Here is a 70750-nt window from a genome sequence, read left to right as displayed (position 1 = left end):
AAGAAAGAAAAGCTCAGCCTATTGCTATAAGTTATGACAGTATACACTATATATGCCGTAGGGATTTCATTCTTATCCATACATTGCCCCTTGAGCAATCAAAGGAGTACAACAGATTACCAAGTTTCTGTTGGATTTGTGTCATCTTGTCCCAAGGGCTTAATAGGATACTAATACTAACAAGGTGTACATTTTTTTCTGGAAGCTCATCTCCAAAGAAACTAACAAAGTGCACGAAAGACTAGTGTTGGTCAATGGGGCCAGTCTAGAGATCCTAGAGAGCAGCCAGGGTAACGACCGCCAGCCAAGTGGCTGGGGTGTTATAATTTACAGCAATTTGATGGCTACTCTAGCAATAAACAGTTATGTGCGTGTTGTGGTAGTTTTTTGTTTTCACGGATACGGACAAACTTTCGGAGTACATATCATTGCTGTAAATTCACCATTAACTTGGTAAGCTGTTTATTCGCAAAAAAAGAACTTGGTAAGCTGTTGTATATCTTCCTCAGGCTTTTGAAGAGTTAAAGATAATACAAAATAGAACAAAGTTTCGAACAGTTACCTGTCTAATGAAATGCCATGACTAGGAACTATCAACTACAATATGTTCTTAAAAACACTTGTATAAAGTTTATTCCAGCAAATAAGAGTGTAAAAATTGTAAAGGGCACAGACCAAGTCGCTCACCAATGAAGTTCAGGATTGTGTCAGTTGTATTTACCGCAGAGCTTCGCACATCATCGAATATAGTAAATAACTCATCAATCGATTCATCAGATGGTGAATCTTTCGAGGTAACTCCATCGCTAGCCATATAAGACAAATAGTCTAGCAATCCCACAGCTGTAACAAAAGAAGTATAGGAACAAAGACTAGTCATGTGTAATTAATCATAGATAAACTGCAACTCATCAGTCGGTTTATCACATAATGACATTTTTTCGATAAAACTCCTTCACTAGCCATACAAGACAAGTGGTTTACCAACTCCACAGCTGTAATAAAAGTAGTTCAGGAACAAAGACTAGTTATGCATAAGTTATCATCCATAAAACTAAGCTTGGCAAACTCCACATATAAACAACAATTCTTAACCCTTGCCTAAGGTATTCAACTGTCTAAGAAGTACATTGCACAAACGGGCTCAAATTTCTCACGACCTGCGTATGAAATTCCTCCAGAGCAGCTGTTTAGACCATCTCTAGCAGATACCGCATACCACACCGCATCCTGCTTTTTACAGGTTTGACCAAAAAAAACTACCTCGAATAGATACCGCATACCACCCCGCATCCTAATTTAGTTTGCAGCACTACCCCAAAATATCCTCTCGTACTCTATACATGGGGATTTTGGCCCAAATGTAGAGTAAACGGCAAAGATTTGGGGTACGGAAAACGTTGGTCAACGCTAGCCGGAGCGGTACTACTGATAGGAACTAGGATCCTACCAGGTCTAGGCCTTAGGTTATAGGGGTGGAAGGGAGGAGGGCGAGGAGCTTGGCACGGACAACGGCGGGATGCCGCCGTGGCCGCGCGGTTGAGGAGGCGGTGATGGCGCAGGGGAGGCGGCTAGGGTTTAGGACTCCGACTCCTGAGGGAGTCAGCAACAAATATGTTTTATTGCGTAAATCCAAACGTGTGATTACAGATGTTTATATAAGCTAAGGAAATAAAGATAACTTGGGCTAAGCCCCTAATTAGGCCCACTATTGGGCTTCCTCCGGTTGTACGTAAGGCCGGTCATAACAACTACTCTGGCGAAATTGCACCGCGCCGCCCGCAGTCCAGCCAAATCAAGGCTGTATTCCACCTTGCTGCCTCTATTACAATCTGTTTTCAACAAAGTCGGAACAAATCTATTGAGGAGATAGTCACAGCAGCTCGCCAGCGACAGCAACACGGCGGCGCATGTGTGGCTGGCATAGCGTGCGTAGCTGGCTAGCGCACTGCTAGCTTGACTAGCGTTCTGCGGCGAGCGTGCGGACGGAGCGGTGACCATGCGGGCGAAGCGGCAGCGGCTAAGGAAGGGGCGGGGAGCCAGGTCATGGACGGGAAGCGGCGATGTCTGAGATTGTGCCTGTGAGGAAGACGATGGAATATTCCATGAATATTCTTTTTAACAGTTCGAGAATAGGGTATATGTTCGGTCGCTCCTGTTTTTCGCATGAATTTAGCTGATGCAGTTAACCCCATCCACCTGATGCGGTACACCCGGATGGGGTATCTGCTAGAGATGCTCTTAACACAACAAATTTTGTTTCTGGGCTAGGTTTTATTGTTTTTTGCTGGAAAAAAGAACAGCCAAGTACCAGTCAGTCTCATTTGAGAGTTATATGAGAAATGGCGTGGACCACCATAAGCAGGCTGTTTCCATCTTCTGGAGCCATGCATTGAATAACAACCGTGTGATATGAAATATACAGAGCCACAAACTTGTTGATATCGCTGTGAATTATGACACACTTAATTCTTTTCTAGTTTTAAACATAGTGGTTAGTTGAAAGCATCTTTTGTAGCTATAACAACAGTTTTACTAAAGCTAATAAATACTAGCTAGTCGGAAGCATCTTTTTTGGATCTATAAAAAAATCTTACCACTAGATTTTCCAGAGCAGCTTGCAAAAAAAAAAAAAATCGACCTTAGAGGGTGGATTACCTGACTGGACATCGACCCAGGATTGTTTGATCCCCTCTTCTATGGTATCAAGTTGATCCCTAATATACTGCAGCATTCAGGAGACAAATGGATCATAAGAAAAATAAACGCTAAAAACAACTCATGTTGTGACAAGAATAATGGAAAGCAATTCTATTTATCTAGACTATAAAGAAAATTAACAATGCTGACAAAAGATAGAACTTTTGCGGTAACAAAATTAGGCATGTCAACAGGGAGGGGTCGAGTGGCTAAAGCTATCCCAAACCCGCAAACACCAGTGGGGGTACTCAACTGGCCCTCCTGTCATAGACAGACGGCATGGTACTAAACTGGGGGTGCAACATGCTGTAACGTTATAGCTGCACGTTCATGGGGACTGGGCTGCTACTTGCAAGTGCTAAGCTCATACGAAGAAAGTGGCTCATTGTGATTTAACCTATCACAAAGCGGCCTCGCACAATTGCGTGAGATGTGTTTTTTGAAGGAACACGTGAGAGGTGTGGAGTGGCGAAGTAATTTATTATGTATTCTAATTAGAGCATCTCCACTCGCCCTCCCCAAAGGCCCCCTATAGGCTTTTGGGGGGCGCCGGCGCCAAAAATCGCACCCAGCCGCGGCCCCCAATTTGTTTTTCACGCCGGCGCAGCCCAACTTTCCATCCGGCGCCCCCAGGCCGAACCCAATAGAAAGGGAGGCTAGCGGGGGCGCGCCAGACGGCTGGAAAATCGCCACGGGCCACCCGTGGCAGCGAGATGTGCCTACATCTTCCCGCCAGTTCCGCCGATTCCCGCCTACATCTTCCCGCCCTTTCCACCGCTTCCCGCCATTGTCGCCGCTATATGTAGGCGGAAAGTGCTGGAAGGGCCACATCTCATACCCTAGTTCTACAGATTTCTTGCCCTCACCCATGGTGGAGGTGGAGGCGATGCCCGCCGGGTTCATATGCCCCCGGGCTGGCGCCTGAGCGCCGGTGGCGTAGCGGTCTCCCCTGGCCCCCAAGGTGCAGCTCGGCGTGCGGCCATCACCCACCACTACTACATCGAGCTCACCCCCGAGCAGTGCATGGATCCCCGCTGGGATCCCGACAACGCCGCCACTTCGGATGCCTTCTTCGCCAATTGCTGCGGCCATCTGTCCCCGCCGCGTGCGCCGCCACAGCCTCTGCGGATGCAACCACCACCGCCGCCTCGTAGGTTCGAGCCGCGCCCCGCGAGCGACGACGACAGCTCCTCCGACAACGACGACGAGTTCGACGACTTCGAGTACATGTACTATAGGCCTAAATATGAATATGACTAGTATTTTATTTGAAATGTACATCATTTGTATGGGGGTCACCGCATAGGGGCCAAAATCGACACGGACCCCTATGGATTGAGATGCTTTAGCGTCCAGCAGCCCCAACATTCATGGGCGCAAAAATCCTGAGATCAGCCTCGTGCCCGCAGCTCCCCATATCCGGGCCAGCCAAGAAAGCTCGACACCGATCAGGCCAAGCCGGCCCACTATACGGCCGTCGGGACTGAGACAGCCGTAGTGGAGATGGCATCTTGAGCTATCCAGATATCCATGCCCGCCCAGCAACATTCATGGGTGGTGAGAATCCATGTAAGAGATCAGCCCTCTGTGCCCTCACTCCACGTCAATGTACAATGCTCCATGGGTAAGACTGCCATTCTTTCACATGTGTTTTGGGAATTCAAACTTGCTAAAGTAAACCTTTATTTCTACTACGATGCAGCATTTATAGTTTGAATGTTTGATCATTGACCTAGAGCTGTAGTTTGTGAAATCCAGACTGATGAACAACTGCCATCTAGGATATGCAGATCAGAGACGCATTACTGAATGGGTTTAATGAAAGATCCAGTCATGCAGTTTGGGAGGGGTGTCAACCAAAATGTCTCACCTGAAGGGTGTTCAGTTTCACACATAATTTTGGAACCGTTAAATTGTTCAATTTATTGACCACCTTTTCTTCACGAACTGCGGGCTCAATAAGTTTTCTTTTCGCAAATGGATTAATTGATTCTGCATAACGTGTCAAGACTGGCGCAGTAGGAAGCAGGGTAGCTCTAGAAACTGCAATAGAGAAAGAAAAGATGAAGAAAACAGTAATTGATTAACAAGATGAACAGTAAGCAATTGATATGTTTTTAAAGAAGATATTAAAAGCTCAGATGTTATATATTTGTGATATTGTTAATGCTATTGTGCTTTAAATCATTTGCACATTAGTTAAAAAAACAAAGAATATGCTGGATAATACAGGACCACTACTTGGCACAAATTTCAGCAATACTGAATGAAAGAACTTCATGCATAAGGTATCTTTTATGCAATATGAAGTAAAACATCAATTTCCATTAACAATTTGATGAAACATAAGAAAACCAGTACTGAGATATATATCCTAATTCCCAAGTGAACATATACACCTAGAAGTAACAGAGAATGGATTTCACGATCCATGTTATGCAGGTAATTTCATTCAATTCTACACCTTCTGCTCCTAGCACCCTTCACTAACTAAGGATTTTCTGGCCTTGTATTTCCACTTGAAGTGCTGGGAGATGGCATCTAAACAGGCACCGCCGTAAAACAAGTATACCAATGCATACTGGAACGAAGTGTGGGTGATGGCATCTTAGGAACATGATTGATATGACACATGGATAGTAGGATAGATGGAGATGTTTGGAAAGTAGTGAAATCAGACTGTGGATTGGGAGGGAGAGTTATATACTACCTCCATTTAAAAGTAGGTGTCTAGAAAAAATTGAGACTCCTATTTTTAAATGGAGGGAGTAATACACATGATGCTTCACACTGATCTGTTAATTGTAAAACTAGTTGCGAGGCTGCATAAGTGACACCAGCGTCAGCGCGGTGCCTAACAGTACGATGCCGACTCAGTGTGGTCTTCCTAAAAAGATAATCTGAGGTAAAAAAAATGACTTATAAAGAGAGCACTGTAAAATTAACGCGCCTAATGTGATGAGATAAGACTAATGTAGTTATTTCCTGTCATACCTACGGCAAATGTACTGTTACAAACAATGAAACAAAACCTTCTGAGTCCAAGATAAGGCATTGACATTTATGTAAACCTAAGGAATACCTTGTTGGTTTTCCATGTGAAGCAAATAGACTTGAAGGCTGCTAGTGATTCCTATAAGTAGACTCCGCAGGTGCACAATATCCAAAGGCAGTCTCGAGTTAAAGAACTGATCAATGGTCTGCACATAAACTGATCACATAAGCCCCAAGCAAGTACAAGTGTAATTATTAGATTAATCAACTGGCTAAACAATTATGAAAAATGTGAGAACATAGTAGAACAGCAGTCAGAAAAGAAGAATTTCAATAATCAGGCAGTGAGTGGAAGATGTAGATGAAGAAGTGAGCCAAGTTCACTTGGCTAGGCCAGGTTCAAGTCCCCAAGGACGCAGGTTTGGGCTCTTATTATTAAAAAAATCACTGTAGAGGCTTCCCCTACCATATTCTTTTCAAAAAGAAGTGGAAGATGCAGATGGAAAGTTCTGCCTTTAAACTGAACTTCCTGATATTCAGATTGCATTAAGATCAAATAGCATCATCAGTAATCACCATGTTTTTTGAAAGGAAGCCACGACATCATAAATAAGAACCCAAATTTGTGTCAATGAGGACTTGAACCCAGGTAATCAACGTTTTTTTACCATGAAATCACCATGTTTACTACTGCCTCCATCCCAAAATAAATGACTTAACTTTGTCTACAGACGAATGTATCTAGATGCATTTTAGTTATAGATACATCCGTATCTATATAAAGTTGAGTCACTTATTTTGGGATGGAGAGAATAATAAAGTTTGCAATATGTAATCCAAAAGCAAGAAGTTTTTTCTTCTTTTCCTTTTCTTGAGGAACATAACATGTGGTGGCAAATGAGCTCATTAGAAGAAAAGCTTACCTCCTCCACAATCCGGAAGACTTCAACCATAGATGTTGCTAGTTTCCGGTGAGCTGATAGAGGTACCCAATCCTATGGACCAGAGATGAAACAATAGCCATCATGAACAATTTGTGTTGGACACTTAAAAGAGACAGAAATACATGTCAAATGCAAACAAAAGAAGTTGTGTGATGCATAACAGAAGTCTTGCGTAATAGTTAGTTAGTAAAAAGATATCCAACAAAGAAAAAATTGAAGTCACCACCTAAAGAATGTCATATGGGCTACAGTCACCTTGTGGATGGCAGTACTAGTTATAGAGTTGTGTCAACAACAAACATGTGCGTCTAACTATTGCATATGTAGCACCATTTCAGTTTTGCTGGAATCCTATCATGACAGCTTCAAAAAAATCAACCCAGTAAAGTTGATCAAATATCTTGGAAGTTATGGTAATCATGTTACAGAATAATGCAAGTCAGGCTTTTTTTTCTGAAAGGTTCAACCTGATGTAAGTACCAATTTAATGTCATAAAATGCATTGAGCTAGTTATCAAGTTACTGTATGAACCATGTGATAGTGTTGTACTAAAAATAAATGTGATCAAATTTGCACCAAACAATACTCGTGGGTAATCTTACAAACATGCCAGTTTATTCAAAAATCTACAGAGAAAATTTCCTATCTTCCATGTAGGCATCAATGCAAAGAAAATACAGAAGTGATGTTCAAGCATAATTAGCTATTCACGAAAAACGCTCGCAGTGAACTTTGAATAGAGTATCAAACCTCAATCTCAATGGTACGTTTTGTCCACTCCAAAACATTCTCATGTTGAGCATGCAGCCACTGAAGAATGATGGGTGAAGAAAAACGATTGATCTGTTTCAAAATTCAGAAAATGAAATTTAATTCAACTTAAATGTGTCTGTTTGAAATGCCAGATGGCACACCAGTAAAGTTTGTTAAAACAAAAAAAAAATGAGAAAGCATGATGTCCATCAAGATTTGTACTTTAATGTGCCCTATAAGTAAACAGAAACTGATGTATTTGGGAAGTTAAGTGCATTCAATGTGTCCATTTGGCCCACAGCTCAGTTGTGTTTCCCCTGGTATTGGAATAAGATCAAGTTTCAGAGTTTTGAATAAACCACTATGGAAGATAGTGCGTCAACATGATTTTGTGTCTGAAGAAACAGCAAGCCAATCTACGAAATAAGGATGACAATTTGACAGGTACAATAAAATAAGTTATAAGTTTGTAGCTCATCAAAGAACTAGATTCCACAATTCAACATTACTTTGGTACCATCAGCTAAATATACTTTGAGGAATATCAAATTAGCAGAAGAGATTATACAGGATATTCAAGTTGAAAAACCCTACAATAGGAGTGAAGGGAAAAAAATATTTTACACTCATTGTATAAGGAGCATTGTCAATTATTAGTTATCATGAGCACAAAGAACATCTTCATGCCTTACCATGTATGGTTTTAGAAAGTTGGACAATGAAGACCCAACAGCTTCCCCGCACATTGAGTAAAGCTTCTGAGCTATACAGAGCTCAAAATTGTTTGATGCTCCCAGTATCTCTTTCAGATTTTCTGAATCATCCGTCCTTTCCAAAAACAGCTCCTTGACACCAATAGTAGTAGTAAATATTGTTACAAAATGAACACAATAAAAAATTATAGAGCTGCAGAAGGGAGTTGACTAACCAGTTGTTGGCCATACAGTAGGTGAAAGACAACTAGTGCTACTTTTCCAGCTTCAGGATAATATTTCTGAAGTATTAGGCTGAATGTAGTGCATTCTTTCTCCACTAGTAGCTTTAGCTCACTTGCAAGCAATATCAATGGATGCTTAGATTCTGCTTTTGATTGTCCATGTGCTGAAATTAGGACCTAATGAAGCATAATGGAAATATGAAATATTAAAAATCACTCTATTTTTGTCAAGTGTATCCTTTTGGTAGGGGGCGTAAGATGGTTTAGCTCACATGCTTATATGCAGTTTGTATGGATCTGACAACAAGTTTATGGACCAGCGTAGATTCTGGTGTACTGCCAAGCGGGGTCTCAATAAGCTGAAATCAATGGGGAGAACAAGAGAAGGTCAACATCAAACACAAATGATAAATTACTAACGGAGCTAAAATATTCAAGTGACTTTACATGACAGAAGGATCGAACTGATCAAAAGGGAACACCCTTGTGTCTGTGTATTGACATTGCCAAAAAAAATGAGGGATTTACTATGAGAAATATCAATTCAGATCCTCTGGGCAATATGATATATAATCATACCTTACATCCTTACAACATTGATTACATTAGAAACTACAGAACAAACATTATTAATGAACGATCTTATCCAAGTGAAACGTTTTTGTTTCTTAACCTCTCAGATTCTATAGGTCCTGACTAGAGTCTAGAAGTAGACATACAAAACAAATGCGTGATCTACCGTATATACATTTTAAAGGAAAATGTCTTCTATGAGGTACAATCATGTATGGCTCGCCAGCAAATATCTCCTAGTTTGAGCTCTGGTAAACATTTCTGTTCTAAGAATTCCGCAGCTCCAGGGGCAGCATGGATCTTAAGTCCCAATTATCATGACTATATGTCGGGCCTTACAGGGTATGCGACTGATAGTTTGAGTGTTAGATATGTCACACTAATTTTCACGATCCTCTCCACTTCTGTCAAAATCATACAAGAAAGGTAGGGTGTGGCAGATATGCACTCAAAGAACTCGGTATCAATTTAATTAAGAAAATAGGCACACCAATTCGAGTTGGAGTGGACTAAAACTTGGTTGGTGGGGTTGTGCATCCACTGCCCTACCCAACTCAGTTCCTGGTTAACACCACTATTGCCTCAGGAGAGAAGGCTATATCCTTTCTGGATGAAAGGAGTTCATATCAAATACTTTTTAAATTTTTGACAAATGACACATACTCCCTCCGATCCATAATAAGTGTCGGAGTTTTAGTTCAAATTTGGAATAAATTGAACTAAAGCCCCGACACTTATTATGGATTGGAGGGAGTACTATAAAAGTACTACAGGACAAGTAAGAAATCTAACCATGGCTTCTTCATCATCATCAGTAAGTATTGCCGCAGAAAGTAATAGCAAGTTCAGCATGCTCTCAAAGATTGAATAGTTAGCCTGTAACAGAAAGGCAAGATAAAGAAGCTTTTATGCAAAAACTTTGTGGTAACACTGAACTTTTTGCGGAAAGAACAATGCAAAAAAATAATTAAATCATTGCAGAAACAAATTAATGTAGGACAACTTTATCAACTCATGAAATCGAAAACATTAAGCCCCTTCTTTTCTCAGTTTTTCCTAGATATTGTTGTTATTGTTATTATTATTATGTGGTAATCAGATTTCAGACTGTAACACTACTCATATCTATATATCACTTTCAGACTTCCTGAGACAAATAATAATGGATGGCCAACCTACACCAGCAACTGTCTTAACTCTTTAAGCGTTCTGCACTTATGTTTCTTCCGTAATAAGAAATTTGAAAGAATATGTTTACAATTCAAGGACCCATACTTGCATGTACTTCTTGCCTATGCTAAAGTTCTAACATGGACATGGATATAAGCATTTGTCAGATCACAACTTACAACACAGGACAGTCAGGTTAACACTATTCTGAACCGTAAAGTTCATCTAAGAAGACCTACGCTACAAGCATCTACCCATCATTCAAGCATTACCTAAGAATAACTGAGTGATTTAAAAAAAATCTCAAAAAAAAACTACTCCCTCCGATCCATATTAAGTGGCATTGATTTAGTACAACTTGTACTAAATCTGCGACATTTAGTCTGAACCAGAGGAAGTAACTGATTTAAATTTTGCTAATAGGCAGAATATGAAGGCACATCTAGCTATAAGTCAGCTGAAATTGTATCCAAACAAGGGAGGTAGCTAACCTGACTGAAGTATAGGTGATAACTCTCCAGTTGTCTGCGGCAACACATGTTTATTTTAAGAATGGCACTGTCCACCAAATTTAGAGCCCGATTGCTGCCACAACTTTCAACAGAACAAACAAAGCTGTTTATATACATCTCTGTTTCTCTAACATCATTATGTAACTGAAGTTTCTGTATCTGAAGGTCTGTCTGTTTTAGTAGAAGAATTTCCCCGGTTTGAGCAAACTGAATAGAAGAAAAATAACCATATGAATTAGTGTGGCCTCTTTGGCATGGTACTAGCGCTGACAAAATGCTCATGTCAAGAATGATATTTAGACAAATGAGTGAAGCTTTCCATGTAAAAAATGAACTAAGCAGAGTAAAAGTGAATTATTTTACTCATTCCGATCCATAATAAGTGTCGTGGTTTAAGTTCAAATTTGAACTAAAACCACGACACTATTATGGATCGGAAGGAGTATTACCATTCCAGACAAGTGTATGAACAACGAATTTCTCCCTTTGTTCAAAATAAAGTACAAAAATCAATCAAATAAGACTCTGAAAACATTCCCCAATTCTAAATCGTTAAGTCCTATGCTAATGGCAACAAACATTGAATGAACATCAATTCCTATGTCATCAATACAATATACAGTGTACGTGCCTCTACATAAAAGAAAATGAAGAGAGCCTGGTGCAAAACCTATGCATTCACAGATCAGTCATTTTGATAAGGGGCAGCAGATAGGATCCCAATTCGCTACTGCTACAAAGATACCAGTTGCCACCAACTTTACTCTGGCAAGTGGGATCATTGCACTAATTTACTAAATAGCCCCTGGATTGAGTTGTATTCGCTCACAGGAATACCCAATCATATGGCTTAGCCCAAGTATTCAGGTCCATTAGAACTGTTCCATAGTAATATTTGTCAAGTTTGAACCAGTATGTGTAGTCTTTCTAAATGACTATGGCAAAAGTGAGTTCACTATTTCAAATATGCCTTTCCTTTTTCTCATACTAATTTTAATACTACCTCCAGCCCAAATTAATTGACACAGTTCAGGAGTAAACTTGTACTGGGCATAGTATGTGGCTGCGCCAATTAATTTGGGCCAGAGGGAGTACAGCATTAGCATGGACAATAGTTCTATCTGTTTGTGATAACTCTATCTTCTGTAACTCCAATCGCCTTTGCCAGAGTTCAGGATTGACAGGTGGAATTCTTTCTATGAAAATAGGGGGACAAACATAGTAGTAAATAGACCTTCTGGAAAAGCACCCAAGCATACAGGACGTCATGCAACTTTTGGGTGATGCCCAATATAGGCCAGGTCAGCTTCACTGTTTCAAGTATTTCATCGGCCTCCTGGTAGCAATAAGAATAACTGTGTCAGGAACTCAAGATGCAATCTTCGACTTAATTCCACATTGTTGTTCAGGAATAACTCAACTATATATGCAATAAAAGTAGGGTACTTTTAATAAGCATGCCAACAAAGAGATATTGACAATAGAGAGAAAAAAACAAAAGGAAACCTCTACAAGTTGTCCATCTTCAAGAATATCAAACACACTGCAGAGAAGTTTCTCATATAGCCTAGAATTAAAATGGTAGCTCCGAGTCCAATGGTAGGTCTCGCCTTCAAGGCCAAACTTCTTTGGAGCTGCAGATAGCCTTGTGTTGTATCTTTCAATGATAGTCAAGACCTCAATACGCCCATCAGGAACACTCACAACCCAGTCCTGGAAAAGTTTATGGTGCAAATATAGACACAACTCAATATCAAAGATAGCCCAGTTTGACGAAAAAGATTCAGCAACTGATCTGGCTTATGAGACACCAGTAACATTAATCAACAAAAAATGATGTGAAATGTGGATAACAGGCCTTGCCTCTGTATTTTTTAACTTGGAGAGAACTATCCGCAATGTTTCACTCATACTATACTCAAGAGATGCTGAGAACAAAAGTAATTCTTCTAGAACATTTGCCTGGACAGCAGAATTGTGAGTAATAGTTAGAACAAGCACCATACTGTAGAAAGAAAAAACTAAAGATTGCTTGCCTGTCTTCTCTGCCATTGTACACGCAGTCTTTCTGTTGGGAAATCAAATTTGCCAACAGAACTTAAGAGCTGTAATGATATGGTAGGCACGTCAAGCTGCCCCTGCACCATCTTTGAACCAATATGTCTTAAAGCTCTCTTGGCCAATATATCCATAGATTCTGATATCTGAAAGAATGTGTTCTTAAAATGAGTTCTCCATCCTATTCCGTTATCACATGATCACATAAACAGAACGAGAAAAGAAGTTTCATATCCTAGATAGAACCTTCTGTCCTCAGATCACTATACAAAATTTTAGAATCCATAAAAACAAGAAGAAAATTGTATCTTAATCAGCTGCTAAAGAATAAAACAAATAGGGTCCTTCAATAGTTTGATCTTCCTCAGACCATTATGCAGAATGCACACCTCCAGCCCTCAGTAATTCTAACATATGGAATGGAAGGAGAAAACATGTGTTTGGCATCAACCAAACATAAAGAATCTTGTTATTGATGCCATGTATTTCAAACAAGCAGGTAGTTTTTTAGTTAAACTAACAAAAATACTGAATAGTACAGAAATTAGTCAAGGACCTTACTTCCATTTGTACTCGGACCAAATCAAGATGTTGGGTATAATAATTTTCCATCTGAGGTACTGCATTAGACCTCTCAGTCTTCGATCTTAAACCCTTCAAGAATTTAGGCTTCTTCTCTCTCTTCTCTTCAGAGAAGTTCATTTTTCCACTGTTGGATACACATTATTTAAGGAAGAGATCACACCAGTAAGTCAATAATGTCAATATAAATACGCACCATGCATGTATGAAAACTTCCAACATAGAGACGTTTGTATGAATCACCTGACGAATAGAGAAGCGAGAAGAACCTCATACGCTGTTTCTCTTAGATCATCATCGGACAATTCTTAAATGGCAAATAAAGAGTATATAATTAGTCAACAAAACAAACATAAACCCTACTTTTCATTCATAACTAAGAAAGCACAGCACAAATGTAGCATGGACAATTGTCTACCTGTGCTTAATCTAGGTAAACCTAGAGATAGAATATCCATTTCCTTTACTTTCTGAGGAGACATATCTGCCAAACTAACATCCTTCATACCATTGGATGCTCCCGGAAGGTCAGTTGCTACTCTAGAAGAATCGCTATTTTTTCTTGTTCTACTTGATTTCTCTTCTGAAGGTGGTACGAGTCCAATCTCTGGTGCTAATTTGTTTGGAGGGGAACCAGAGGCTTCTGGCCTTGAAAGAAGAAAATATGAGTTCCTTGATGGCGACTTTGTCTGTTGAATAGAAAAAAATCTCAACAATTACAGAAAATTTCCAAGCAGTACTCCATGGACGCAGACCAAGGTGTACTAGGTTTTTGCATATCACTTCATACAAAAAACAAAAAGGATCAATGCATTATCTTTGTATAAAGTATTGTGCAGAAGCAGCTTATAAACCTCGAAAGTCATGGACGGAAATCGGAAATTATGGGATCATAGAGATTTAAACACAGACTGAAATGATAAATTAAGAGAACGATTACCGCATTGTACTGCTTAAATCCAGTAAAACTCTACGGTCAGATCAAATATGGTCTATCAATGTCCCTATAATCATATTGTTGTGATTGCCCGCATTTTAAGTACATTATTACAATTAATTAACTAGAGGGGGAGGGGGTAAGCATTAGAATGACTTTCAGTTCCCATCCTCACACCCGGTCCTGTAAGTTTCTACTGGCAGAAGGCAGAACGCTACTCATTTCGTGAGCAGGAGCAATTATCAAATGAAACAATTGACTAAATCAAAATTTGGAGCTCAAATCAGTGGGAAATTCCGAGAGGCCAGTTCACGCGTACCATGATCGGGTACCTCCTGTCGTGGAAGTACCTCCTGGTGGCCTCCGAAGCGTCAAACTGCGCGCCTGGTTTGGTTGAAAGTTGAAACACACACGCAACCAAACCCATCAGACTAATTCAATTCATAAATAAACGGCTCCACCTCAGGCCACGCACGCGCGCACGGGTCGTGCAGCGCCCGGAGACTTGGAGAGGCGCGGGCCTTACCGGAGGCGACGCAGTCGAGGGCGTAGTCGGCGCTGACGGCGTCGAGATCGACGCGGGAGAGGTCGACGGCGCGGCCGTGGCCGCCGGCGGCGGCGGAGAGGAGGAAGCCCAGGAGGCGGCGCCGGTCGCGGCGGTACGCCTCGAGGAGCGACGCCGCCGAGTCCATGGCGTGGGCTTGGTGGCGGTCGAGGGTTTCGGGGCGGCGGAGGAGCTGGGAGTGCGGAGTGCACAGAGAAAGCAGCTGGGGGAGAGGAGAAAAAAAACGGAAGAAACGGAGAGAGGGGTTTGGCCGCACGCATGAACCGAAACCGTCAAACGGAAACGATGGCGGCCGTGGAGGGGCCCTCGGCGCAGTGAGGAGGGTGCACTGAGGACTGGTGCAAGCGACAAAGCGTACAGGGCACGGCCGCCGTTCTTATTTTGAAATGTTTTTGCGGAAACTGTTTGAATGCAGCAACCTCACGGGAAAAAGAACCGGGTAAAAATTTCAGAAACTTGCTAGGAGCAGCGAATCGATTCGGGCACTTTCCTTGAATTACTACAGAGCTAGTAAGAAGAACCTGGGTAACAAACTAACAAACGCTATGGTTGGAAAAAGCCGGTGGAGGAGTTTGTAAAACTAAACAGGAGTTTGTAAAACTAAACATAAATATTGCGTTGTCTCCATAAAACTACACGGGAGCTACGGATGTTGTCATTGGAGATGATGGAGATATGTTCGTTGCAGGGTATACCGCATGTCGCAAATGCAGCCATGGCCGAAGCCATTGCCCTTCAAGATGGTCTCCCCCTTGTGGAACAACGTGGATGCAATAGGATTGAGGTCAATAGCGACTGTTTGGAGGGAAACTCTATCAGTGTTGCAGCTGCCGTTTATGACGAATGCTCTTTTCTAGCTCGTAATTTCACTTATGTCAAATTTGATCGCCGTCCTAGAGAAAGCAACTTCGTAGCTCATACTTTGACTTGTAATGGAGGGACCTCAATCAATAGTTTGGCATGAGGATCTGCCTAATTTTCTTTCGAGCCTCTTGGTAAGCGATGTAAGCTTGTTCGGTAATTAATAAAGTTGCCGTGGTGGTTTTCTCTCATAAAAGAAGAACCGGGTAAATTTTGAGGTTTTTCAGACTGCATCCTTAGTTGCGTCCAGTGATGCAGCAGTGCCTGTCCAGTATCCACAATGCGGATGATTTGAATCATCTGGCGATCTGGGGGTCTTCATTCTTCGTACTGCCCGATCACAGACCACAGTGGTCCTCGCTCCATCAGAGATACCAGAACGCCTATGTCTCCGATCGGAAATTGGTTTTTTCCCGTAATAAATAATTAATGGTTTATAAATAGAATCCTCATTCGAAGTGGAAATGTTGCAATTCGACCCCATATGGCTCCCCCTCCCAGCTCACTAAATTGCCTCACTCAAAGAAAAAAATCAAGGATGATTTGGAAGACAGCACTGTTTTTCGGCTCGCCAGTTCAACAACCACAAATTATTGGGACCTTCAACAGCCCCAAATGACCATGAGATGCAAGTAAGGAATTCTGCAAGCACTATCTGACACAAACAGGCAGTGAAAACATGAATCACATATACAATTGTACAGCTCACTGGGCAACTAGGCATATACTCCGGACTGTAGAGATACACACAATAACTAATTTTTTGTAATATGAACATCACTGTAGTCATTTTTAAGACATTGCTATTAGCACATTTAGGATACAAAAATGTACACCACATCAGCGGAGACTCAGGTGTGAAGTCGAAAGAGATGGCAATCAAGTGGAGTACATTTACACTTCTTCACTTCCGCTGCTACTGCCGCTTTTCCGGATACTGAACTTGCACAGAGGGCATGTTGCGTTGATGTGCAGCCACTTGTCGATGCAGGTGCAGTGGAAGTGGTGGCCACAAGGCAGTTCACGCAACTCTGCACCATCATCATATGCTGAAATGCAAATACAGCACTCCTGCATTGACAAGGTGACCAATGAATGAATTCTTGGTATCACAAAGTGTCACTTGTGCAAACAATACAGAATGGTGCATGGACATAATGAGTATATAATGCATCCACCGGTTTTAGAACTGAAGTAAAGTTATGCATGGTTAATAAATTTTCCCAGACCAGTGATTTAAGTGCACCAAACCCAGGTATTTCATTAGTATCAGCTGTCTAAAAAAGCACAAAATCATGGTTTTATTCCGTCTCATGATTAAGTCATGATGAATGATGAACGAAAAATACTACTATCTGAGATGGTCCAAAGTATAATTAAAGAGGTTCAGAGCTTCTGTAGCTACTGCATTGTTAGTGCCGAAGATATGCATGACCAAAAGATGATAACATGGGAACTTACTGCATCTTCCGCTGCAAGTGCTTTCTCAATAGGTTGGTTGGTGCCACACTCTGTCATTATTCCACCAGAAGACTCGGGGGTATCAACGGAATCCTTTTCAGGTTCATCCACCCTACGGAATTTGTACTTCGGAATTTGACGAATGTCATCTTCAGATGCCCCTTCCTGATTTTAGTTAGATGGTTAGAAAGGTTATTGATTGCAAGATTGACATAATTGAGTTAATTGCATTTAAATCTGCAAGAGAATCAATGTGACACAGAACTGGATCTTGTTGTTCTAGAATGTATATGTAGTAATAAGCATACTTATATTGCCATATTTCACATACTTCAAGGCCATACCTGGTCAGAGACGGCATATAGAATCGCTATAATGCAAGGGAGGCAGCAACAAACAGCGATACCAATAATGCAAGCCAGGGCAACACAGAATACAACAAAGAACACATCAAACGCCAGAAAGACTATGCAAAGCCTGCAGAGCAAGACATACAAAAACATGTTACATACCAAACGGAAGAAATAAGGAGAGCATAAATGTTGGCTATTACTTCAAACATATATGTACCAGTAAAGTTGAGGTGCATCACGGATAACATCTTCAGCCCCAGCAGATATCCAGTAGAATCCAATTATCCACCATATGAAGGAGAACATTGTATTTGCGGACTCCAGATGCTTTGCAATACTGCCAGAGTAAACAATAGTGAAACCATAAGATACAAATGAACAATACATAATGGAAAAGGTGCATGCTGACAGATGAACACTCTTAGGTTGAACTACCACGTAATGGATAATCAACTATACACACCACCAATTCACCAACAAGGAGACATTAACAATAACTTCATGTTTGGTCAAACTAAAGAAACAGGGAGATGCATCTATAAACTAGTCATGAGCCAAAACGATAGAAACATGTTAAAGAAACTAGAAAGAAAAAACTATGCCAGTACCATCACAGAGGATAGAAAAGCACAGGGCTATTATCAAGTCCACAGCACTAGATTCCTCAAATCCCTTCTGTAGCAGTAGCAGAAGTGCACCTAAAAGAGCAGTGCAGGCCAAAATTCCAGCCATAACAGAACAAAATGAACTTCTATAACCATATTAAGTCATGACTATGCATGACGGATTAACCCCGCATTTCTTGCAACAGCCACACTTCTCTATTCACAAGAATCAGCAAACTACAACAATAAAGAGAACATAAACATACTGCTTCAGGACTGTATAACACATATTTTAGCTAGAAAACTGTAATAGACACGGGTTATGTAATAATCGTCTGTATTTCCTTGTAGAATGGCTCACGGGCGCTCTACGAATTGAACAGAGAAATCCACTACCGTGGTTAAGGAATACATAAGGAAAATTCAATAAGGAACTACACGTGTGAGTGGAGTTCAAAGAGTTTTGCTGAACTTTCTAGGTCAGCTTGAAACGAGCAGAACAGCTTAAGAAATACCGATTGCTTGCCAGATCCTTCCAATTACCTGACGTAATCGGTGCCGCGACCACGAAGGTTGTGCTCGCTGGCATCCTCGTCGCTGGACGAGGAGGAGCCGTCGCTGCCCCTCCCTTCGTCGGCGGGCACCGCGGCGGCGGCCCCGCCGCCGCGCCGGGCGTGGCGCATCCGGTACTCGACGGCGACGCAGACCATGTGGACGACGCACTGCAGGGCGTAGCCGACGACCCAGGTCCGGAGCGGCATGGGGGGGCTCTCGTCGCGGCTGAGCACGAGCACGACGGCGGCGACGGTGATGAAGGAGACGTTCCAGAGGAGATCGAGCGCGACGACGGGGCGGGAGTAGGCCCAGTCCGCCTGCCGCTCCTCGAGGTGCTCGGCCGCCGCCTCGCGCACGAGCATCGACGGCTCGCGCATCGCCCGCCGCCCGCTGCGGCGCAGCAGGCGCGCCGCGCCGCGGAGCGACGGCCGGCGGAGCGCGTTGCCCCGGCGGTGCCCCCCGCCGCCGGCGCCGAGCAGCGGCGCCGAGTCGAGGAGCGCGCCGGCGCGGTTGCTCGACATCGAGGGAGATCGAGAGAAGGAGAGGGGAAGAAGAAGTCTCTTCCGTCGGGGGAATGGAATTGGGAATGGGGCTGGAGACTGGAAGAGTCCTTTCTCGTTTTTTTCCCCTTTTCCTTCCCCGATTCTATGATGGGGCTATGCGGATTGGACCACCTGTGATCCATGATGTCACGTTGTCAGGCAGCTCCCAACTGAGGCAACTTCTCATCAACTGAATATAGCAAAATTAAATGCCAACAAAAATGGATTAACGGATTATCTTTTGCGATTAAATTATTATTATTATTGTTGCTTTATTTGTTTGGATTTTCATGTAGTCAACTATGTGACTTATTTCGTATTAAAGTGATATGTTTCTTCTGTTAATACTTCTTTTAATCCCGCTATCTTCTTCGTCAAATGATTCTAGGAAAAACTGTGTCACATCGTCTGAGAAATTATATCCCTTTGTTCCATAAATTTGACAAAGTTAAGATATGTTCAGAAGATGAAGAAAGTACAACTTCTAAAATATGCAATTACTTGGTATTTATTAGATGAAGAAGCAATGTTCACTATTGTTAATTTTTTAAGACGTGCTCCTTTAGCTATAGTGCTTTCAATTTTATTTTCATTATACCAGCTAACCAAAATTGCCCACAAACGTATGATCTTTCAAGTACTTCTATATAAAATTCTTTCATTTAGAAGTAAAATGCGTCCACAAGAAGTCAGTTAATATTTATCCATTCTCGTGAGTTAAAAATATAGCACAATCGATCGTATCAATACTTAGTGAGTTGTAACTTGATGGCATAAATGGTGGTGTGGTTTTATATGGGAGATGGAGTGTGCTTATATGATCATGTGTCCCCATTATTCACATGGTGCACATGTGGAGTTGTGACACATGCAGATTTGTCAACGATCTTATATGACCACTTGTACCCAATACTTAGGATGGTTCACATGTTTAACTGTGAAACATGCAGAATTCTGAACAATGTTAATAGAAAATAACCACAATGAGCAGGCCGAGTGTGTGGCTTTCTTTGGGTGGGAAATATGGTGTTATGTAATTCATGTAGTCTAGATGAACTAAGATGATGTTTTGTCTTGTGGTGGTTGGGCTTTGTAGAACTTGGTTTCTTTAAATGAAATCGGGATAAACCCTCTTATCTAAATACATGAAACATTATTTACTCGATACATACTATTATGAACTACTAAGAGCTACTCTAATTGGCTCATTCACATTTTCTTCTTCTTCCTATTATTATCCAACCCTCTCAGTGTGGCTCTCTTGGTGTTTGGGAAGTGAGGAAGTAGGGGTGGACTAACGAGCTGCTCGGATCGTTAGGCTCGGCTCGTTAAGCTCGTGATTGTTAAGGCTCGAATTGTTAAGCTCGTTAAGAATAACGAGCTAAAATCATTGTTCGGCTCGACTCGTTATGTTTTTGCGAGCGATCGCGAGCAGATCGTTAAGGATCGTTAAGGAGGCAATGCAAAGAAAACATGTGTGCACTGCGTGGTGAGGAAGAGCGGAAGCAAAGGTTTTTAGATCCTATTGTAGAAGTTTCAAGCATGGTTAAAGAGCACTATTTTGCTTGGCCTCTTCCTGCCAAATATTTGAGATAACTAAAGTGACCCGCTGTCAAAACTGGTGAAGCCTAGCTTGTTATCGATCTTAACGAGTAGCTCACGAACATAGTCGGCTCGATTGTTTAGCTCGTTAATCTTAACGAGCAAAAACTGTTGCTCAGCTCGGCTCGTTAACAAAATGAGCCGAGCTCAAATGAGTCGAGCAAACGAGCACTCATTTAACTCGCTGAGATTCGAAATTTTTGTCCACCCCTATGAGGAAGGGTTCTACTTGATTGCTCTACCATATGTTTACTACACCTTTGCTTCATAATGTATGTTTGAAAAGTCGACCATGTCATGTTTACTATCGATACTTATGGAATGGAGTAGAACCATGCAACGGCGGAGCTATGTTGAAGTCAGGGGGCCGTCGCCCCCCCCCCCCCCTAGCCCAAAATGACTTGTTTCGTTACCAGCTAGTATTTTGGCAGGACTGGGCAAAACGAGACCGGCCACCCCCAGACTCAAGCATATGGCCCATTTACAAAGCGTCTTCCCGTCGTATGTCTCTCTGTGCTCGCACGCCCGCACCCTCGAGCTGAACGTGTCCACTCTCCCGACGCCCACCGCCTGCCGCCCAGCCTCCCTCACGACCTGCCGTCTGGCGACCTCCGATCCAGCAACCATCAAAGCGGCGACCAAACTCGCGCCTAGCCCGTCGCCCCCGTCCCCCGACCTAGCGGCCGACGACCAGCAGCTGAGCATCAAGAAACCGACAGCTCCACGCTTCCACCGGTCGACCTCTTCAACTGGATCCCTCCTTCCGTTCTTTGATTCTTGGTAAGTGGTAATCTATTTGGGATTCTCTGCTTCCAGTACAAGCTGCGAGCACATCCTCCTCAACTCAATCCCAAATTTCTTGTTGTTTAAACTGCAGATTTACCCAAAACTTATGTAAGTGCTCCGTAGTTGATTGAATTGACAGCTAGAACTTGAGAACTGGACAGGAAACGGGTAAAAAGAACGTATTGCATCGTTCCTGAGAAGTCCAATAATAGAGTCAGTTGAGGAAGATCATCCACCACCATCAGAACAGCCTTTAGAGCATCTCTAACAAAGCATGCAAAAGTGCAAACCGAAAAAGTCGAGTTCAGTATTTCGAAAACATGTTTACGTATCGCAAAACAGCTGACGTACAACAGACCCTGTAAACTGTAACTTAAAAACGGAATACTCAAAAAATATTCATCTTCTTTAAAAAAAACTATCTGGGTCGTTGTCTAGATCTCCCGCGCGGCCGCCGCCCAAGCAGCAAAGCACCTAAGCTAAGCGGCTAGTACATGCGCCTAAGCAGTAAATCACCTAAGCTAGAACATGCGCGCACGCCCAAGCAGCAAATCACCTAAGCGGGCGTCGCAAGCAGCAAAGCACAAAATAAGCAGCTAGTACAGCCACACGCATCTGTCTCGTGTGACCTGCAAGCAACAAAGCAACTAATTGTAGTGAATCGCTCGGCAGACCTGCGCGCCGGCGGCGTTCTATCGCTCCGTCAACCTCCTCAACAAGAACACCTAGCTAGCAAGATTCGTCAGGAGTTGATATAGACATGGTTGTAATTGGAGCGGGCTGACATGATGTTTAACCGGCGATACATAATTTTAGCAAAGCAGCGAGAAATCGGTGACTGGAGGCGGCTGTACGGACGGCGGCGCTGGAGTAGTGGTGAGAAATCCGTTCAGTTTTGAACCTGTAAACCACCCTTCAGTTTGTATTAATAGGGGTCAAGTGTGTAATTTTTTGGGCCCTTAAAAAAAATTTGGGCCGACCAGCGAGTTCAGTCTCTGCTCTGCGTCACTTTCGACCCAAACCCGTAAATCGGCCGGGAAAATACGGTTCTGGCGTTATTTTTAGGCTCCGTTAGTTACCTCTGCTTATTGAACTAGAACGGCGACAAGAAGAACAAGATGAAGAGCCTCTGGCAAATGAACTATTTTGAAGTAGTCAGTACTATTTTACCGTTGTTCAAATTTTTTTGGTCTTTCGCCCCCTCCCCCCAGATTTTTTTTCAAGCTCCGCCACTGGAACCATTTCACACATGTTTCCACTCCATCACATAGCGACACATAGGTTTTGGTAATTCTAGGGTGCTTTGCGGTCACCGTGTCTACATGGATCTTTGACAAATGTTTGCTTCTCCGGAATCAAAGCTACATGTTATTGTGGTGTTGTTAGTTGTAGACAACTGATTGATGTCCACCATCACCGATATTGCCGTTCCATTAGAATGATTTTCTTTTTTATAGTTAAGGTACTCCCTTTAACGATGAACTTCATTGGCCGTCTTTCCTCGTCACTTTCATAGCAGTCATGTGTTGTTCGTTGGTGCGTAGTTTTGTTTTGTTATCTGATCATTTATATAAACTTATGTAATATGTCTTCTCTTTAGAAGCATGTTAATTTGGGGGTAGATTTTAAAGAAGACCCATATAAATTTACAAAAATAAATAACGAAAATGCCCTTAATCACTGTCGTTGATCGCAGCCGTCCACCGGCCGGTCGTCACCCAGAGCCGAAACGAAACCCTCGCACCGCTAGCCGGGCATTTTCCACTTTTCCCTCCACAACCCGCGCGGTTTTCCCTCCCTCGGCTCAGCCCAACCCAACCCAGCGCCATGGCCGCCGCCTCCTCCTCCGCCGCCGCCGCCGCCCCGGCCCCCGCCGACACGTACAACATCCCGTGGGTGGAGAAGTACCGCCCCAGCCGCGTCGCGGATGTCGTCGGCAACTCCGACGCCGTCAGCCGCCTCGAGGTCATCGCCCGCGACGGCAACATGCCCAACCTCATCCTCTCCGTAAGCGCCATTTCCTCGAACACCTTCCGCGCGCTGCGCACCCTCGGGACACAGCGGAACTAACACCTTCTCTTCTCCTTCCAGGGGCCACCGGGGACCGGGAAGACGACCAGCATCCTGGCGCTGGCCCACGAGATGCTCGGGCCCAGCTACCGCGAGGGCGTGCTCGAGCTCAACGCCTCGGACGACAGGTCGCTGCCGCCCGCCGTGTGACCTAATCTTGTACTGTCGGCTCGTGGCTGTGTGGATTGGTTGTGTGATGGACTGATGGTCGATCCGTGCGTTTGCAGGGGGCTGGATGTGGTGCGGAACAAGATCAAGATGTTCGCGCAGAAGAAGGTCACGCTGCCGCCTGGACGGCACAAGATCGTCATTCTGGACGAGGCTGACAGGTAATGCCACCCCCGGAGCCGGATTGATTTGTGGTCGGCAGTAATCTGAGAATTGAAAGTAGGATGTGTTGGTGACCTTGTTGCTAGTTCATCATCTGTTGGTTTCGAACTGGAGAAAGCTAGCACTAGAATTGGATTGTGAACTTATGACACAACTGCATTACAAACTATCTAGAGGTTCCCTGCACACAAAATAACTAGCTAGAGGTTGCCATGTAGTACAATTTCATATTATCCTAGGAAAATAGGCATGGGATATTGCACAGTCTTGTTCAAGACCCAGAATGTCAGTACACATCACCAAGAAAAATACACTTAACCTGAATATTACACCAGACTATTTATTATAATAGTGACACATAAGGTATAAAAAAGAAACCCAGTGTCAACTCTAAATCTGCAAGTGTAGTGCTGCAGTTGTTGTGAAGGCTTCAAATCATGGATCAAATTGTTGTTAGCGACATAGTAACTATTTTTTAGTTTCTGTTCGGACTAACACTTGCTATGTGCAGCATGACAACTGGGGCGCAGCAAGCACTCAGAAGAACCATGGAGATCTATTCCAACACCACAAGGTTCGCTCTTGCGTGCAATACTTCATCCAAAATCATTGAACCCATCCAAAGTCGCTGCGCTATTGTCCGGTTCTCGAGGCTTTCAGATCAGGAGATCCTTGGCCGCCTTATGGTTGTGGTGGCAGCTGAGAAGGTAATTTGTTAGCCCCTGTAATCGCAAGGATTTAGAAGTGTGTGTGCTTAAAACAGCTCCATTCATATTGCCATAATAATCCAAAACATTTACCTAATTTGGACGTCTATATTTGATATCCATTGGTATCCATCTTAACCACTTAAAACCCTTGCAGAAAGATCTCATGAGCATTCCCCATCTACCTTAATTTATGGTCCATTTTAAGGTGCTTTCCCATTAAATATTATCCATCTTAAGCCCCTTTCTGACATGTGATCCTGCATATGTAGGTCTCTATTATTTGTGTTCTTCTAATTTTGTTTATTTCAAATATCCTTGTCTATTCACTTTTGACCTTTTGCTGTGGTTGTTATCTCTGCATAATGACTGTAATGTACATGCATTAATATGATTAGAGCTTATATAAGAGCATGCACATGACTGTCCTGTTCTGTAGTTAAAGGTAAATAAAACTAGTCTTTTTCTGTACAAGAGTTACAGCGTACCTTAATAGAAAGAAGCTTAATTTGTGGTATTATAAATAAGTATTTCGTAGTTGAAGAGCCAATGCAAAGTGCTGATAGGTAGCTTGTAGTTTAGGATATGAACACCAATTACCATCAACTAAGTGATATTTGCACTTAATCCACAGTGCATCTTGCCGGTGTCCCTCCTTTTGTCATTACATAATTTTGCGGCTTCACCGCAGCTCTTAATTCTAGGCTTTGCTGCCGATATGATATTTGAGCCATCAATGCTCGTGATCCCTAATGTTAAGTAATTGGCCCAGATAAATGTTTTATGCTTACTTAAGTGTTCTTGCTCTAGAGGTTGCTATTTTCCGAATCAATTAATTACTATTGTACTGTAACTAATCCATGTAGAGTGAATGTTAGTCTGTTACTGCTAACTGATTACGATCCTGTAATCGGATGATCAGGAAATCACACACTGCGGGTGTGTTTGGTTGGGCTTTTGCGGTGGCTTTCTTTGATTATAAGCCATAAGCCCAACCAAACAGCAAACCCAGCGAACACACTTGGAAAGCCACCGGAAAACTAGCGCATGGGGGAAAGCACGCCAGGAGGTGTTTTTTGGCTTTGGCTTGGAGTCCTTTCGATTTTTCCCCTAAAGTTGTGGTAATTTACCCGCCTCCTGCCACCCAACTCACGAGGCATCTCCCTGACCAGTCCCCATGTCTCTCTCGTGATAGGGTTAGGTCCATTTCGAAAAAAAAGGTGCCGCCACCTTCTCCCTGACTGTTGGCTAGCTCCCCCCACTGATGCCAGCTGGACCCGCCTCTGTAGCACGTCCCTCCGCCTACATCCCTCGTGTTAGGCTTCTTGCTGCCACCACAACCATAAGGTCCATAAGACGCCGTCACAGTTCTTGCCGCTGCCACACGTCGCTGCAGTTTGAGCAGAGGATGCCACCTCTAGGAAAACTGGTCTGCCCCGACTGCTGCTGTCGTCGTCCTCCTCTTTGGTTTCTCCCCCAACCTTTACCTCCTCTGATTCCTCCCTGACTGTCGTCGTCCACATCAGTACCTACTGACGGCCGCTGCCCTCCTCTACATCTGCTCCTCAAGACATTTCCTGCAAATCCACCACCGGAGCTGGAGGAGGGGCATCCTGCCACTGTCCCAAACTGTTTCCAACACCAGGTTGTCCCCTTCCGTTCCTCACTGCAGATCCACCATGGGGAGAGTACGCTGTTTGGACCTGTAGAATACTAGCTGATCGTTGATTGCTTTGTCGAAGTTAAGACATCTAGTTTAATTAGGCACATATGTTTTAAGTGACCAAACTTGAGGATTCACACTCATGCTCACGGGATGCAAAGTATAGTTTTTGTTAAACATTTTGTGAATTAAGTCTGAAAAAATCAATATAATAATTAACAAGATAATATGTCAATTGATCAGGAATTCTATCAAATAATTAACTAGATAATCAATCCATTAGTTACAACAACATTATTCATGGCAAGATCAACCTCTAATGAAGTCCTTTTCATTAAACAGTTTGTAAACAATCTCTTATCTCTTCAGGGGCATCAGGGACATGTATCCTCACAACCACAATTCAGACAGCTAGTTGCCAAATGGCTTTGGGGCTTTCTCACAGCACAGAGCCCACAACTGCTTTTCCACAGCACACCGCTCACATCAGCTTTCAGATAAGCCACAGCCCAACCAAACACACCCTGAGCTTGTCCGGTCAGGATAAGTTAACTTAGCTTTAACAAGTACCTGCCTTACTGGTTTACTGAATATACTTTGATGCTCCGATTGGTTGAGTCTACAGGTGCATATCCTGTTAGTCATCCTAAAATGCTCTTCAATAGACCAAGCTGCTAGATTGAGAAACATAATATGTCTTGTAAAAAAGATGATCAGTATGGGACCTCAAGGCACCTTTTTACCTGAAAGATTGCAAGCAGGCAACACCCAGCTGCCTTATAAAATTCAATGTTTTCTTTATTTTGCAGTGTTGAAACTCATTTGATCATGCCAATACTAGGGATATTTTGCTCGTATTACCTGAATGTTGGTTAAACCTTGAAACTAGGGTCTGATCTAACAGCCCTAAAGGATATTCTGTTTGTTTGTCCTGGGTGCCAGGTCTAATGTATCTATTCTTGTTCAATGAAGGTCCCTTATGTGCCAGAAGGTCTTGAAGCCATTATTTTTACTGCTGATGGTGACATGAGACAAGCTTTGAACAATTTGCAAGCTACAGTTAGTGGGTTTTGTTTTGTTAATCAAGAAAATGTGTTCAAGGTTGGTACAATACAAGTTATATCACCACGCATCATCTAAATTCTGCATTTTTTTCTTCAGTTAACAGTAATAATGAATTTGTTCAGGTATGCGACCAACCACATCCCTTACATGTCAAGAATATAGTGAAAAATGTACTTGATGGAAAGTTTGATGAGGCCTGCTCTGGCCTAAAGCAACTCTATGATCTGGGCTACTCTCCTACTGACATAATCACTACCCTTTTCCGTGTTGTCAAGAACTATGACATGGCTGAATATCTGAAGCTTGAATTCCTGAAGGTAAACACAGTCCTGTTACTTATGTGGTTGGCTGTTCTCAGTTTATCTTGTGTGGACTAAAATTTCATGTTTATTTGCACAGGAAACTGGATTTGCCCACATGAGAATCTGTGATGGTGTTGGGTCGTTCCTTCAGCTTTCTGGCCTTCTGGCTAAGTATGCCCTGGCGAGAGAAACAGCAAAAGCGTAACATTGTGCAGCAGCTCTGATATCAGTTCACAGTGCTGCACGGATTTCTTATTACAACCCTGCCGCGGTATTGTGTAAGATAGTGCTTCACTGGAGTAAACCTAGTTATGTTAATCTAGTGCGGCAGATGTAGCCTGTAGTGATTAGTGAAGACTGAAACAGCTTGGCCCAAACATCTGTGGTTCGTCCATTGCTGTATCTGAATTGTTCTGCTACTGTAGACCGTTGTTCTGCTATCGTACCAGTGTCATAAAAGGAACTATCACTGGTCCAAGTCAATTTCATATCATGCTGATTACCTAGCATTGTTAGGAAATGGATCCATCTTTTCTTTGCATGTTATGATTGTCTGAACCTATGAGCAGAGTTAACAGCTACCTTCCCATTTTAGGCGTACCGTGCACCAAAGTTGTTACATGACAAAAGAAACTGCAAAGTGATCTGAAAATCTTAGAAGTTAACATAGCAAAGTTGATTCTTTCTAGGAAACAGGTTGCCAGAGACCACAAACTAAACTTAATACTACCTCAAAAGAAAAGAACCTATGGCATGACTAGCATTGCAATTCGGAGCTCCTACAGAAAGCACCACATGTCGCTGTAACAAAAGCATGGAACAGCTGCCAACAAAAAACTTAGATGACTCCTCCCACTCACTACAAATCATAACACCAGCCTCCAACAGTCTTTCCAAAATGAGTCAATACCCGAACCACCACCATTGCTCTGTGCTAAGGACCTGCGCCGCCTGATCCTTACCACCTAGCAAAGGCCACTCCTATTTCGCGGTTCGCTCTTGACTCAGACTCGTCACTGACTGCTCACTCCAGGCCAAAATGTCTTTCGTCTCCACTAATCAGACATCATTGCACTGCAGCGCCGTCTTGATCCTGTTGATGGTGCAAGAGATTAGGGTCTTCACGGTCTGTACTGACTCCATGGTGAGCTTTCCGGTGGGCTGGCTGCTGTTCACAAGTATCTGGAATGCCACGGTGAGCAACGAGCCGCACGCCTTGTGCTCGTCACCAGATATGCTAGGCCCGGCAGGAAGAACAACGAAACCGGATGGCAATAACGCAACCAATCTTGGGTCACCTCCTCCGTCCATGAGAAGGCGCATTGCTGGGATGTCCACCGGGGCGTACACGACCATCGAGCCAGATGCATCTGTGCATGTCTCCTGTAGGATCAGAATGCTGCTGTCCTGTAGGTCTGTGGCCTGCACCATGTATGACATTAGGGTTATGGTAGAAATGGAAAATAGAAAGAATAGATACTGTCACAGTGAACATGTAACATCCTGAATCGAAAACATGCCAAGATTTTTTTTGCTACTGAAGATGCCTATGAAGACCAGGATATACCGAATAAATGTTCAGACACTAGATGGAATTTCACACAGGAACGCAAGTTTGTTGCTTGCAAAGAATTCAGACACAAGGATGCCACCAAATCTACTACTACCTACCTTCAATTTCTTGTTTGTTTTCCTTCTAATACAAAACGATACACATTTGGGTGTGTGCCCCAGGGGGAGGAAAACTCTTGCTGTTTCACATCTCTCCTCCAATAAATACATTCAAATACCTTTGCTAGTTCTATGCTAAGTAGTTGAAAATATATGAAACATTTGATATGAAATGCTTTTATCGAGTGTATGGCTGTAGTAAAATTTCAATCTTGACTGCATGCATCCTAAAAGTACATATAATTTAGTATTGGAATAGAGATGGTAACTGGTAAGTTGTACCAAGTTTGGTGAAAACATCTTATATGTTCTTCGCCAAGAATATAAGTCTCACAAACTTCAGACCATTCATACTTCATCATGCTCATAATTAAACTATGTCTGGCCATATCTACACACCCGCCATACCCCAATGTCTAAACAAACATTTGGAGCAGACCACCAAGTTTTAGGTATATGTGTTCCTTCTTTATCTGAAAGCCTGGAAGTAAATGGGTTCAGTTCTTAGATAATTAAAAAGCTTCCTGACTACTAGTCGGTTAAGCATGTGATGTTTCCAGTAAGCAGAGGAGCAACAACTAGGACAAGCAATATGTAATACTCACATTGGCCTTCAGTAGAGATACAGCGTTGCCATCCTGCTGCCCCTTGGCAATTTTTGTCAACTCCTGCATAGGGCCACTCTTGCTTAGGATGTCCCATTCAGCACGTGTTTCCTCGTTGCACAGGAAGTTGAACAGCCGTTTGGGTGTTACAAGCATCCATACTGATGTGGCAGCACACAGCACCACACCAGGTGGCACCCCTGGTTCATCCACACTCTGCCTTGCCATGACACGCACATCCTCCCCAATGTTGCCTGTGAAGCCATCCAGTTTGCTCCATGCAGCAGATGATGTGCTCACCCCTGCACGGAAGTTCTCCATCATCCTCTGCGCCAACTTCAGCAAGCTCCGTGCTCCATCCACCATGACATCTGTGGAAAATGTAGCACATTGCCTTTTAATTGAAAGGAAGCATGGCACATAGATGTTGCACGTTGTCATATTTCTGTACCTGATGAGTCTTGCTTCGGTGCTGCGACAGATGGCATGAGAATGTCCAAGCCCTCACACTGGCGCTGTAGTGTCGCGAACCACCGCCCTGCACCAAGGGCGAGGCCAGAACGAAGGAGAGGCCGGTAGAGTTGGTGCACAGAGGATTCATCATATTCTGTATGTTCAATCCATGTGACCTGCAGTGTAGATTCAGTTGCATCTGTTAGCACATAAGTGCATGAGTGCGTGGCCAAACACATTCTCGAGCTGTGCGGTGCAATTCTACTAGGATCTATCAGGTACACCTGTGTAACTACCGGTTAGACAGATTGGCCAAGTTTTGGAATATAAAAAAAGCAGACAAGTTAGACTAATACTATGCAAGATGCTAGACATTCCCACATTGTAAATTGTACTGAATGTTTACATCGCAATAAAACAATATTACAACAGGACTATATTAATTGACACATTACTATTGCTTGCATCTATACTTAACAAGTGACCAGCCATTGAAGGGAAGATAAACAGGAGTCACACAACAATACTGAAAATGACTGATATAGGAACAGAAGACCTTTGTGCACATGGTCTGGCCTCTGTGAAATGGCACACGTCTACAAGAATAGCTGACATATTAGATCTGGATCATATCATTCCTGGAACCTCAAACAATTGGTACATTCCTATTGAAAGCTTGAGCGTGCCCTATGATTTGTCAGTTTGTGATGCATGTTGATCACGCAATGACAAACTAACCCAACAAATACCACTTCTAGGAGTGGCTTCAGTAGCATAGCTAGTAGTAAACTATGAATGTTTTTGTACATGAGTTTCCCACGTGCTAACATGGCTATCAATTGCCAACCTAACAGTGCAGATGTTTACGAGGTGAACCACATAAAAGTGTCTTAAGAACATGTTGTATACAAGTGAATGGAGATAGGATGTCGTACCTTGCAGAGGCCATTGGCGGTATCTTGCACCACACAACCAGAAGGCAGCCTCCGGCACCTCATGTTTGCAGTGGTGTATTCCACAGCTAGGCCTTGCTCCATCACCAATCCATCAATGGAAACATCCACTACAGCCCACGCACGATCACTCAACTGTTTGCAGAACCTGAGAAAGGTCACCTCCCTAGCAGGGACAAGAGGTGAAAGAACACAAAGCTCTGCCTGCATCTGTTGCAGTGATAGAGGAATCAGTTAGACGCTGCAGTTAACTATAGGATGTGCATATAGACACTGGATAGTGTTGTTCAACACTCACAAGCAGCAATGCACCATCTCTACTTCCTGCAACTCCAGCCGATATCTCCTCCATGGTCGATGACTTGGCGATGATGCACGAGAACATACGGGACCACCGTCTCTGCAGCAAGATTTTAAACAGCCAATGTAATTTCGGACATACAGGGAATAGATAGCATATGAAGGAAGGGGCATGGTGGTGGGAGGAGGACAAACCTCATCCATGAGGGTCTCCACAAGCGCAGCACTACTTTCACTGATTACAATGCCGGACTCCCTAGAGGCCTCGGACACAAACCCCGCAGTCCTCGCCCCTGTGATGCACGGCGAGAAGATGTTCAGGTACTCTTCGTGGTTCAGTGTGCCCTTGGCGAGGGAGCCAGGCAAGGGAACACCTGGAGTCCAGAGCGGCTCATCCATATGCGCCATCTTGACGAGCTCATCCATCGCGCTCGCTGCAAGCTTCGTCAACACGAACTTGTCAATGCCAGCCTTCGTCATGGCCATTGAGCTGCAGCCAGCAGTGAACTCGGTGACCGTGGAGTTGGCCACTGTGGCCGACACCGGCACTGATCCAATACACTCCCCTGGCGCCAGCAGGGAAATGGATTTGCCAAGGAGCTTGGACGCGAGCGCGCAGAACCGGCTGAGCTCGGCCCTGAGGCTGGCGTTCTGGACGCGCAGGTCCTCCTCCTCCTGCCGGGACGCCGACCCCCGAAGGATCGCCGGGGACGGGTGGGCGCAGCCGCCACACACCTGGTGCATCATCGCCCCCCGGATGGACACGTTCTCGGCGCGCAGCTTGTCGTTCTCCTTCTGCAGCTGCGCGTTCTCGTCCAGCAGAGCCTCCCTCTTGCAAGATCAACGAACACAGGAAAGGAAGGAAGCAGGCGTGTCAGTGAGCGCATGCACCTGCAAGCAAGCAAGCAGCGCGAAGCAGACGAGGTAAGGAATCGAGGATAAAGTTGGTTGCTTGCTTACTTTGAAATGCGTGCGCCGGTTCTGGAACCAGAACTTGACCTGGATGGGCCTGAGGCCGAGCTTCTTGGCCAGCGCCGCCCGCTGCTTGTCATCTGGGTGGGAGCAGCGCCGGAAGAAGCTGCACCGAAGGACAGAGGCACCCACGCACGCATGATCAGTTTAAGCGAGCGAAGAAACGGGAGGAATCGCACGTGCAGGGGGCGAGGACGCGTACGCTTGGAGCTCCCGGATCTGGTCCGGCGTGTGGCGGCCGTAGGACGTCCTGTTGCGCTTGCCGGGGCGGCCGGGCTCCGCCGCGTCCTCGGCGCCGAAGTCGACTCCGGCAGAGACGACGGTGTCGAGGTGGTCTATCCCCGACCGGCTGTCGTTCTCCGCCACCGAGGCGCTCCGCTTCACCTTCACGCTGCCGCCGCCGCCGCCGCGGTCACGGTCACGGTCACGGCCTGCTCCGTCCGCCTGTAATAAAACCACGCGGAGGAGTGAGGAACCGAGAAAAGACACGCCTTTTTCCGTCTCACGCACAGGACCGCGCAAAGAAAAGACCAAGACGTTGATAAAGAAGCACGGCGCTGCGTACCGGCGGCGAGGACGTGAGGACGCCGGGACCGGCGTCGGAGAGGTAGGGGAACTCCTCCATGTCGGGCGCGGCGGCGCCGTCGTCGTCGTGGAAGAAACCCCAAAAGCTCATAGCCTTTTCGCTTGGCATGGGGGCGGGGAGGAGAAGCGAGGGTGGCCAGGCCAAGAAGCGCAGGGAACTGGGCGTGCTTGTCGAGGGAGGCGGCGTGACCCGCAGATTGTGCTTATAAAATGGGGCGCAGTTTTTTTTTTTTTTTTTTTTTTGAGAGCAACCACATATTTCATTAATCGAAAATCAAGTTACATGAAGCAACACATGTGGAAACTAAAAGACAAACCGGGATAAAATGATTATCCCGAATTTGCGGATAAAATCCTAAAAGATCGAGAAATACAAAACGATCCCTAGGGTTTCCTGCAACCACCAGTAGCCGCGGCCGCCGTCCAATTCCAACGCCGCCGAGACGAACGCAAGAAGAGACGCCGAGCCTCCACCATTGCAAGATCCAAAAGAGCACCATTGCCAACGAGGCTTTGTGAGTCGATGAACAGGCTCGCTGTAAGCGACGAGGCACATGTCGGCGTGGCACGTCGACCGGGGACTTCCCGTGCCGTCTTGGACCAAGATACGCCGCCTCCCATCGACGAAGTCGGAGAAGAACGGCATATCCACCACCTCCGGACCAACATATTCGCTCCGGAAGAACCACCTCGCCCGGCCCCCGGCGCCATCGTGGACAACGACAAACGCCGGTGACACGTCGAGAAACGGATCTCGCCGGATCCGAAGAACGGCGAGAAGACCAAGCTGCCGACCTGAAAGATCGACAAGCACACGTTGCCAACAACTCCGAGACGCCGCCGTGAAGGTCGCCGTCGGTGTGGGAGTGGAGTTGAGGCGGATTTATTTGCCGGGCGCCGCTCCCACCACCCCAACGACGCACCACAGCAGACAAGCCCAAACTACAAAACGGAGGAGGAACGAGGTCCCCTCCCCCTCCTGCCGCCGGAGCGGCAAGTGGAGGAAGAGGGACCCAGAGCTCACGCCGGTGGAGATGGGATCTGGCCGCCGCCTGGGAGAGAGGAGCAGAGACAAAAACGTTTATGAGACCGCAAACTTGCGCATGCTTAAAACACTTAAAATGGGGCGCAGTTGATATCATAGCCGTTGTTTATAGTTGTGTTCCTCGAGATTCGGTCCAACATGACCCCACGTGAAAAAGGAATCTACAGCTGTCATGTGTGTAAAATCAACAGTACTTTTGACATTACTACATGTACCATATGAAAAATTGACAAGGACTTTATAAATCTAGCAGTACTTTTTGCAGGACTACATGAACATGGCATATGGACTACATGCGCAAACAATAGAGGACTTTATAGATACGAGTTCACGAAATCAATTTTAAAAAATTAAATATTAGACTCATTTTGAAGAGTTCGTCGGGAGGAAGTCAAATATGCAAACAAAATCTCATTTACATTTATTACGCGAAAGTTATACTCATTTTAGAATTAGTAGTGTATTTCAAGAAGAGAATCTTTTGCAATGAGTGGATAAGCTAGCGGACCCCACAGATGAGCATCCATATGCATGTGAATGGCTGTGATTTCACTTGCGCCCCAATTCATAAGTGCCAATGCATTTTCGGAGGCGGCGCCCTGCGTGTCAACCAGTCTCCCCGTTTTCAACTACCGCAGTCGTCTCTCTCTCTCATAAAGTAGGACGGAGTAGAACAGCGCGGTGGCCTAGGCACGCTAGTCCCCCGGAAACCTTCGCCGCGAAGACAAAATGGCGAAGCCATGGCGGGATGGATGGGGCAGCCGAAAACCCCGTGAACGGACGGACGGCTTGGTCAAACTCGATTTGGGGTTTTGTACCCTTCTCTTGTTGGGGTTTTTGCTGTTTCTCGCAACAAAAATTTGCATCAACGTTACAATTTACAAATAGTTGTTCAAGGGTGTATTTTCGTACCAAAAGTTGCCTGTTGGAGGAGTGGCATACAAACCAAACATGCGGGTACAAATAGGTAAAAAAAAAACTTGCCATTAAGTGGCATGGGTTATGTGTATTTTGCAGAAACCTCCTAGATATTTTTTAAATCATGTTATTCACTCCTCAAGTGTGTGTACCCCTAGAACCCAAGCTTTTTCCCCAAATTTGCAACCCTAGAGGTAAAGTGAGGCGACGGGTGGAGCGGAGATGGCTAGGCAATGAGTAGGCGACGGCTGGGCCAGATGGAGCCTACTACATTGAGGGTCAGCAATAGTTGTGGCATCTAGGAGCGTCATGTCGTGCTCGATGCAGGCGGCGCCACCGGCATCAACGGAGATGACGACGATTGTGCTAAGTTTACTAGTGTGGCCTAATAAGGGCATGGCCAATGCATAGCCTCAGGGTGTTGCCTCGCAGCTTTATCTTGGTTCGGGTGGTCTAAATTAGGTTCGGATAAGGAGGCAGCCTCTTCAGCCATAAAGGTGAAAATGTGAGAGAGAAAAAGAAAAACCAAATCAGCTTTTGAGAGAAAGACATATTAATGGGACCATAACATGGCATGCATATGTCAAAAGTTTTATCCAAACCTAGTTGGACAACTGCCTCCATTGCTCATGCCCTAAGACCCGCAAAGATAATTGAAGGTACGGATTTTAATTTAATTAGTGCAAAAATTTCTCAATTTGGTGGACATTTCACTTAACTCTCTAAACATTCACTTGCACTCAACTTGTATTGTGGTAGAATCCTGTTATTAAGCTATCAATTGACAGCACAAGATTATAGGACATGAGAAACAAAATAAACAGTTTAACAACACGTTGTCAACGCTGAATTATTAAACCAACACATTGTCTTAACACCGACTCCAAACTGATAGTGCTTCTTTGCTCACTCATTCTTCATCTTCTTCTCCTTCCCATTTCTGACCATGTTGATCCAATTCTTGATGCCCCACTTAATCATGTACAAAATGGTAGCCATAATCACATCTTGAACTAGTCGTGGTGGCATCATCGTCGGAACCACCTGGGTGGAGCTATGATAATCACCTGCTTCCATTGTTGGATACGTCGCCACAATAGGATGCAACCCGTTGACCCTACGCGGCAGCTCAGACATGATGTGCATACTTGGTCGACATGCTCATCGACATGGTGGATCCATTAGTATGAAGTTGGTGGCTAGGATCTATATCAGGGTCTCTTCGTTATTGAATAGCATGCTGCTAAAAATCATAAAGGGACAAATGTTAACATATTGTGGCTCCGATAATTTAGTTAACAAATCAGTTAGAATGCAAACTTGCAAAATGGTTGGGTCATCCACACCATCTGCATCTCCATGTACAACATGATCTTCTTATTGTGCTTCCTAACTTTGAATGTACTTCTCATAAAAAAATGAGCCTAACTCACTTGGTTAGTAAAGTGGATGCACAATGAAATGAGCCTAACTGAAAAGTTGATGCACAATCCTGCTACCCTAGGTTCAAGTACCTAAGAACACAAATTTGGGTTCTTATGTTTTTTTAAAGAATGCCCTTTCTTGCTGTAGTGAGCCTTCCCACAAATTGAACGGTGCATTGTCAATCTAGCCGTTGTTACATATTTGGCTCCTTTTTCTACTTTTCTTCATGAGTTGGAGCAAGGAAGGTGGAATTTTTGGAGATACATGGAAATGAGGAAGCTCAATTTAGTCAGCTAAGTGATTATAGACAAGGGCTTAGGAGGGAAAATCCTTGTTCAACATTCTTTCGGCCTATCAATTCAGTAAAAGAGTGTAGTAGTGACATTGTGAAGGAGCATTTGGCAACTATGTATTGGTCATATGATACTTGTAAGAGGGGTTTTTGAATGGATGATGACCACACACTTGCATTGAGGGTTGCAAGATTAATACAATTCACAAGGGAGTGTTGTCGACTACAATTAGAATAGACCCTAATGCATGCACTCTTCCCATTGCTTTGGGCATGGTTGAGGTGGAGTGTACCAGTGCATGGGAGTGGTCTCTCACAACCCTAAGATATGACTTGAACATCACCAACATTTCTGATGGGACTATAATGAGTGACATGCATTAGGTGATTTTTTTCCTTATAGACCTTACATTGTACAATTTTAAAATTATTTTTTCCTTATTTTTTAGTCCGCAAAAATAGTGGAAAAATGTTCTTAACTAGATCTTGCATTATACTATTTCAATAGTATTATTCCTTATTTTTCATTAGGCAGGAAGATTCAAATGGTTAATGATTTATTCTATTTTGCAAGGTCTAATTAATGTTGTTGAAACTTTTTTCCTATGTGCAGAGCATAGTGTGTTAGGTATATATCCAAAATTTTCAAAAGACGGGGTATAGAGGAGAGACACTTACGAATGACATGTGAACCATTGCAAGATCTACTAACTAACATGGGGATAACTTACTAGATCCGCGCATTTGGCGTCCTTGGTATGGATCCAGAAAGGAGCCCATGAAAATAAAGGATCTGGAAGCATCCGAAGCACAGGAACCATACGTGAGTAGCAAGTTAAGACCCATTAAGTAGCTAGCATTAGCATAGGCCCATATTTGTATTTGTAACCAACCTGGATTGGACTCTAGGACCTGACCTCTCATATAAAGGTCGGGAGGAGCCAACAGGAGGGCGCGCTTTAGACCAACTCATATCACAATCGTTGTAACTCTGATGTCTACGGGAGCTTCTATTCTTGTAGACAGTGTTGGGCCTCCAAGAGCAGAGGTTTGTAGAACAGCAGCAAGTTTCCCTTAAGTGGATACCCAAGGTTTATCGAACTCAGGGAGGAAGAGGTCAAAGATATCCCTCTCATGCAACCACTGCAACCACAAAGCAAGAAGTCTCTTGTGTCCCCAACACACCAAATAGGTGCACTAGTTCGGCGAAGAGATAGTGAAATACGAGGTGGTATAAATAAGTATGAGCGAGTAGCAACGGTGCCGGAAAAGTGCTTGGCGTGTAGTTGATGGTGGTGGTATTGCAGCGAGTAATGCTGATAGAAAACGAGTAAACAAGCGAGTAGTAACTCGGCAGTATTTAGGAACAAGGCCTAGGGATTACACTTTCACTAGTGGACACTCTCAACATTGATCACATAACAGAATAGATAAATGCATACTCTACACTTTTGTTGGATGATGAACACATTGCGTAGGATTACACGAACCCTCAATGCCGGAGTTAACAAGCTCCACAATAATGCTCATGTTTTAGTAACCTTTAGTGTAAGATAGATCAACGAGACTAAACCAAGTACTAGCATAGCATGCACACTTGTCACCTTCATGCATATGTAGGAGGAATAGATCACATCAATATTATCATAGCAATAGTTAACTCCATAATCTACAAGAGATCATGATCATAGCATAAACCAAGTACTAACACGGTGCACGCACTGTCACCTTTGCACACATGCGGGAGGAATAAACTACTTTAATAACACATCACTAGAGTAGCACATAGATAGTAGTGATACAAACATGCTCGCAATCATAAAGAGATATAAATAAGCACCTCACTATGCCATTCAATGAGTAAGTATTACTGTGAAATCTAGCCTAAGAGACCCACACGGTGCACACACTTGTCACCTTTACACACGTGGGACGAGGAGTCTCCGGAGATCACATAGGTAAAACTCACTTGACTAGCATAATGACATCTAGATTACAAGCATCATCATATGAATCTCAATCATGTAAGGCAGCTCATGAGATTATTGTATTGACACACATAGGAGAGAGATGAACCACATAGCTACCGGTACAGCCCCGAGCCTCGATGGAGAACTACTCCCTCCTCATGGGAGCAGCGGCGGTGATGAAGATGGCGGTGGAGATGGCAGCGGTGGCGATGGAGATGGCAGCGGTGTCGATGGAGAAGCCTTCGGGGGCACTTCCCCGCTCCGGCGGCGTGCCGGAGCAGAGATCTGTCCCCGGATCTTGGCTTCGCGATGGCGGCGGCTGCGGAAGGTTTACGTGGGTTTCGTCAATTGGTCTCGGGTTTTCGATCCGGGGGCTTTATATAGGCGAAGAGGCGGCGCGGGAGGGCGACGGGGGGCCACACCATAGGGCGGCGCGGCCCCCCTCCGGCCGCGCCGGCCTAGGGTTTGGTGGCCTGTGGCCCCCTCCGGTCCTTCCGGGTGTTCGGATGCTTCCGATGAAAATAGGAACTTTGGCGTTGATTTCGTCCGATTCCGAGAATATTTCGTTACTAGGATTTACGAAACCAAAAACGAGCGAGAAAACGGGAACTGGCACTTCGGCATCTTGTTAATAGGTTAGTTCCGGAAAATGCACGAATATGACATAAAGTGTGCATAAAACATGTAGATAACATCAATAATGTGGCATGGAACACAAGAAATTATCGATACGTTGGAGACGTATCGGCATCCCCAAGCTTAGTTACGCTCGTCCCGAGCGAGGTAAAACGATAACAAAGATAATTTCTGGAGTGACATGCCATCATAACCTTGATCATACTATTTGTACAGACATATGTAGTGAATGCGAGTGATCAAAACAATGTATATGACATGGGTAAACAAGCTGAATCATAAAGCAAAGACTTTTCATGAATAGCACTTCAAGACAAGCATCAATAAGTCTTGCATAAGAGTTAACTCATAAAGCAATAATTCAAAGTAGAGACATTGAAGCAACACAATGGAAGATGAAGTTTCAGCGGTTGCTTTCAACTTATAACATGTATATCTCATGGATAATTGTCAATGCAAAGTAATATAACAAATGCAATATGCAAATATGTAAGAATCAATGCACAGTTCACACAAGTGTTTGCTTCTTGAGGTGGAGAGAAATAGGTGAACTGACTCAACATAAAAGTAAAAGAATGGTCCTTCAAAGAGGAAAGCATCGATTGCTATATTTGTGCTAGAGCTTTGATTTTGAAAACATATAGAGAGCATAAAAATAAAGTTTTGAGAGGTGTATGTTGTTGTCAACGAATGGTAGTGGGCACTCTAACCCCCTTGCCAGACAAACCTTCAAAGAGCGGCTCCCATTTTATTTTATTTTTGGATGGCACTCCTTCCAACCTTCCTTTCACAAACCATGGCTAACCGAATCCTCGGGTGCACGCCAACAATCTCATACCATGAAGGAGTACCTTTTTATTTTAGTTTTATTATGATGACACTCCTCCCAACCTTTGCTTACACAAGCCATGGCTAACCGAATCCTTCGGGTGCCGTCCAACAATCACATACCATGGAGGAGTGTCTATTTTTGTTAATTAATTTGGGACTGGGAATCCCATTGCCGGCTCTTTTTGCAAAATTATTGGATAAGCGGATGTAGCCACTAGTCCATTGGTGAAAGTTGCCCAACAAGATTGAAAGATAAACACCACATACTTCCTCATGAGCTATAAAACATTGACACAAATAAGAGGTAATAAATTTTGAATTGTTTAAAGGTAGCACTCAAGCAATTTACTTTGGAATGGCGGGAAATACCATGTAGTAGGTAGGTATGGTGGACACAAATGGCATAGTGTTGGCTCAAGTATTTGGATGCATGAGAAGTATTCCCTCTCGATACAAGGTTTAGGCTAGCAAGGTTGTTTGAGGCAAACACAAGGATGAACTAGTACAGCAAAACTCACATAAAAGACATATTACAAGTATTATAAGACTATACATCGTCTTCCTTGTTGTTCAAACACCTTACTAGAAATTATCTAGACCTTAGAGAGACCAATTATGCAAACCAAATTTTAGCATGCTCTATGTATTTCTTCATTAATGGGTGCAAAGCATATGATGCAAGAGCTTAAACATGAGCACAACAATTGCCAAGTATCACATTACCCAAGACATTTATAGCAATTACTACATGTATCATTTTCCAATTCCAACCATATAACAATTTAACGAAGAGGAAACTTCGCCATGAATATTATAAGCTAAGAACACATGTGTTCATATGAACCAGCGGAGCGTGTCTCTCTCCCACACAAGCATGATGTAATCCAATTTATTCAAACACAAACAAAAACAAAAGCAAACAAACAGACGCTCCAAGAAAAAGCACATAAGATGTGATGGAATAAAAATATAGTTTCGGGGGAGGAACCTGATAATGTTGTCGATGAAGAAGGGGATGCCTTGGGCATCCCCAAGCTTAGACAGCTTGAGTCTTCTTGATATATGCAGGGGTGAACCACCGGGTGCATCCCCAAGCTTAGAGCTTTCACTCTTCTTGATCGTAGTATATCATCCTCCTCTCTTGACCCTTGAAAACTTCCTCCACACCAAACTCGAAACAACTCATTAGAGGGTTAGTGGACAATAAAAATTAACATGTTCAGAGGTGACACAATCATTCTTAACACTTCTGGACATTGCATAAAGCTACTGGACATTAATGGATCAAAGAAATTCATCCAACATAGCAAAAGAGGCAATGCGAAATAAAAGGCAGAATCTGTCAAAACAGAACAGTCCGTAAAGATGGATTTTATTAGGCCACCAGACTTGCTCAAATGAAAATGCTCAAATTGAATGAAAGTTGCGTACATATCTGAGGATCATGCACGTAAATTGGCATAATTTTCTGAGCTTCCTGCAGGGCAGTGGGCTCAGATTCGTGACAGCAAAGAAATCTGGAACTGCGCAGTAATCCAAATCTAGTACTTACTTTTCTATCAACGGCTTAACTTGGCACAACAAAACTCAAAACTAAGATAAGGAGAGGTTGCTACAGTAGTAAACAACTTCCAAGACACAAATATAAAACAAAGTACTGTAGCAAAATAACACATGGGTTATCTCCCAAGAAGTTCTTTCTTTATAGCCGTTAAGATGGGCTCAGCAGTTTTAATGATGCACTCGCAAAAGATAGTATGTGAAGCAAAAGAGAGCATCAAGAGGCAATTTCAAAACACATTTAAGTCTAACATGCTTCCTATGCATAGGAATCTTGTAAATAAACAAGTTCATGAAGAGCAAAGTAACAAGCATAGGAAGATAAAACAAGTGTAGCATCAAAAATTTCAGCACATAGAGAGGTGTTTTAGTAACATGAAAATTTCTACAACCATATTTTCCTCTCTCATAATAACTTTCAGTAGCATCATGAGCAAACTGAACAATATAACTATCAAATGAAACATTCTTATCATGAGTCTCATGCATAAAATTATTACTCTCCACATAAGCATAATCAATTTTATTAGTAGTAGTGGGAGCAAATTCAACAAAGTAGCTATCATTATTATTCTCATCATCAAATATAGGAGGCATATTGTAATCATAATCAAATTCACTCTCCATAGTAGGTGGCACCAAAAGACCACTATCATTATAATCATCATAAATAGGAGGCAAAGTATCATCAAAGAAAATTTTCTCCTCAATGCTTGGGGGACTAAAAATATCATGAAAACCAGCTTCCCCAAGCTTAGAACTTTCTATATTATTGTCAACAATGGTGTTCAACGCGTTCATACTAATATTACTACCAGCATGCAAAGAAGATTTCATAGGTTTTTTAATTTTCGCATCAAACAATCCATGTTTTAAATCAGGAAATAGAATAAGAAGCTCACTCTTGTACATTATGCCAAACTAGTGTAAACAAGAAACAACAAGATGCAATTGCAGGATCTAAAGGAAATAGCTTTGAGCACACACACAACGGCGCCGAGAAAAATACTTTACCCGAGACCGTAGTATGAGAGCCTTTTACCTTTCCTCCCCGGCAACGGCGCCGGAAAAGTGCTTGATGTCTACGGGAGCTTCTATTCTTGTAGACGAGTGTTGGGCCTCCAAGAGCAGAGGTTTGTAGAACAGCGAGCAAGTTTCCCTTAAGTGGATACCCAAGGTTTATCGAACTCGGGGAGGAAGAGGTCAAAGATATCCCTCTCATGCAACCCTGCAACCACAAAGCAAGAAGTCTCTTGTGTCCCCAACACACCAAATAGGTGCACTAGTTCGGCGAAGAGATAGTGAAATACAGGTGGTATAAATAAGTATGAGCGGTAGCAACGGTGCCGAGAAAAGTGTTTGGCGTGTAGTTGATGGTGGTGGTATTGCGACAGTAGTAACGCGAGTAAAACGAGTAAACAAGCGAGTAGTAACTCAGCGGTATTTAGGAACAAGGCCTAGGGATTACACTTTCACTAGTGGACACTCTCAACATTGATCACATAACAGAATAGATAAATGCATACTCTACACTTTTGTTGGATGATGAACACATTGCGTAGGATTACACGAACCCTCAATGCCGGAGTTAACAAGCTCCACAATAATGCTCATGTTTTAGTAACCTTTAGTGTAAGATAGATCAACGAGACTAAACCAAGTACTAGCATAGCATGCACACCTGTCACCTTCATGCATATGTAGGAGGAATAGATCACATCAATATTATCATAGCAATAGTTAACTCCATAATCTACAAGAGATCATGATCATAGCATAAACCAAGTACTAACACGGTGCACGCACTTGTCACCTTTGCACACATGCGGGAGGAATAAACTACTTTAATAACACATCACTAGAGTAGCACATAGATAGTAGTGATACAAACATGCTTGCAATCATAAAGAGATATAAATAAGCACCTCACTATGCCATTCAATGAGTAAGTATTCCGTGAAATCTAGCCTAAGAGACCCACACGGTGCACACACTGTCACCTTTACACACGTGGGACGAGGAGTCTCCGGAGATCACATAGGTAAAACTCACTTGACTAGCATAATGACATCTAGATTACAAGCATCATCATATGAATCTCAATCATGTAAGGCAGCTCATGAGATTATTGTATTGACACACATAGGAGAGAGATGAACCACATAGCTACCGGTACAGCCCCGAGCCTCGATGGAGAACTACTCCCTCCTCATGGGAGCAGCAGCGGTGATGAAGATGGCGGTGGAGATGGCAGCGGTGGCGATGGAGATGGCGGCGGTGTCGATGGAGAAGCCTTCCGGGGGCACTTCCCCGCTCCGGCAGCGTGCGGGAACGAGAGATCCTGTCCCCCGGATCTTGGCTTCGCGATGGCGGCGGCTGCGGAAGGTTTACGTGGGTTTCGTCAATTGGTCTCGGGTTTTCCGATCCGGGGGCTTTATATAGGCGAAGAGGCGGCGCGGAGAGGGCCGACGGGGGGCCACACCATAGGGCGGCGCGGCCCCCCTGCGGCCGCGCCAGCCTAGGGTTTGGTGGCCACTGTGGCCCCCTCCGGTCCTTCCCGGGTGTTCCGGATGCTTCCGATGAAAATAGGAACTTTGGCGTTGATTTCGTCCGATTCCGAGAATATTTCGTTACTAGGATTTACGAAACCAAAAACGGCGAGAAAACGAGACGGCACTTCGGCATCTTGTTAATAGGTTAGTTCCAGAAAATGCACGAATATGACATAAAGTGTGCATAAAACATGTAGATAACATCAATAATGTGGCATGGAACACAAGAAATTATCGATACGTTGGAGACGTATCATAACCCTAGATTTGCTCTAGCAACTCGACAACATTGTGTTCTTTCACTAATACATCACACCACCTTGTTTGTCTAATAAGCCAGAGAAATCGCCAGCCCACCTCTTTCTCTAAAACCCAAGTCCATAATCATGGATATTGACCAGCCGTGGAGGTGGTGCTGGTCTTGGGCTCCTGCTGGGCTTCGGCCGGACAGGTAAGCCTGGTAAGCCCTTCTCTCTATTATTTTATTTTCTATTTTATTTTCTGTTTTTATTTCCTGGTTTCTATTTGTTATTGGATTCAAATTTGAATTATGTTTTGTTTTGCAAGTTCTAAAATATTTGAGTATCAAGATAACTTAATACTATTACTTACTGCATAGTGTTGTTTTTTAAATAAATATTTAGTTTATGATTAGATTGATATTTTGTGAGGTTTAATGAAAATTGGACATGGACCTATGTTTTTATTTTAGTTCCTTTTAATTTAGGGACCAAATGTATTTAGGTGATTTGAAATTTATAACCTATGCATGATGAACACATTATATTTTGCTAGTGCTAATCAATATAGATTGTTCATATCTATTTTAATTATGGCTAGAGTTTCATAAATAATAAAGGGAATGGGATTGGTTCATGATTTTATGTGTATGATGGTTCATAAGGTTTAAGAAGAGTGGTTTGGATAACTTTTATAATTACTAATCTTGACTCACAAATTTTAGTTTGACTTAATTAAAATAAATCCTATGCTCATCAAATTCAATTCACTTGCTAAGGTGATTCTATTTTATAAAATACTATTTTATTTGGTTCACAAAGAAAATTCCTTGCGAGACAAAATAGAATTGGATATTGGTTTCACTCTACTCACCAAATGGCATTTAGTCATTAGGTATATAGGGCTTGGTTTATACTTGTGATCCATGATACACAAGTTAGTGCATCATAATTTAATGTGGAGTAGAACCTATGCGAAAGGTTTAGGGTTTTAGTGATGCTTCACTATTTTGCAACATAAATAGGCATGAGGCATGGCAGGGTTCTACTTATCCCTCCAAGTGGTAATTGGATTGGAATTTAAATGTAGTATATGGTTTTAGTAGTGATCACCCATGTGATACACATCCAGAGGATATGGCATAAGTTTGGGTTATGTTTAATTGGCTAGGGTTATTCTTCCTCACTCAGGTAGAATTCTTGTATCAAGGCAATGCTAGGTTTGTCCCAAATGCTTGGATAAACAAGGTTTAAGTACAATATCAACACTCCTCTACATAAGGCCTGAGGATTGGTCTGGGTTTAATTGTTAGGGATCTATCATTTTATGTGATAGATGATGTCTGATTATCTCACAAGCTTGTCTTATCCTCTAAATATATAAAGCAAAATCATGCATTAAACATGATCAACTTATTCCTTACATCTTCTTCTCTATTACTTCTCTCATCCCACTCACTTAGATTCTAAGGATTTATGATCATTACTCAATTTGTAATGATCAAAGCATTGGTCTCATAAGGTTCAGTAATGAATCATAGTTCTCTTTTCCAAGATCAAGTATAAATCCACATACTTGGTATACCTCTTTAGATTGAGCTTTCTGATATAGATAGAGTTCCTCTAGGGTTTATGATCATTACCAAGGTGTAATGATCACAACACTTGTCTCACTTGAATCCCTAATAAAATAGGTTCTCACTTACCACCAAAGGTTGGTTAAGTCAATTAGGGTTTAGTACTTAACTTGTACCCCTTATATCATTAGTTAATATCAATGACTTATCTCACTATGATAGGATTTGAATGAACTAGATTGAATGGCCAAGGGTTGATGAAGAACTAGTAGGAATGTCCTTGACATGGATTCAAGTCTTGTAGTTGAAAAGATATACCATGTGACTCATGGTAGGAATATTTAGTTAGTGAAAAACATGGAAAAGATAAGTAAAGAATAGTTTCTTAATTAACTGTGTTCTTTGATTTATAGTTGAATAATTATTCATGTGTTGTTGTAAGGAATGTCATGTTGAGATCTTTTACAAGATCTGGTAGTTGACCCTTACTTAAGGTATTATTTGTTGTAAAACTAATTCCATTTGATCTAGCCCATAGATCAAATCATCTCTACCCAAAACATGGTTTTAGCAAAGATCACAATAAAGTTTATAGCGCTTGGCTTGATGATCTACTTCAATTCCAACAAGTCAAGTGAAACTTCAGTTACTGTGGTAAGTTTTATTTGTAAGCGCGAAAAGTCCCCGGATTTTCTATGCATGAATGCAATGCACACTTTGGTGTTCTCTCATCTTATAACCTCTAAACCCTATTACAGCGGCGTCCTCCGACGCTGCAACGAGGCCGCGAAAGCGCCGGGCCACGTCCTATGTTGCCGCACCGCTTGTCGGCGTCTCGACGTCGGTAGGCGGCTTCCACAACGGTCGCAAATCGCCGGTCCTAAGAGCATCTCCAGCCGCGTCCCCCAAACCATCCCCAAACGGCACCGGATTGAGCGTTTGGGGGACATGTTTTGTTCATGCTGCGTTTGGGGGACGTCGCTCCCCAGCTGCGTCCCCCAAACACAATTTTAGAAATTTAAAACTCGAGCGAATTCATTCAAACTTGCTATATATTACATAGATTCGAACGAAATTCGATTAAATTTAAACTAAACCCTATCTAGAAGTAATTGCGGCGGCCAGAAGCGTCGTAGTACTGGTGAAAGTTGTACATCTCGTCGGTGACGACCTCCTGCTTGACGCGCTCGTCGGGATCGTCCTTCACCAGGTCGCTTGGCCCAGCCTCGCCGTCGTCGTTGAGGTCCACGAGCGGCTTGCCGATGTTGCAGATGGACATGGCGATTGCCCTGTCGAGGTCACCCCTCGAGACGTCCTTGTCGTTCAGCGACACCGCGAACGCCACGTGCAGCTCTGGGCAGTCCTCGGGGTCATCGCTGCTGCCGCTCGTTTTCCGCTAGCACCGGATGCCTCGTCATCCTGCTCCTCCTCCTTCACCTCCGGCTTCGGGATGAGGAGGGCGCCACCGCCGCGCCTTTGCTGCTGCCGACTGCCGCTTCCGTCGCACCTCGGATTGACGGGCGGCATCGCGAACTCTGCCGACTGCCACTTCCGTCCCGCCTCGGATGTACGGCGCGACGAGGACAGCGTCGATCGTGCCGGCCCTGACGAGGAAGAGTTGGAGGAGGACGAGTACGTCCTCCTCGGCTGCCAGCGCGCTGCAGGAGATGGTGGAGGCGAGGACGGCGTCTCCAACCTTGGAGCGCCGTTGTGGATGCCGTTGATGACGTTCTCCAGGGTGCGCCTCGGAACGCCCAGAAGAGGACGCGCCTGTCCTTGTTTCAGCTGTTCCGCCGACCGATGAGGCCGGCGATGTTGTTCATCTCGATGTCATGCTGCGCCTGGAAGTAGGCGACCCACCAGGCGTTGTTGCCGGTGGCCTCCCAGGTTGGATCCGCCCGCTCCTCGGCGGTGAGGCGGGACCGGCCGGCCCTGATTGCGTCCCTCCAGCGCTCAGTGCCCGGTGACGGCGGAGGCGGGACGCCTATGCCGTTGATGGCCATCCTCCACCTGCCGCTGCTTGGTAGGCGCATGTCCGGCGGGACGGGATATCCCGTGCGGTACAGCGCCCATGCCTCCACCACGGTGAGGCTGCCGCGGCCGAAGTCGTTCGCCGCGGCGATCTTGCGGAAGGACGACGACATTGGTTGGGGAGAGGAGATTTAGGAGCGACAAGAGGTTGAAGCGGCGAGAGATTGGGATGGGGAAGGAAGCATGGGCGCTCTTAATGTACAACGGCGGCAGGCGAAGCGGCAGCGGGTCGTTGGACGCAATAAACACCGGCGCAGACGGCCACGCGGCCATGCACGACGAGACGCGTCCATGCGCCGCTTAGGAAATCTAGGACACCATTAAAGTTGCTTAACTAAAGGTAGGCGACGGGGTTTTAGGCTCCCGACCCGCTGATGCGTCGGGTCGGCGTCTCCTCACCTCGCTTTTCGTTATGTCCAGCGTGTCCGGAGCGTTCCCTATGTAGCGGGAACGGATTCAAGGGGCCGAACACTGTATTGTGTTGCGCTGGATAAAAAGAGGCTTTGGACACGCGGCTGAGAACGTTTTTTCGTCCGATGTGACGATTTGGTAAACGCGGCTAAAGATGCTCGTGTGCGGGACTGTGTTTTCGGAAGTAGACAAATAGGGAAGAGAGGACGCGAGAGGCCAGCCCCGTGTCCGCGTGTTCCATACCGTACCGTATTGCCTTTTTCTGGCTGGTTCCGCTTCTCCTTATTCCCTCTTTTTCCACACGAGACCCTCCGCGGCGAGGTCAAAAGCGAGCTCTGCCAGAGCTTTGTCGGTGCGTCACCGCCTGGCCGCAGGTGGGGCCAAGCTACACGCGTCTCGGCGCGGCGATTTGCACAAAAATAACCCAAAAATGAAAGAAAAACACAGACTGACCCTCCGGGCAAACTATTTCACCCATCTAACCCTTTTGTGTGGCGCCCCTCCCATGGGCGCCACACATGGCAGTGTGGCGCCCGTGCCTGCGGCGTCACTCTCCCAGCCGACGTGGCGCCCTCGACGCTGAGCTGGTGCGCCGATCCGACGTGGCAGCATGTGTGGCGCCCCTCCCAGGGGCGCCACACTACTCTATATATAAAATTTCTGTCTAGAGATAATAGAATGCTGTGCTAGCTCAATTGGATGAAGCCTTTGCTTCCCAATCTCAGGTCATGAGTTCAAATCTCTGCATCACCCGAATTTATTTTTATTTTTAAAAATTATGCTAGACATTGTAGTATGTTTACAACATGAAATCTAGCTTCGTACTGTTTTGTAGAGTTTTTTTTTTTTCTCTTGCTTGCAAACTGAATAAAATACTCTACAAAACAGCCAGCACCACGGTGATCAAGAGATACGGGCATGCGGAAGAGATTTAGTTTATGCAAGCATAAGCAAGGTGACAAACCTCGCTTACATATCAGCAACAATAAATAACTAAATATCTGTAGCATATAGTGTTCTGGAAATCTATCTCCAATCCATTGTTAGTAGCACCTTGTCTAAATTAACCATGGTGGGTGAAATCTGCTTGTTAGTTGACATTATTATTGAATAATTGGATCAGACAGTGACTAGTTATTTTTTTATCGCACGTCTGTCGAATGAGGTTTTGATCACTCTTTAGTCCCAACCGAACAGTGGCATGGTAGAAATGTATATTTTCTTAGCCAAGCACTCAGTTGTGATTTCATGTTGAGCAGGCCTAGAAACCACCACTTACTCCCATATGAAGTCACCAACTTTATGTTCGATCAACATGTTATGAGTATGGTCCTCCAAATTATTTTTATCATGATTTTCATGCACACTTGGTACTATGTAGAAAATATAGTATCCATATTTTGATGAGTTTACTTGCTCTTGCAGGCTATAAATTCATCTAGTCCTTAGTTCCTTCGAAGACTTGATGCACGGAGCTTGAGGAGTCTGTCTGGAGTTCGCGTTAATGAGAGCAAATTGTGCAGCTAGTACCGAATGCTGAGGTCACAAAGTGGTCAGTAAGTGTAGATAGTTTCACTTATAGTTGCGATCTGTACAGAATTGACTAGTGACACTCTGTGGTACCCATCTAGTTGACATCGTAATGGTTGTTGGACTGAAAAGTGCGATTGCATTTGTCCGTTCGGCATGGACTTAAAAGAAACGGGTTCAGAGCATTGCGAGGCAGGGACTAACTTCCATTTCATTTCAGATGCAGAATTTGTCATTTTTCTAGTTCGGGATTGCATGTTTTCTATATAAAAAAAACTCTACAAAACAGTACGAGGCTAGATTTCATGTTTTAAACATACTACAATGTCTAGCATAATTTTTAAAAATAAAAATAAATTCAGGTGATGCAGAGATTTGAACTCATGACCTAAGATTGGGAAGCAAAGGTTTCATCCAATTGGGCTAGCACAACATTCTGTTATCTCTAGACAGAAATTTTATATATAGAGTAGTGTGGCGCCCCTGGGAGGGCGCCACACATCGCTGCCACGTCGGATCAGCGCACCAGCTCAGCGTCGAGGGCGCCACGTCGGCTGGGAGAGTGGCGCCGTAGGCACGGGCGCCACACTGCCATGTGTGGCGCCCATGGGAGGGGCGCCACACAAAAAGGTTAGATGGGTGAAATAGTTTGCCCGGAGGGTCAGTCTGTGTTTTTCTTTCACTTTTGGGTTATTTTTGTGCAAATCGCCTCTCGGCGCAGAGGAACCCAGGAAGATGACGATCGACGGAGCAGGGAGCCAGGGAACAAGACAGGCAAACGCGACAGGCACGGCCGTCACCATGGGCGTGGCCACAGCTACAGCGACGCTGTCACACGCAACTGACCACTGCGGCGGGGCTGTATCCGAGGCGCCGGTACGGCGACCCGGAAGGGAAGGGAGTTCGATACGTATCCCGTGATTGCCGCCGGGAGTGCAGTGCCCGAGGTGCGTGCGGGGTTGACAGCCAGGGAGGGCGACACGGCAGAGCTACCACCAACGTATTCCTGGCACGCGCCTCTGTGATGGCTTGACGGGGATGGCCTCGTGCCGGTATACAGTGACATCTGCCCCGCATCAGCAACTGCGATACTCTATTTTGCTAACTGTTTTGGACGTAGACTTCTATCGAAATTTTAATTCTAAAATTCAATCCGGTTCCCAGTTGTATATAGTCCCTCCACCCGAAAAACATATTTCTAACTGTTAAACAAATTTAACATAACAATTCGCATGTCTGTTGCTCATAGACAATCTATGTGCGTCCGTACATTTTTTGCGAAAACCAAATATTTTTGTGGTCGGTGTAAAGAGACAAAACATGTCTAAAAAAGGTCTTATTGTTAGCACCAAAATTTGTTTTTTTTACACAAGTCAAACAACAAATCAAATTTTCATGAAAATATTTCTTACGCACGTAGCATGTGATGTATATGTGATTTTTTATTAGATTTTTAAATATATACACTGAACTTGCTACTAACTCAGATGTTTGCTATTTGGGTTTAAAATGTTGTCCCGGCAGAAACTTTAGGCAATTGAGTAATACTCCCTACTTTATACAAGTCGTGACGCAAAATTAGATATATCTATTTATAAAAATATGTATAGATGTATCTAAATTTTCAACAAAAATATATCCTAAATCGAGGTTGGAGCGGCTAACCGCAGAGTTGGAAGTTTCTGCCCACGCCTCACTGCCATCTTCAGCCACCGCGACTACCATGGAGCTCTCCCCAGGCCTCCTCCTCCATGCTTGATGACCTTGCCCACGCCTATGCTTGCTCTTGCCGCTCCGCCATGGCGACAAGGCCGTCGCTGACCCGGTGACCCCAAGACAGTTGGCCATTCGATCACAGTCTCGATCACGACCCCGACCAATGACATTGCAGTGTGGTAGGAGCGCACGAGGCGTCGCATCTGCCGGCTCGTCGACGGGATTTGCATGGAACGAGCCCTTACGGTGGGGCCATGCCCGTGGGACGAGTGTTAGCGGTGAGGGTAGCCCAACGTCTTGAGATTGACGAAGGCACCACAACCGTCTCGCTATCGACGAAACGCCACCTCCCATTGAATAATATTCCGTCTTTATGAGACACGAAAGTGTGAAACCTGTGGTTTAAACTCAGGTGATGTAAGGTGCCACTGCTATCCTAAGAGCATCTCCACTCGTTGGCGCTCCCCACGCCCAAATCCGGCGAAATTTTCGTCCGGATTGGAGGAAGATTTGGCCTGGGGAGCGCCGAAGTTCCAGCCGTCCCCCGGCAGGAAACCCCCAACCTCGACCATTTGACATATTTCGAACAAATTCAACATAAATTTAACAAGTTCGGCGAGCAAGAGTACGAAAATTGCTGAAACAAATTCAGCGATAATCAGTACAATGTTTAACAAGTGCTGAAACAAATGAAGCACACAATTTTTCAAACAAATTATGACAGACTAGTTGGCGTCGGTGTTGGCGTTGCCTCGGAGCGTCCATATGTGCTCCACCAGATCATCTTGCAGCTGCTGATGCATTGTAGAGTCTCGAATCTCCTGGCGCATAGCAATGAAGGCGGCCCATGATGGAGGTAGCTGGTGATTAGGCTGTGCAAGAGGACCCTCTCTCTCATATGGTGCTTGTTGCTCAGCCAGAGGAACCTGATGTTTTCGCTCATTTTCAATAATCATACTCGTGTAGGCACACACGGCGGTTCATCACCTCCCACATCTGATCTTTGGACCAAGTCATAGCGGGGAACCGGACGACAGCAAATCTCTGCTGGAGGACACCAAATGCACGCTCCACGTCTTTTTGGCAAGCTTCTTGTTTCTTCACAAACTCGCAAAGTTTGGGGGTGCTAGGTGATGTCTACGCACGCTTCTATTCCTGTAGACAGTGTTGGGCCTCCAAGAGCAGAGGTTTGTAGAACAGCAGCAAGTTTCCCTTAAGTGAATCACCCAAGGTTTATCGAACTCAGGGAGGTAGAGGACAAAGATATCCCTCTCAAGCTACCCTGCAATCACGATACAAGAAGTCTCTTGTGTCCCCAACACACCCAATACACTTGTCAGATGTATAGGTGCACTAGTTCGGCGAAGAGATAGTGAGATGCAAGTGATATGGATGAATATGAGCAGTAGTAACGGCGCCAGAAAATAGCTTGCTGGTGTGCAGTTGATGGTAGTAATATTGCAGGAAGTAAAGATGCAGTAAAACAGTAAATAAGCGATGATTGCGGTATTTGGAAACAAGGCCTAGGGATCATACTTTCACTAGTGGACACTCTCAACATTGATCACATAATAAAACCACTCTACACTCTCTTGTTGGATGACAAACACCATTAATTGTGTAGGGCTACAAGAGCACCTCAATGCCGGAGTTAACAAGCTCCACAACATTCGATGTTCATATTTAAATAACCTTAGAGTGCATGATAGACCATTGCAATTATACCGAGTACTAACATAGCATGTGCACTGATACGTCTCAAACGTATATATAATTTCTTATGTTACATGCTACTTTATTGATGATACTCACATGTTTTATACACATTATATGTCATTATTATGCATTTTCCGGCACTAACCTATTGACGAGATGCCGAAGAGCCAGTTGTTGTTTTCTGCTGTTTTTGGTTTCAGAAATCCTAGTAAGGAAATATTCTCGGAATTGGACGAAATCAACGCCCAGGATCCTATTTTTTCACGAAGCTTCCAGAAGACCGAAGAGGATACGAAGTGGGGCCACGAGGTGGCGACACACTAGGGCGGCGCGGCCCAAGCCCTGGCCGCGCCGGCCTAGTGTGTGGGTCCCTCGTGACGTCCCTTGACCTGCCCTTCCTCCTACTTAAAGCCTTCGTCGCGAAACCCCCAGTACCGAGAGCCACGATACGGAAAACCTTCCAGAGACGCCGCCGCCAATCCCATCTCGGAGGATTCAGGAGATCGCCTCCGGCACCCTGCCGGAGAGGGGAATCATCTCCCGGAGGTCTCTTCATCACCATGATCGCCTCCGGATCGTTGTGTGAGTAGTTCACCCCTGGACTATGGGTCCATAGCAGTAGCTAGATGGTTGTCTTCTCCTCATTGTGCTATCATGTTAGATCTTGTGAGCTGCCTATCATGATCAAGATCATCTATTTGTAATGCTACATGTTGTGTTTGTTGGGATCCGATAAATATTGAATACTATGTCAAGTTGATTATCAATCTATCATATATGTTGTTTATGTTCTTGCATGCTCTCCGTTGCTAGTAGAGGCTGCGGCCAAGTTGATACTTGTGACTCCAAGAGGGAGTATTTATGCTCGATAGTGGGTTCATGCCTCCATTAAATCTAGGACAGTGACAGAAAGTTCTAAGGTTGTGGATGTGCTGTTGCCACTAGGGATAAAACATCGATGCTTTGTCTAAGGATTTTGTGTTGATTGCATTACGCACCATACTTAATGCAATTGTCTGTTGTTTACAACTTAATACTGGAGGGGGTTCGGATGATAACCTGAAGGTGGACTTTTTAGACATAGATGCATGCTTGGATAGCGGTCTATGTACTTTGTCGTAATGCCCCGATTAAATCTCATAGTACTCATCATGATATATGTATGCGCATTGTTATGCCTTCTTTATTTGTCAATTGCCCAATCTGTAATTTGTTCACCCAACATATGTTTATCTTATGGGAGAGACACCACTAGTGAACCGTGGACCCCGGTCCTATTCTTTACATCCGAAATACAATCTCATCGCAATTGTTCTTTACTCGTTCTTCGCAAACAACCATCATCATCCACACTATACATCTAATCCTTTGTTTACAGCAAGCCGGTGAGATTGACAACCTCACCGTTACGTTGGGGCAAAGTACTCGTGATTGTGTTGTGCGGGTTCCACGTTGGCGCCGGAATCCCTGGTGTTGCGCCGCACGACACTCCGCCACCAACAACCTTCAACGTGCTTCTTGGCTCCTACTGGTTCGATAAACCTTGGTTTCTTTCTGAGGGAAAACTTGCTACTGTATGCATCACACCTTCCTCTTGGGGTTCCCAACGGACGTGTGTTAACTGCATGCATCACACACCGTCACCGACAGACTATGAAAGGAGGAATAGATCACCTCAATACTATCATAGTAATAGTTAACTCCATAATCTACAAGAGATTACAATCATAAACTACGCCAAGTACTACATGATGCACACACTGTCACCATTACATCATGAAGGAGGAATAGAGTACTTTAATAACATCACTAGAGTAGCACATAGATTAATAGTGATATAAAGCTCATCATATGAATCTCAATCATGTAAGGCAGCTCATGAGATCATTGTATTGAAGTACATGGAAGAGAGATTAACCACATAGCTACCGGTACAGCCCTTAGCCTCGAGGGAGAACTACTCCCTCCTCATGGGAGACAACAGCGGTGATGAAGATGGCGGTGGTGTCGATGGAGATGCCTTCCGGGGGCACTTCCCCGTCCCGGCGGCGTGCCGGAACAGAGACTTCTGTCCCCCAGATCTTGGCTTCGCGATGGCGGCGGCTCTGGAAGGTTTCTCATACCGTGGCTTATTCCTTTAGGGTTTTCGCGACGGAGTATTTATATAGGCGGAAGGGCAGCCTCGGAGGAGTCCTGGTGAGGCCACACCATAGGGGGGCGCGCCCCCCCTTGGGCCGCGCCGCCACCATGTGTGGTGGCCCTGGGACTCTCCTCTGGCCCCTCTCCGGTGTTCTGGAAGCTTCGTGGAATTATAAGATACTGGGCGTTGATTTCGTCCAATTCCGAGAATATTTCCTTGCTAGGATTTCTGAAACCAAGAACAACAGAAAACAGCAACTGGCCCTTCGGCATCTCGTCAAAAGGTTAGTTCCGGAAAATGCATAAATATGACATATAATGTGTATAAAACATGTGAGTATCATCTTAAAAGTAGCATGGAACATAAGAAATTATAGATACGTTTGAGACGTATCACTAGGTTTCGAGATAGTCTTCACAAATGTTGCCCACTTTGGATAGATACCGTCTGCAAGATAGTATCCTTTGTTGTAGTGCCGACCATTGATCACATAGTTCAACGGGGGAGCATGACCCTCAACAAGCTTGGAAAAGATCGGGAAGCAGTTTAGGACGTTGATGTCATTGTTGGATCCAGGCATACCAAAGAAAGAGTGCCAAATCCAGAGATCATGGGTTGCCACTGCTTCAAGTATCACAGTGCAACCGTTTTTGTGACCATTGTACATTCCCTGCCACGCAAACGGACAATTCTTCCATTTCCAATGCATGCAGTCAATGCTTCCAAGTATCCCTGGAAAACCCCTAGCTTCATTTGTTGCAAGGATCCTCTGAGTGTCTTCGACAGTGGGTGATCTCAAGTAAAAGTCCCCGAACACTGCTATGATGGCCCTGCAGAACCGATAGAAACAATCAAAGGCGGTTGACTCCGCCATCCGAAGATAGTCATCTGCACCATCACCGGGAGCTCCATACGCCAGCATCCTCATAGCCACTGTGCACTTCTGCAGTGACGAAAATCCAACCAAACCAGTGCAATCCGCCTTGTATCTGAAGTAGGGGTCAAAGTCTCGGATGACATACAAAATTTGCAGAAATAGCTTTCTGCTCATCCTGAAACGACGCCGGAAAACACTCTCACCGTGCAATGGATTGTCGGCGAAGTAGTCGGCGTACAACATGCAGTAGCCCTCAATTCGTTGTCTCGGCTTGCACTTCCGGCGACCTGGTGCCGACCCACCACGTCGACCAGTTGCCAGTCCGGCGTACATGCTTGACAAGCAACCGATGATCATCATGTGCTCCTCGTCTTGGGCGGCGGCTGCCATCTCTTCTCGCATAAGCTCGACGAACATCTGCTCCTCCTCTTTGTCCGAGTCCATGGCCGGCGAGGCAAATGAACGAACACCTGACGGGCGTGGTCGAGGCAACCCGAGCCGCGAGCGACGAGGAGTACGCCAAAGTCGGAAAACAGGCCGGCGGAGGAGCAGCCAGATAGGCCTTCGTCGAAAGACGGCGGAATATATGCAGGTGGAGAAGAAGGGACGGCGGAATCTGGGCAACAAGCCGGCGGGGTGGTGCCAACGGCGAGAGAGATACGAGGGGTGGGGGAGATTTTGAGCGAGGTGGCGGTGGGGTTCGTGTATCGAGTCACCGACAGATCGGGCTCTTCCCCGCTTTTCACTCGTCCGGACTCCCCGATAGATCCCCGGTGGACCGGGAATGGCGTGGACTCGCCGGATGGATGAAGATCCAAATCCAGACAAAAACGAGGAAAAAAACGTCCCTCGAGAGCCTCATCGGGGGACGAGTGGAGATGCTCGGTGTGTACAAAACAAGCACCGTCACGTGGCACCGCCAAGGCTGCACCCTCCTGGTTCGTATCGAAGCTGCATCGAATCTGTCTTGGTCGTCCATGCAAACACAGCAACTCAGCAAGGCAGCTCATCAGTCATCACGCAGGGCAGGTTCAGGCGCTGCAGGCTGCGGGCAAGCTACATTGACCTGCGACGGCACCTTTCACACATGGGAAAGACACCACGCTTCTACCCTTTTCGCATCAGTCGTTTTCTGCTCGGCCCTTGTGCTCACATGGCACTACCAAGGCAGAGTCGACGTGAACTAGACCGTGACAATTTTCACGCTAAGAGACATCAGCCTATCTAAGCTTCAGCAAAAGAAAGCCCGTCCAATATTCAATTGAAGTTGTCCTCGTTTTCGTTTTTTTATTTGACTAAAATTGTATTCCAAATATATTAACATTGTTGATACAAAATTAGCATTATTAGAAAATGTTTTTGAATATGAATTCAACGATATTAATTATGTACAATATAGCCAAGTTTGTTTTTTGCGGGATATTCGTCTTGAAATACTTGAACGTCTTATTCATCTAAAGGGAGGTAGTACGTTCAAAGAGCATCCCAGCCACGTCTTTCAAACGGTGTCCCATTTACACGCCGGGCAAACAGTTTGGGGGGCGCCGACGTGAGGTGCGGCCTTTAGGGGACGCCTATGCCTAGCACCATCCTCCAAAATGGTCATCAGGCTAGAGTTTATTCTTTTTTTTTTCTTGAGTTCCACCGGTGGTTGCAAAATAAATATTGTACCACACAAATAAACAGTTTAGCATACAAATAAATATTGTAGGACACAAGGACGCATGGAGGGGTGACTTCGACGCGGCGATCGCCATGTCGATCCGCGACACCGGGAAGCCGCTCGTCGACCGACGGCGAGACTAGACCAAGCGGCGCGGTGAAGGACGAGCCCGTCGACAAGCCTAACGAGCGCGGTAAGCAGGAGGTCGTCACTGGTGAAATGTATAACTTCTACCAGTACTACGACGCCTCTCGCCACTGCAAGTAGATTAGGGTTAGTTTAAATTTCATCGAATTTCGTTCGAATCTATGTAATATATAGCAAGTTTGAATGAATTCGCTTAAGTTTTAAATATCTGAAATTTTGTTTGGGCGACGCGGCTAGGGAGCGACGTCCCCCAAACGCGGCACGAAGAAAACACGTCCCCCAAACGCTCGATCCGGCGCCGTTTGAGGGACACTTTGGGGGACGCGGCTGGAGATGCTCTTAGACTAATCATAGTGGAGCGTAACATGCACATGTTATTACTTTATATTATTACCTTCATAGTGGGTAGTAACATATATGTGGTGTGATACGTCCAAAACGTATCTACTTTCCCGAACACTTTTGCTATTGTTTTGCCTTTAATTTGTGTATTTTGGATACAACTAACACGGACTAACGCTGTTTTCAGCAGAACTGTTCTGGTGTCTCGTTTTTGTGCAGAAATCCAACTTTCAGGAAAATCCTCGAAATTTATGCGAAAGGTCCTATTTTTCCAGAAGATTGACGGAGCCAGAAGGGCAAGCCAGGTGGAGGCCCGAGGGCCCCACACACTAGGCCGGCGCGGCCCAGGAGGGGGGCGCGCGGCCCTAGCGTGTGGCCCCCTCGGCCAGCCTCCGACGCCCTCCTCTGGACTACTTAACGCCTTCGACCTAAAAACGCACGGGGGGTTAGAAGAAATCGCGAGAAGACATTCAGTACGCCGCCACCGTCGCGAAACTCCGTCTCGGGACCAGAAACTCCGTTCTGGCACTCCGCCGGGACGGGGAATTGGAGGAGATCATCGCCATCATCATCACCGACGCCTCTCCATCGACCAGCCATGTTTCCCCCATCCATGTGTGAGTAATTCCCCCGCTGTAGGCTGAAGGGGATGGTAGGGATTGGATGAGATTGGTCATGTAATAGCATAAAATTGTTAGGGCATAGTGCCTAGTGTCCGTAATTGGTACTTTTATGATATTGCTGCAACTTGTTATGCTTAATACTTGTCACTAGGGCTCGAGTGCCATGATCTCATATCTGAACATGTTATCAATTCATGATGATATTCATTGCTTTATGATCTTACCTACAAGTTGTATACACGTATTGCTGTCCGGAACCCGAGGCCCCAAAGTAACAGAAATTGGGACAACCGAAGGGGAAGGCGGTGATATGAGGATCACATGTGTTCACGGAGTGTTAATGCTTTGCTCCGGTGCTCAATTAAAAGGAGCACCTTAATTTCCAGTAGATTTCCTAGAGGCCCGGCTGCCACCGGCTGGTAGGACAAAAGATGTTGTGCAAGTTTCTCATTGCGAGCACGTACGACTAAATATGGAACACATGCCTATTGATTGATTAGTACTTGGATACCGTTTTATTATTATCTGCAAATGTCCTGCTTGATTGTTACATGAGTTTCTCTCATCCATGCACCGCCCGTCATCCATCCCTGTGCCTACAGTATTTTAATCCTGCTGTTTACTATAATCCCTACTGCTGTCTTTGTTACTCTGCTGCTGTTATTTCACTACTGCTACTGCTATAAAGCTCGTACCTATTGATAAACTCTTGCGAGCAAGTCTGTTTCCAGGTGCAGCTGAATTGACAACTCCGCTGTTAAGGCTTACAAGTATTCTTTGTCTCCCCTTGTGTCGAATCAATAAATTGGGTTTTACTTCCCTCGAAGACTGTTGCGATTCCCTAAACTTGTGGGTTATCAAGACTATTTTCTGACGCCGTTGCCGGGGAGCATAGCTTTATTTGCAAGTTCACTTGGATTGATATTGTTCGCTGCAAATTCTCCATCATGGGTAAACCTCGCGATACTAAAGTCGCCATATTACCATCCACTACAAGAAAAGGTACAACTCTGAGTACCTCTGCTGCTCTCGATTCACCATCTGTGATAGATAAACTTGTTTCACCACCACATGCTTCACATGCTGGTACTTCTACTAGATCTGGAAATTCCTCTCATAATTTTGATGATGCTTCTGCTGTGCTTGATAATGATGGTTCGTTAGGATCTTTTCTAGATGCTACAATTGCTAGGTCTAGACAAATTGAAAATACTGAAACTCCTAATGAAGATGCTACTACACCTGTTAATTCACCTGAGTATGTTGAATACTTCAGTGATGATCTTGATGAATATTATGTAGAACTTGATGATGATTTTATTGATAAATGCAATGCTACTACTGATGCAAGAAAAATTAAAAAGTTGCTTGCACAACATACTGTTAGATATAAACTGTCTCCTGATCCTAAATTTGCCACATCTCCTATAAACATTAAGGATAAGGATTATGATTTTTCTCTCGATTTGTCTCATATATCTATTGTTGAGAAAACACCTTTTTGCGGTACTGAAAAAGAAAGTGTTGTAGAACACATGATTGAGCTATCTACTCTTAGTAGCTTGTTTTCTGATGATGTTAAGAAGCGTACTTATTTCGTTGCTAAAATTTTCCCTTTTTCATTAAAGGATGATGCTAAAACTTGGTATAATAGTTTGCCACCCGATTCTATTAATAGTCCAAAAGAATTGCTTGATGTTTTCTTCCGGAAATACTTTCCTGCTAGTGCTCAACATATTGCTTTGCAGAGAATTTATAATTTTGATATGGAAGATGGAGAGAAATTGCCTGAGGCTTGGGCTAGATTTTGCTCTCTTATTAGAGCTCGGCCTGAACATGAATTGGAAAAGCATGATTTACTTGATATATTTTATAGTGGACTAACCATTGAGTCTAGGGCATACCTGGATAGTTGTGCTGGTTGTGTTTTCGGAAAAGAACTCAGGACGACGTCGAAGAATTATTGGCTAGAATAGGCTGGAATCATGATGATTGGTCTACACTTGAGCCAACCCCGACACCAATATTGAAGAAGAGGGGTATGATTAAATTAAATGATGAAGATATGAGGGAAGCCAAGAAATCTCTTAAAGAGAAGGGTATTAAATCCGAAGATGTGAAGAATTTACCTCCCATAGAAGATTTATGTAAGATCACTCCCCCTTCATCCATGATTGAGGTACACTCTCTTGAACGCTTTACTAGAGAAGATATTTCGTATTCAAAACCTCCTGCTCAATGCTTAGATGAGTTTGATAATTATATTGTTAAGCAAAGTAATTTCAATATGAGAGTAGAGAATCATTTAATGGAAAATTTTCGAGCTATTGGTGAATTGGATGGTATTGTGGAGAGAACCTCCAATGATGTTAAGATGCTTGTTAAACATTTTCAAATGGTTCAAACTCAAATTGATCAACTCACTAAAGTGCAAAATGACTTGTTGAAAGATAATTCTAAAGAAAAACATGCTTATGAAGTAACAACTAGAGGTTGTGCTTCTACCCAGGATCCTCTATATCCCGAAGGGCATTCCAAAAGAGTTGAACAAGATTCTCAACGAACTGAAACTAGTGCTCCATCTAAGAAAAAGAAAAAGAAACATAAAACTGTTGTAGAATCCTCTGAGCCTGTTAATGATCCTAATAGTATTTCTGTTTCTACGCTGAAACCGAAAGTGGTAATGAACATGATAAAGATAATGATAAGAATGATGCTTCGATAAAGAAGAGGTTGAAGAAGAACCCGAAAAGCATGCTAAAAATAAAAAGTATACTAAAGAAGATTTTATTGCTAAGAAACATGGTAATGAAAGGGAACCTTGGGTTCAAAAGCAAATGCCTTTTCCCTGCTAAGAAACTAAAATCAAAGGAAGAAGAACACTATAATAAATTCCGTGATTGGATGAAACCTTTATTCCTGCAAATACCTTTGACTGATGCTATTAAATTGCCTCCTTATTCAAAGTATATGAAAGATATTGTCACTAACAAAAGGAAAATTCCTAATGAGGAGATTTCCACTATGCTTGTGTCGTCGTGGTGAACAGACAAATGTCATAGGATGGCTTAAGTTGGGGCCGAATGGACGCTAGAGGATTCGGGGGAGGGTTTGTGATTAGATGGGATGAACTTCCGGATGCTTTCCTCAAGAACTTAGCCAAGGCTAGAGGTAGAAGAAGAAAGACATAAGTAAGAACCCGCTCTAGATCATCTTCTTTATTGATCTCCACAGGTTACAAGTTTCTGCTTACAGGATTTCTCTCTCTGCTTATCGTCCCGAGTACGGGTGTGCCCCCTCTCCTTATATAGGGGAGAGGGTGGCTTACAGGGGAAGAAACCCTAGAAACCCTAATGGCATCTTTGACTAGACAAACTACTTTACAAAGTTACTTTAATCATAGATGACACCGGGGTCTTCTTTAATCGTGGAGGCCGACGTCCTCCGGCTTCTTTCATCGTCATCCTCCTCTTTATCATCAGGCCTTCGTTTAAAGCTACTTTGCTTAGCTCATCTTTGTCCTCTAGCTCTGGAGAGAATCTTTGACCAGTCCTGCCGACGTGCTACAGTGTGCTTCTTACCGGTAGCCCGATATCTTTTCTATCCGGTTCCGGTATACCCCTTCTGGGGATACCGGCTTAGCTTTACTTAGCCAAATCCTTAACTTCGTGCTCCAGTATAAACATTAAACCGGTATCTTGATGGCCTAAACCATCCGGTTTTGGCATGCCTTTGGCATACCGGGGGTCATCCCCCCAACATTAGTCCCCGAAGCTGGTATAGTCCGGTGGATCCTATCCGACGGACCATGCCGAGTTCTCATACCTTAAGGTACCGGTTTAATCTTTCCGGCGATGAACTTAGATCTCCGGCATCTTTGCCCGGACTTACTTCTTTCCCTCTTTTCAAAGTGCCTCCGGTATCTTATTCCCCGGCATCTTAGACATTAACTCTTTCCTCGGCGAAGTCGAGAATTTCTCGGGTACAGTGCCTGTCAGTGACATGCGCACTGTGTCTGACGCGCCAGTGTCAGTGGTCACTTCCCTTCGGCTTCTGCGCCAGCATTTATGGCGCCACACCGGATCCTCGCGGCCGTTTTGGATCCGTGTGGCCTCCCTGTGGCATGTTATTTTCCGCACGTGTATCTGCGTGCCACGTGACGGCCCACGAGGCGAAACGCCGCGGCCCAACGGTTTTCGGCCCACTTCGTCTTCTCTCTATATAAGGGCGGAGCGGTTCCACTTCGTCTTCTTCTTCGCATTTGTCCCCATTTCCAGAGCACTTCGTGCCCTTCGCCCTCTTGCTTCCTCGTTGCCGCCGGTCGCCGCAAGAGCGCTGCTCCTGTCGACGTTGCGACGCTGCTTTCGCTGCGCCGAAGCTCTTCGTCGCGCGGAGTTCCTGCAGCGTTCCTTCCTCGCTACAGATTCGAGCTTCCTCCGGCGGACCTCGCCCTTCTCCGTCGCCAGCCTTCGTCGACGGCCAGGGGCTCACCATTCCTTCGGCGAACCTCTCCCTCAGCGCCTCCGCAGCCTCAGGTTAGGCCCAACACGCATTTACCTCTTTTCTCTTAGTTTTCCAGATCTTGGGCTGGTAGAGTATTTATTTCCTTTTTTATTTTCCTTTTTCTCTTACTCGTAGATCTTCGCGTGAGGGTCTTTTTGGGGAAAACTGTTTTACGGTAGATACCGGCTTCCTCCAGATCCACATGTCTAGCGAAGAATCTCTTCTCGCCTCCTCTTCTAGTTGTCAAGGAAGTAGCACTTCCGACGGGCTGACCGAAGATCTCGCCCGGATGGAAACTGAATCCGGCAAAAACCAAGAGGTCGGCACCTCCAGCCGGGCCCCCGGAAAGGATCTTTCCGGTATCACACGCGGAGCCTGGAGAGGTTCCGACGTGACACAACACGAAATTGACTGGCTCTACCGGTCTAGGAGGGTACCGGAGGGGGTCTCCTGCCGGCTCCCTGGCGACAAGATCGAACCGGTGCTCGAACCCGGTGAGGTCGTTGTCTTTCTTGCTCACTTTGAGCGTGGCTTCGGCCTTCCTGCCTCCGACTTCTTCCGCCAATTTCTTGACTTCTATCGACTCCAGCCTCACCATCTTCCCGGCAATGCCGTTTTCTATCTTTCTTGTTTTGTCGCCTTCATGGAAGGCTACATCGGCATCCGTCCCGCTCGCGAGACTTTTGCCCGCTTCTTCTCTCTCCGGATCAACTCGGTCCAGGGCAAGGATATTCCCAAGCCCAAACCCCCCGTACAATGCGGGTCTTGTATCATCGGCTCCCGCCAAGGGAGCCCCTTTTTTAAGTTCAACGGCCTCGAGTCTTGCCGGTTGTGGCAGACGACGTTTTTCTACGTGAAGAACGATGGCGCCGCTGATCTCATTAATCTGCCAGCCTTCAATCCGGCGCCACCCACCAAGGTCAACTGGGGCTACAACCTCGGTACGGATCACATAGAGACGAATCGGGTGGTACGCTTCATGGAGAAGCTGATGAAGGAAACCAACATCTGCTCAGATGATATCATTCGCACCTTCATCTGCCGCCGGGTGCTTCCCCTTAAGCGCCGCGCTCACAAGATAAGCGAGATGTTCGGCCCTGGCGATCCCACCAAGATCACCGGCCTTCCCTTGAGCAAAGCGGATGTGGTCCTGAAGGCTAATCAAATATGCCAAACGGACATGCCGGATGACTGGGAGTGGGGCTTTCTTCCTCTCAGCTCCCTCAACCCTCCAACCAAGGAAGTAAGAGATTGCGCCCCCGGGTTGTTCTACCGGTAACTTTTACGCTATGGCTAACTGTTTTTCTTTTTGTTTTCAGGCCAAGGACCGCTTCCCTCGCATCGAGTCAGATCGGCGAGGCCCTTGCCGGAAGCGCCCTTTGGACAAGGTTGATCCAGATCCCTTCGTCCCTTGGTACGATCTCAAGATGGGCCGCCTCCCCACTCAGCGCCCTGATAACTTTTCCTCTGCGGCTTCCGGTTCCGACGAAGAGCTCACCATGCTTGAGGTAGTTTCCTCTTCCGGTCTCTCATAATTTGCTGCTTATTTCCTTCTGTAGACGCTCCCTCAGCTGGCCCCGAACCACAGGTCCATGAGCACGTGCCTCCCCTGCAGGCCGAGGTCGGCCATGAGTTTTTGGAGAAGCTCATGCCCCAGAGCAAAAAGAACAAGGCCCCGGCACCAGGTGCTAGTTCAAGCCAAGCCCCTCCCGCCAAACGCTCCCGGACGGAAGTCCTTGGGGGAAAGCAAGTAGGCACGAGGCGCTACAAGGGGAAGACCATGCCGGTCTCTTCCGGGTAAGTTTTTGTTTCTCTGTTCACTTGCTCTGCCGGAGTTTTCCTTCCGGTTGCTTTTCCTTATCCCTGCCCTTTTTGTTTTCCTTCAGTCCAGCGCTTTCGCTCTCCAAGAGCGCCAGCGGCCCGGAGCCGGTGACCTCCGACGGAACCGCAAGGGCCCCAACTCCTCCTCAAACAAGCTCGGTACCATCCGGTACCGGCGACCTCTCTGCCTCCCCTCTGGGAGGCACCACAAGTGCGGGGCGCGCGGCCCCTACACCTCCTGATCACCGCGCAGAGGAGGATCTCCCCTCCCCTCCTGAGAACCTGGATATCGGCACCAGCAACACCGGTGCCGACGATGAAGCTGCCGGGCGGGCGGAACCTCTGGTTCCTCTCGCCCCGAGAAAGAAGAAGAAGAAGCACTCCAGCTCTTCCCCCAGCAAGGCCGCGCCGGATACTTCCGCACCGCCTCCTCTACACCGCCCCCGGAAGCTCCTATTCTTGAGCCTACCGGGGCCACTCCAACACCGCCACCAAGCCGAAGCCGCCGCCCGAGACCCCCAAGATCACAAAGTTCCTCAAGCCGGGGGCTTCTCGGGGGAAGGCCATGGAGGGCAGCGCCTCAGCCGGCGGCCCGCAGCCTCTAGTGCTGCACGTCAGCCCCGCCGCTGCTGCGGTCCAAGAAAAACCTTCCGGCCTCCTGGGCCGGATCGTTGAGCTGAAGCGCGAAGGCCGAGACCTGGGGCACCTCCTCCCCTATGCCCAAAAATGGAACGATGCGGATATATCCGCATCCACCCGCAGCCTGGGGAAGGACCGGCTTCCGGTGCCAGACCCCGCTGGACCTCGGTGCACAGACGAACACTTCATGCGCCTCAAGCGCACAGTGAAGGAGTTCGACAACGCGTGGCACGACGCCACCAGCAACGTGGTGGTAAGTTTCACCAATCTTTTTTGCATTTTTTCTGTTGTTGCCGGTTTCTTTCTTTCCGAATCTTGTCTATCTTCCCAGTCCCCGAGTTTCGTGTTGAGAGCGTAGCTCTTAGCGCGAAACTTGAGCAAAAACTTGAAAAACCGGCATAGCCAGTCCCCGAGTTTCGGGTTGAGAGCGCAGCTCTTAGCGCGAAACTTAGGTAAAAGCATGAAAAACCGGCTTCTTTCTCACACTTATCTTCTTTTGAACAGAGCACGGCGGATGCTCGGAAGAAGCTCTTCGAGGAGCTTCTCTGGGAGCACCGGGACCTTGCCGAGGCCCACAGCCACTGCCAAGGTTTGTTTCCTATTTTCCCTCCGGCATCTTCCTATCGGAACATTTTTCTTTTCTAACACTTATGAACTTTTGTCTAACAGCTGTCCCGGAGGCTACCATCGAAGCCCTCAAGGTCCAGATCACCGCACTCCAAGGTACCGCTTTTCCTTTTCCGGTTAACTTGTGTTTTTCCGGGCAATTTTCTAACACTTTTCTTTCCGGAATTTAGATGAAAAGGAGCAGCTCATCAAGGAGCACCACGAGGCACTGGATGCCCAGAAGACCGCCTCCAGGGAGCTCAAGGAGCAGGCTATCCAGGCCGCGCTCCAGCATGACCAAGAGCTGAAGGATGCCAAGGCCACAGCCGAGGCCAGGCTGGCGGAGGTTGTGGATGATTCCGCAAACTCCACTGCGGTGCTGAGGGCAGAACTGGAGGAGGAGAGGAAGGCGCGGAAAGCGGCAGAGCGCCACAGTGAGGTTATGACCACTGATCATAAGGAATATGATCGGCTGGTCATGCAGATTGATGCGCTGGCTCTCAGTAAGCTCTTGCCTTGTCCCTTCTTTCGCTTATAAGCTTTTTCTTTTTGGAAGTGTATTCGTGTTCCTTTTCCTTCCGGTAGATTGTTTTCCGGTATCTTAAGCTTATGCTTTTCCCTTCTTCCTGTAGAGCACTTCCCGGACTCTCAGACGCATGCCGTGAAAAAGGTGATGGAAGATCGGGTGGCGCGAGAGTTCCCCAACATGGACGCGCACTGGGACGGGTACGACTATCTGGTCGCCCTTTCCGCTCGAGTACAACATATGCGCTCAGTGGACCGGCTCCTTGCCGATCTGTCGGACGCCGCCATCCAACTTTTCAAGGTGATGTGGCCTGAAGAAGCGATGCCAGCCAACATCACCCTCACCGCCAACCGACTAAAGGAGGCAGGGCGCCGGATTCGTGAGTGGCAGTGCTCCGCAGCTCGTGCTGGAGCCGATACCGCGCTGCGCTCCGCGTGCTCCTGGTATCCGGACTTGGATCTGGATGCGCTCCTCGGCGTGCGCCAAGATGCTCCAACTGATTTGGACCCGGTCCTTACCGCGAAGCGGCAGGATCGAGCCTACCGGCTTGCTGAGTACGCCCAGGTTCGCACCTTCATCCCTCCTCCTCCTGATGTCAAGGACTACCTCAGCGATGAGGAGGAAGAAGAGGAAGGTGAAGATGAGGGTGCCGAGGATGTGCTGCCGGAAACTCCCGAGGCCAATGCTGCTCCTCCTGAAGCCCCCGAGGCTAATGCTGCTCCCCCTGAAGCCCCCGCTGCTTAAACATTTACTGTGTTAACAAGTTTACCTGCTCCTGCTTGTTTCATAACAAAACTTGTTAAATTCTACCCCGGTATGCCGGGGTTTATGATGTAAGATAAGACTCATCCTTTTGGTTGTGGTGCAACTTTATGCCGGTGTCTTGCATACCGGTAACTTATTAAGTTATGTTGGTTTGCTAATTTAGCTCTTTGCTTTTCGTTCCGATTTTGTCTTGCACTGCAATGATTCCGAAATTGTTTCCGCATCCAGTTCAATGCACACTTGGCTCTTTTGCTTTGGCTCTGCCTACCTTCTCTGGGCGTTTTTGGCGTATGAACACAAAGTTCTTTTGCCAAGCAAGCACTTTCTTGAACTTAGAAATAACTCGAAATTTTTGCAAAAAACCGGTACAACCGGGGTTAGTTAAATTTTCCGGATTGTTCTTTCCCGCTCTCTCTCTTCGCAGTTCATGTGCTTATCCCCTACCGGTTTATCTTGCTTGCCATGAAGCCCGGTTGTGGACAGCAGCAGAGTCGAAGACTCCGGTAGGGTTTAGCACACTACTAAACCGGAAAGAAAAAACGTTCAATAAGCAACCGGTAAACTGAAAAATAAACATGTTGCATGCAACTTTAGTAGGGGTAGTCCCCGAGACTCATTCGAGGTTCCGACATCTTTTATTCATAGCAAATAAGGTACAAAAAGGAACTTCTTACACCACAACTTCAAGAGTAGCAAGGATGCAACAGAGCTACATTCCACGGATGTTTGGTCTCCTCTCCGGACCTGTCCGCCTTTCCTTTCTTCCATTCCTGTGCATCAATCAGGTAATAGGCATCATTGTGGAGAGCCTTGCTCACAATGAAGGTCCCTTCCCATGGGGGGAAAGTTTGTGCCGGCCTTCAGTGCGCTGCACCAAGCGTAGCACTAGGTCTCATTCCCGGAACACCCTCGGGTTAACCTTCCGGCTGTGATAGCGTCTGAGGTTTTGCTGGTAAATGGATGTTCTTGCCAAAGCTAATTCTCTTGCTTCTTCTAGCAAGTCCACATCGTTTTCTCGGGCCTCCTTTACCCCTTCTTTGGTATAGAGTTGCACCCTTGGTGAATCATGGAGAATGTCGGTTGGTATGACCGCTTCTGCTCCATAAACCATAAAGAATGGTGTGTATCCGGTAGACCGGTTTGGAGTTGTTCTTATACTCCACAGCACTGATGGTAGCTCATCGAGCCAACACCCCGGCGATTTTTCCACCGCATCAATGAGTCTTGGTTTGATACCGGAAAGTACCAAAGCGTTTGCTCTTTCAACTTGGCCATTGCCTTGTGGGTGTGCCACTGAGCACAAATCCAACCGGATATTGTTGTCCTCACAAAATCTTTTGAACTCACCTTGAGCAAAGTTTGTGCCATTGTCCGTGATAATGCTATGCGGGTAACCATAACGCAAAATAACATCTTTTAAGAACTTCACCGCTGTGCGCCCATCACATTTTGCAATGGGTTTCACCTCTAGCCACTTGGTGAACTTATCCACCATAACCAAGATGTGGGTCATGTTTCCCCTTGCGTTTTTGAATGGGCCAACCATGTCTAGGCACCAAACGGCAAACGGCCAAGTTAGCGGTATGGTCTTTAAACCGGATGCTGGGGTATGATTTTGCTTAGCGTACCTCTGGCACCCATTGCATTTTCTTACCAGATCCTCCGCATTTTCCAAAGCCATGGGCCAATAGAACCCATGCCGGAACACTTTTGCCACCAGCGCCCTTGACGAAGCGTGATGCCCACATTCCCCTCGGTGGATCTCCTCAAGCATTTCTTTTCCCTCTTCCGGTTCCACACACCTTTGGAGGACACCGGTAACACTTCTCTTGTACACCTCACCATTGATGATGGTGTAAGCTTTGGATCTCCTCTGGATCCTTCTGGATTCACTTTCGTCAACCGGCAAGGTGCCGTTGATCAGGAATTCCTTAATAGGTTTAACCCATGATGGTGCCTCCCGAACCAGGAACACCGGTACGTCTATGTCCATGTTATCCACCAACATCGTTTCCTCCGGCATGGATGCAGCAGCCCCCGAGCTTACCGGAATAGTCCCCGAGTTTGCCGGTACAGTCCCCGGGTTTCCTTCATCGATATCCATTGGTACAACATGTGATTCCGGTACAAAAATTGACTCCGACTCCGGACTCGGTTTGATCGATGGTACTCTTAAGTGTGCCAAGGCTATTCTTGGAGGAATTTCTTGCCTGTACGAGCCCAGCTTGGACAAAGCATCTGCGGCTTCATTTTCTGCACGCGGCACATGGTGAAACTCACATCCTTCGAAGAAGCCGGCAATCTTTTGCACGTGAAACCGGTATGAGGCCATGTTGGCATCTTTTGCGTCCCAATCTCCGGAACATTGTTGTACCACAAGATCTGAGTCTCCGTAGCAAATGATCCGGTGTGCACCGATTTATTTTGCGACCTTAAGCCCATGGATCAAAGCCTCGTATTCAGCAACATTGTTTGATGCCCT

General features: G+C 45.3%; 4 protein-coding genes across 7 annotated transcripts in view; 1 reads left to right on the top strand and 3 right to left on the bottom strand.

Moving 5' to 3' along the window:
- The window catches only part of LOC124670276 (protein unc-13 homolog), an 18033-nt gene extending 3256 nt beyond the window's left edge, over window positions 1-14777 (bottom strand). For 3 of the 4 annotated variants that reach the window (XM_047206776.1, XM_047206777.1, XM_047206775.1), the window contains exons 1-20: window positions 14688-14777; window positions 14481-14545; window positions 13643-13913; window positions 13468-13531; window positions 13204-13351; window positions 12621-12788; window positions 12448-12546; window positions 12091-12297; window positions 11819-11920; window positions 10564-10791; window positions 9695-9778; window positions 8602-8688; window positions 8321-8506; window positions 8085-8237; window positions 7390-7482; window positions 6618-6689; window positions 5783-5900; window positions 4571-4743; window positions 2659-2725; window positions 688-843 (exon numbers count right to left, since the gene is read on the bottom strand). In XM_047206776.1, coding sequence (XP_047062732.1) covers window positions 688-843; window positions 2659-2725; window positions 4571-4743; window positions 5783-5900; window positions 6618-6689; window positions 7390-7482; window positions 8085-8237; window positions 8321-8506; window positions 8602-8688; window positions 9695-9778; window positions 10564-10791; window positions 11819-11920; window positions 12091-12297; window positions 12448-12546; window positions 12621-12788; window positions 13204-13351; window positions 13468-13531; window positions 13643-13913; window positions 14481-14483 — 2479 coding nt within the window. In that variant the 5' untranslated portion in view covers window positions 14484-14545; window positions 14688-14777. The remainder of the gene's footprint in view (window positions 1-687; window positions 844-2658; window positions 2726-4570; window positions 4744-5782; window positions 5901-6617; window positions 6690-7389; window positions 7483-8084; window positions 8238-8320; window positions 8507-8601; window positions 8689-9694; window positions 9779-10563; window positions 10792-11818; window positions 11921-12090; window positions 12298-12447; window positions 12547-12620; window positions 12789-13203; window positions 13352-13467; window positions 13532-13642; window positions 13914-14480; window positions 14546-14687) is intronic. The other variant, XM_047206778.1, reaches the window with a different exon arrangement.
- Window positions 14778-16278: 1501 nt separating this feature from the next.
- Window positions 16279-19141, bottom strand: LOC124676977 (E3 ubiquitin-protein ligase At1g12760-like). The gene is made up of 5 exons (XM_047212986.1): window positions 18550-19141; window positions 17619-17738; window positions 17393-17525; window positions 17049-17213; window positions 16279-16658 (listed from the first exon to the last, which is right to left on the bottom strand). The coding sequence occupies exons 1-5, from the start codon at window positions 19080-19082 to the stop codon at window positions 16482-16484; spliced, it is 1128 nt and encodes a 375-aa protein (XP_047068942.1). The 5' UTR covers window positions 19083-19141; the 3' UTR covers window positions 16279-16481.
- Window positions 19142-23318: 4177 nt separating this feature from the next.
- On the top strand, window positions 23319-28100 carry LOC124678191 (replication factor C subunit 4-like). Its single transcript, XM_047214104.1, has 7 exons — window positions 23319-23498; window positions 23583-23689; window positions 23789-23890; window positions 24403-24598; window positions 27234-27362; window positions 27449-27643; window positions 27726-28100. Exons 1-7 carry the CDS (start codon window positions 23319-23321, stop codon window positions 27831-27833), a joined length of 1017 nt encoding a protein of 338 aa, XP_047070060.1. The 3' UTR covers window positions 27834-28100.
- Window positions 28101-28687: 587 nt separating this feature from the next.
- Window positions 28688-33276, bottom strand: LOC124671475 (homeobox-leucine zipper protein ROC4-like). Its single transcript, XM_047207842.1, has 9 exons — window positions 33148-33276; window positions 32785-33026; window positions 32571-32688; window positions 31806-32441; window positions 31585-31710; window positions 31293-31520; window positions 30356-30533; window positions 29905-30275; window positions 28688-29050 (listed from the first exon to the last, which is right to left on the bottom strand). The coding sequence occupies exons 1-9, from the start codon at window positions 33274-33276 to the stop codon at window positions 28688-28690; spliced, it is 2391 nt and encodes a 796-aa protein (XP_047063798.1).
- Window positions 33277-70750: the final 37474 nt, after the last annotated feature.

This window comes from Lolium rigidum, chromosome 7 (assembly GCF_022539505.1).
Source record: "Lolium rigidum isolate FL_2022 chromosome 7, APGP_CSIRO_Lrig_0.1, whole genome shotgun sequence".
NCBI classification, from domain to species: domain Eukaryota; kingdom Viridiplantae; phylum Streptophyta; class Magnoliopsida; order Poales; family Poaceae; genus Lolium; species Lolium rigidum.
Note: the sequence above shows the minus strand (reverse complement) of the source record. Positions and strands in the feature narration are given on the sequence as shown.

What these genes read in the sequence shown, in the direction of transcription:
- LOC124676977 (XM_047212986.1), bottom strand. Translation starts at nt 19,082, where the DNA reads ATGTCGAGCAACCGCGCCGGCGCGCTCCTCGACTCGGCGCCGCTGCTC. An exon ending in TATATGCCGTCTCTGACCAG is followed by an intron (nt 17,214 to 17,392) that starts GTATGGCCTTGA and finishes AACTAAAATCAG; the next exon opens with GAAGGGGCATCTGAAGATGA. An exon ending in CACTTGCAGCGGAAGATGCA is followed by an intron (nt 16,659 to 17,048) that starts GTAAGTTCCCAT and finishes TTGTCAATGCAG; the next exon opens with GAGTGCTGTATTTGCATTTC.
- LOC124678191 (XM_047214104.1), top strand. Translation starts at nt 23,319, where the DNA reads ATGGCCGCCGCCTCCTCCTCCGCCGCCGCCGCCGCCCCGGCCCCCGCC. An exon ending in CTCAACGCCTCGGACGACAG is followed by an intron (nt 23,690 to 23,788) that starts GTCGCTGCCGCC and finishes GTGCGTTTGCAG; the next exon opens with GGGGCTGGATGTGGTGCGGA. An exon ending in TTGTGGTGGCAGCTGAGAAG is followed by an intron (nt 24,599 to 27,233) that starts GTAATTTGTTAG and finishes TGTTCAATGAAG; the next exon opens with GTCCCTTATGTGCCAGAAGG.
- LOC124671475 (XM_047207842.1), bottom strand. Translation starts at nt 33,276, where the DNA reads ATGCCAAGCGAAAAGGCTATGAGCTTTTGGGGTTTCTTCCACGACGAC. An exon ending in GTGTTGAACAACACTATCCA is followed by an intron (nt 31,521 to 31,584) that starts GTGTCTATATGC and finishes TCACTGCAACAG; the next exon opens with ATGCAGGCAGAGCTTTGTGT. An exon ending in ACCGAAGCAAGACTCATCAG is followed by an intron (nt 30,276 to 30,355) that starts GTACAGAAATAT and finishes CATTTTCCACAG; the next exon opens with ATGTCATGGTGGATGGAGCA.